The sequence below is a fragment of the Nymphaea colorata genome, chromosome 10 (genome assembly GCF_008831285.2).
Source record: "Nymphaea colorata isolate Beijing-Zhang1983 chromosome 10, ASM883128v2, whole genome shotgun sequence".
NCBI lineage: Eukaryota > Viridiplantae > Streptophyta > Magnoliopsida > Nymphaeales > Nymphaeaceae > Nymphaea > Nymphaea colorata.
The window spans coordinates 2,435,276-2,507,364 of NC_045147.1; the positions used below are offsets into that span (position 1 = coordinate 2,435,276).

Consider the following 72,089-nt stretch of genomic DNA (forward strand, 5'->3'; position numbering starts at 1 on the left):
TGACATTTCATTTTTATCAATAACTCATGCCTTCAGAGTTTCTAAGGCAGCCATTGGTGACACACGAAGCGTTTCTAAGGAGTTCATTGGTTGCTGATGTCATGTTGAAGAATATATATATATATACATATATATATATATAGTGATTGGTATAAACTGGACCAATAGGCCAAGGACAAAACTATGATATGTAATTTTTTTTTTCAAAATCAAACCTGATCTTGAGGATAAGTTATGCAAGGTATATATTAAGTTGATCATTATTCAGGTTTTAATAGTGTTTTTTATAATAAGTAAAAATGAATGGCTGTCATAGCATCAATATTTTGATGATAGAAAAATCAACATTTTTCACTATAAAACAACTTGATTCAAAACACGTTTCATATCAAAATAGTTTTTATAAATACATAAAGTTGGTTATATTTTATTTATAATAATTTTTTAACAAAAAATTAAAGGGTCAGGTTTTTACGATTGACCTAAGTGTTTGGTGTTTACCATTATATATATATATATATATATATATATATATATATATATATATATATGTATATATATATATATAGAGAGAGAGAGAGAGAGGTAGATACAAATATTGTTAGGTCAGGGACAAAAATTAGACTATTCTGTTGTTATACAGAATGTTACCTTGCCGCCGATCTGTCCAAAATGTAACTCCCTCTCGACTTAATGACCCATTCAACTTTGTTCTCAATCTTGCACCGTGCTTTTATAATCTTTCTCCAGCTGATTGAAACTTGTTTACCTGGCTTGTAACCCCATATGCTCTCTTAGCAGGCACAGGCTAGGTTGATTGACATCTTGAAGATTGCGAGCACCTGTTCTACCTTCCTTCATATTTGTTTCCAGCTGATGGAATGTACGCCTTTCTTCTCCTCCTAATCCCCCCACAAGAACTCAGCACACATTTTACCAATTTTCTACCAAATGTCAGGTGGAATCCATAGTGTTAGGCTTCAGTATGATCGGAGAGCTGCAAACACATGTTTAATCAAACATAACCGCCCTGCCTGGGAAAGGAGCTTTCTTTTCCAGCCCACTAAGCAATTTCTAACTTTTTAAGAACAATAGGAGCACATTGATTTGCACTGAGAGCATCAAACGTGGAGAGGCAAGCCAAGATATGTGGTGGGGAGTGCGCGCCTCTTTCCCAATCGATTTCCCTTTGAGTGGCGTCAACTTTAGCATCATTAAGATTGCAACAAAAGATGGAACTCTTTTCCTCATCGATTCTCATTCCAGCTCATACTTCAAATTCTCTCAAACAGACTGAAGTTTTTGAAGTTATTCCTCATAGCTTCCAAAAAGAAAATTATGTCATCTGCATAAAATGTGGAAAAGGGAATAATAGTAGTGCTTATCAATTTGGGAACCTTAATGCACCGACTTGCATCTGTGCTTCAACGCTTCTAGTGAATCTTAAGAGTGACGAGGAAAGGATGTGGGGAGAGCGGATCTCCCTGTCGGAGACCTCGAATGGGTTCGAACCAAGCTCCTTCACAACCATTGATCAAAAGAACAGATGAGATCGATGTAACAACATTCGTAATCCGATCGACCCATGCTTGACAAAACCCCAAGTGGCCTTCTCAAGGAAATTCCATTCAACTCTTGCTTAAATTAATTTTGACGCAATCCGGCTTCACTTTCTGCGCTCTATGTGGAAATGATTTCGACTAAGACAGAGTCAGCTTACCCCCAGTCCGCTTCAAGACAGAGCAGCCGATTTTCAAGTCCCTTTTCTTCCTCAGATCTGCAGCCTACCTCTACCTCTCCTTGGTGGATACTACGAATTTGATCGAGCACCTTCGAAATTTGGGAGCTCAAATTATTTATGCCGCCTGCATTCCACTCCTTCAGCCCTTTCCTAATCGCATCTATTTTTCCCATCAACTTAAGCATAGCACATCTCCTAGGTCGTATCCTCCAACCATCTGAGATGATCTGCTTGCAACTTGGAAGCTCATTCAGTACTGAAAAAAATCCAAAAACTGCACGGCCAACTGTATAAGAATGGTTTCGGCTAATGTCCAACACCATGGGGCAGTGATTAGAGGTGGACCTAGGAAGAATTTCGACCTTCCTTCTTGACCCAATACTTGTTATCCATCCAGCAAGTAGACACGAAACTGTGGTCAAGTTTGCTCATCACATTTTCATCACCCAACCTGTTATTTGTCCAAGTGAAGTTACAACAAGGATCTGAAATTTCCGTGAGCTCATTGTTGACAATGAACTGTTCAAAGGCCAAACATGCTGCTAGAGCCGGCGGTCTGCCTGTTTTCTACCTCCAACTACGGATAGATTTGAAGTCGCCCATGCATATTATAGGGCAGTTCTAGCTGTTAAGATCCTCATTTAGTTGGGAAAATAATCCTGTCTTGCTTCTGAAATCATGCTGCAGGTAAACTCCAACAATTGCCAGCAACCTGTCGGAACTGAATGTTCTGAAAAGGACTGAAACCCAATAGGTTTAGATTGATGCTGCTTCCAAATGTCATCAGCCCATTTTTGCCCAATGACCCTCGGAATTGAGGTTGGACACAGTGTATCAGGTTCCCTGCGATCGTGCAAGTCCCCAACCATGGATGCCCGGGAGTCGCCCTTTCCTTTCTCTTGTTGGGGAACCCCTCCCTCCGATGCATCCTGCGGGGACATAGAGCTCCCGATCCTTCTACTTAGCAAAAATAAAGCTGTACAAAAAGAAAGAATGGTGTTGGGGAACCCCTCCTTCACCAGTGGAAGTCTTCAGCAAATCTTCCACGGTGGGAACATGGTTGATCGCTTCTCCAGCACCATTCATATGCTTCAGTATCTCTCTCCAAGGAGGGTCTACACCCACCTCGAATTGATGTTGCCCCTACCCATCAAATTATTCAATACCATGCAATATGATACCATACTACCATACTATGTTATGTTAATGCATGCAATTGAATGATGACTAATGTTAATTCTACACTATTATACCACATTATACTAGTAAACTATAATATTATATTACAATATACTATGTACTACTATATAAGAATTGTTACGATGTGGATATTAATATTATATGTTAATACAATATCATATTATAGTATGCTAACATTATACTGTGTGCAATACCATCCCGTTGCATATACATATCCATGAAAATAGTTATCACTAAATATTGCTACTTATTATTGATTTAAATTTAAACATTCATATGAAGTGGCATGATTTGATGTGGAAAGCAACAATTATTTCGAATATGTGGGGAAAGCACAAATTTTGACCAGCTTCTATTCCAGGCGATGGTTAAGGGCCTTTAAGGCATAAAACCATAGTATGCGAACCAGCAAATGGAGAAAAATCTAGCAATAGGCTCTCATTTACGAAACTGGTTGAGTACATTTTTTTTTCTTTGTGTATTACAAGCACCATTTTTTTTTCTTTGTGTATTACAAGCACACTAAGTAATGCATAAACACTAAGCAAGATTCATTGCAGGCATGTAAGTTTTCCCCTCCAAATGGATGGCTCTCTAGTTTCCCTGTTGAAACACTACCTTCCAATGGGCACAAATGGTACATCCCCACTTAATCTTTACATATTTTGGGTTTACAATGTTTGTGACAAGAAATCCTCCCCTCTTTATCTTGTGTTGAATGGCTCACTACTCGTTGGTTGTCATTAAATCCCTTGCCTCGATGTGTTGATTGTGACTCCACGGTGTGTTCCTACTCTAATTGTAATATTTTGGGCATGTCCATAGCCTCCCTAAAGTAGTAGGTCCACTAATGAGCACCCTGCTCTTAAGAGCAACCTTCAAACCCTTTACATATTTCTTGGTCTATGCAGCTTCCACAGTGTATGTAGTAGGGGAATATTTGAGAAGAATTCTAAATTTAGCAGTGTATTCAATAACTGACCTATGGGTCCATGCCCAAGACACACATATACTGGTTTATGTACGGGTACAAGTACAGGGACATTGATACGGAGCATGACAGTTTTAAACATTGTAGACACAATGATATAGTAAAGCATGTGTGTGTCGTCAAATTTGAACTGTCCGATCCAACATGATAAATAATTACGAAAAAACAAGAAGAAAAAAGTAATGAGTAGTTTTGTAATCTGATATTATTTTAGACATTTTTTTCTTTATTTTTCTCTCAACCATCTATTTGCTTCAAATGAATGACTTTGGTTAGATGAACGAATGACTTTAGATAGCTAGAGCTATCGTTCACATCATTCACTATATATATATATACATATATATATTGTGAAACCATGAAAATCAAACCTACAACAAAATATATATATATACATATATATATTGTGAAACCATGAAAATCAAACCTACAACAAAATATGACACTATAAATCACGTGTGCTTCTTACAAAAAAGGGTGACGACATGGACAGGTACCCATGCCTTGCTAATGGCTTTCATGTTTTGCCGTTCTTTTCTTCACCTTTGACTTTCTAGAGTACTATTTTTTCGTTGCCGCTTCTATCTAATGTCTTCTTAAAATTCACGCCTTCTTCAACCCGAGTACGTCTACGATCCAACTACAATCAATTGAGTTTTTCCACTAAGGAGGAGGAACATGTTGATCATTCACGTGTTCACTCCGTCCTCTTAGAACTTGTCATTTTCTTCACCAATGCAGCTTGACTCATCAATGTAACTGATCAAAAGTCCCACCAACGCAGAATAGGCCAATCATTTTATTCCAATGACTACCTAAAAGTATGAGAAATGACTTGCCATGTGTTCAAAAGCATTTAGGTAATCCAACAAGTACCTAGATTTGATCAAATTTTTAATTATTTCATGGGTAATATCCAAATTGTTTTTAAGTTATACGCGCCATTTGTAAATATTATGATTGACCGAGTTTTCTAAAATTATGTCTCTTCTTTTCGGAAAACTCACGTTGGGTGAAAACAGGGGCCCAAGTTCAAGTCTGTTAGCAAACCCGGTCCATCTGCAAAGCGCGGCAGGGGCAGAGTGGGAGAGAGAGAGAGGGAGAGAGAGATGGGCGAGGCGTCGGAGGACGATTTGCTTCTCAAGAGCTTCTTGGCGGAAGTCAGCGAGGTCGAGAGAGATAACGAGGTTGCCAGGTCTCTCTCTCTCTCTCTCTGTGTGTGTGTGTGGTTTCCTCTATTGATTGAATCCACCTTAGTGGTCCATGAAAGAACTCGATTGGACGAACTCGAGCGTGGAGAATAATTTGTTGCGTTTTGTTGGTAGAGTTCTTTTTTGGACGGGGGGAGGGGGCATCGCAGTTTACGTTGTTTTAAAGTAACCCGTATCCTCTTTATGTAATTTGCTGGCCTTCTTCTCCGCTTGCTTTGTGATGTTAAATTTAAACTGGTATATCTGGTTATTCTTTTATCCTATCCAGAATTCCGTTTTGACCACCATAGGTCCGTAAAGAAAGGAAGTTCCTGGCAACTCGACTTGCTTATGGAATCGCTCTTGCTATGGTTCGAATTTGGGGTTTTCTTTTCTGATATTTAGTGAGCAGGTGATCTTTCGTCAATGTTTTCTCTGTGAAAGATGATTAATTCCTAATAATGAAGCCCCTTTCTTCTTTTTGGTTCTGTGGATTGGAAATGCTCTTCTTTCCAGCTGATTCTCTTTTCTGCTGCATGTGTGAGAAATGGATGATGCGCCTTCATGTTCAAAGTGTCCTAGTGAAACTTATTATGATCCCGGATACAAAAAGAGAACTTGATGTTATTCCTTTCCTTCGCTTAAGAGCGCACAAACTGAAGGTTTTGGAGAACGAATGGTAGAGGGGCACACAAACTCACAAATCACAGCCTTCGTCCTCAGTGGAAAATCCATTGAAAGTGGGCTGTTGGTCATCTAAATTTTGAAGCTTCTAAAATGTTGTCCAGCCCGTCGATTAAGTTTAATAGTTCAATTGACTATTCTTGTTAGAACGCTATCAGAACATAAGGCTCATGATTCACCAATACATGACAAGTTGCACTGATGCATGTCAGAAGTTTCATGAACAAATGAAAATTGATACTATTTGCACCTCATGTAGTTAAAAGTGCTAGGCGGGCCCTAGATGGTGAACCATGAAAAGGATTAGACATGGCCTAGGTGACCCAAAAGAAAAGGAAAGAGAAAACTAAAGAAAAGGAGTCACATTATGTTGAGATAAAACAAAAACATATATGAAGCACAATAACTAATATTTAAAAGATGGAACATAAGATGTCTACTTTTATAACAGTCATAGTAACAGAGCAATAGCAACAGTATGAATATCATATTTTAACGATGTATATGAAAAGCAAACAAATATATAGCAATAAGAATAACAGAACATATCAACATAACAATATAAAAGAAGTATTTTGTGGAACTTGCTTACAAATGGTAAATCAATCATTTGTCCTTGGAATCTAACATTAATCGTCTCATACCTAACTCATTGGTGGACCCGAGAACCTGTTTCCTCTAGCTCCATAATAAAATATTATGTAGACTGGATTAGGGGGTCAGTCATTTTAAAACTAAGGTTCATTTTGTCTTAAATAATCATTCGTTGCAGATAATCTCTCGATTGATTGTCACAGATTTTCTACTGGGTGCATATTTAGTGCTTTTCAAAAATCAAACTTTGTTGTCCAAAAAGAGTAAAAGAAATAAAAAAGGTCCCATTTGGTACTATAACCAAGGAGGCATGCTTTTGACTACTAAGAAGGCTGGAAGCACATGGATTTGAAGTTCAATTTTGTTTTTATAAGTGAAACTGATTCTAAAGTTATTTTTTAAAAAATAGAAAAATTGGCACTTTTAAGTGAAGCTGATTATAAATTTTCTTTTAAATAGAAAATTTGGCACTTGGAAGCCCATATTGGGATTACCTAAAGTGGTAAACTAAGGTACAAGGACAAGATCCATCTAAGTAACACAGCCTTTTGAAAAAGCCGAATCAGTATGGGTGTGGGATTAGGAAATTTGCTTTTTCTTTTTTCTTTTCTTTTGCCAAATCATGGCTAGATTCATGGCCTGTTATATATATATATATATATATATATATATATATATATTATACATATTTCCATGTTTTTGCATCTGCACCCTCACCCTGCACCTTTGGGACGTAAGACCCCTTTGACACTTTCGTTATGGATAAGGGTGCTATATCTGAAGCTGTTGGTGGCATCATCTTAGCTATACTATGGATGGGCTTGTTGCAGAACTATGTTTGTGAAATGTATGAAATACTGCAAGGTTTCTTTCTTGTGTTATGCTTCCTTTTTTAACTTTTGCTCAAACCATATGCACAGTTAAGCATGTATTGTGCTTGTTTTTTTAACTCTTGTTCAAACCTCTGATGCAGGATACTCTCGTGCTTCAAATTGAATGCATTTGAACATCTTAACCTGCCATTTGATTCATCTATTGATGATGTAAAGAAGCAATACCGTAAGGTAAAATCTAATGTAGAATGGTCTTTTACTTTTGGCCTATATCTTCTTTCTATATGACGGAAATTTGTGTTGTTTTAACTGTGTATGTAGCTATCTTTGCTGGTCCATCCCGATAAGTGTAAGCATCCACAAGCAAAGGAGGCATTTGGAGGTTAGAGAAGTTCATCTTCTATGCTTATGTTTTTTCATAGTAACGTCTGGAAAGAAGCTGCTCAAGTTTGGTGTTTAATAATAAATTTTCATGCCTGCGATGCTATTTGGTGATGTGCCTAGTATTTGGACTAATGAAAGTTAAAAAAATTTACATTATAGTCGCATGTCATCTAACAAAACCAGTACCATTGGAGAGATGGGATGGGAACTAGGAACGAAGAAGACGACTGTATTTGATCTTTACTGTGCATGTGTAATTCTGCAAATGGATGTTTGGCAATCAGTCTGCAACATCATCAGCATTTTTTATTAGCAGCTTTCTGATGATATTTATTGGGGAATTTTATGAAAGAACAGTTTTGTTATAGTCTTTTGGCTGCATTTTCTGTAACATTTTGGGACTTGAATGGATGTAATGCTTCTAACATTTTGTGGATAGGTTCTGAGTATTTCTTATGTGAAGTATTATGTAGTTATGTACTATGTTTTTTCATTTATATTTGTGCACCTGCCCAAAGATCAGACATTTTGCTTTTTAGCATTCAGCCATTCACCCAAAGCACTACACTCTGAAGATAAGAAAGAAGAATAGGTGAAAAGAATGTTGGAGCACAGTGCAGTTTACTTGTGTAAATGGTTCCAGTTAATGGTACCTGACAAGAACAATGTGTTGTATTCATTTTTGGTAGTTTTGGCTGTCGGCAGAAATTGTTTTCTATATTTGTAGATGCAAGATAGATCACATAATGTAATACTTTTTGTAAATTGCACTTTGTGGCTTGTGCAGCATTGGCGAAGGCTCAACAACTATTGCTTGATCCACAAGAAAGAGAATACCTGCTTAACCAAGTTACTGCTGCAAAAGGTGTGCCAGAATTTACTGATAGCTATTCACTTCTTTTACTATTCTTCATAGCAGTTGTATCTTGGTATGCTTTGCAACAATTTTGGGTTTGAGATTGTTGGTTGAGTTATGAAAAGTTGTTTGAACGTACTCATGGAGCTATCTTTTCTTGATAATTTCTGCTCTTGTTTAGCTTGTTCTACCATGGAAAAGCTGTAGAGTTAATTGTTGAAGAAGTGGATGTGTTTATGCATGTCACCATTGACATTACAGGGCATTTAAAAATAGTTTGTGGGTGTTAGTTTTCTTTATAACTTCTGCTCATATTTTACTTTTTCTACTATGGAAATCCTTAGTGTTAGTTGTCGAAGAAGTCAACATGTTTATGCATGTAAGCAATGTTATCCGTATCGTACGATACGTATCGTATAGGTCAAGAAAACCTATACGATACGCTGTTTAAAGACGATACGCGTCTGTATCGTACATGTATCGCACGATACGTGCGATACGGGGGCCGTATCGTACGATACGGGCGATACACCCCCGTATCGTACGATACGGGTTAAAACACAAAATTTTTTATTTTTTAAAGTTTAAATACTCCTCCCTCTCTCTCTTCTTGTATTTAAAGACTCCAAGAGACGTAGGAGGGAGAGATTTTGCACATTTTCATAAAAAATAACCAAGGATTCATCGACTTGGAAAATATTATCGTTAAATCATGAAAGATGGTAAGTTGATAACTATATGTTTTGAACTTATAAAATTGTGATGTAATATAAGTCCTAAAACTCAAAGTCCTAAGACTCTAAGTCTTAAGATTCTATAAAATTTTCAAGTTTAAAATTGTGATGGATGCTTATTATGTTATTTTGAATATCTAATTTATAGTTTTTGAATGCGTTGTTGACACACATGAATGTTCCTTATGTATGATGATCTTTTTTATATTTGAATATATTTTTCTTGATTTCTGATTTTTTGTTTATTTTTTCAGATTTTTAATAATTTTTATCTATTTTTTCTGATTTTTAAATATTTTTTAAAATTAAAAAATTAATTTTACGATACGCTACGCTACGTTTACGATACGTTACGATACAACGTATAGGTCAGCCCGACCGATACGCGATACGCTACGCCTTTTATAACATTGCATGTAAGTGTAACTGATGCCTCGAATAGGACTGTATATTAGAGGTTAAGCCAGTAGGGCTGATTCATAGCACAATTTAACTTGATCTTTTTATTTTATGTAAAGCTGTTCTGTTTGCTTTTTCATTTCCTCTTGCAGGGATATGGAAGAAAACAATTTGAAAAAAAATGACTGATAAGCTTAGGATGAAGGAATTGACAAGGAAAAGGTTTTTGAATTGTCATAGGCCATGGACGCGATGTACTTTTCTTCTCTTCAATATAACCACTTGGCCACATCTGGATGATGTACTGAATCCTACAAACATTGATCAATATATTTGACATGTATGAGATAGATTTAACACTATATTTTTAATTTCCATTAAGTCAATTTTGCTCATTTCTGTACTGAGTGTCTTAAAGTTCCTTTAAAGTTGAGTGTCTCTTTTGTCTCCTAAATTATTGGCATAAAATTTTGGTGGCAGTGCTAATGTGTGGTAGGAAGTTAATTATCCTAAGATAGACAATAACATGACTAGTATTCAGTTGGAAAATGAAAAAAAAAAGAGACCGAAAATGAGAAGAACCAGCCAAATACGAGACAGGCCATATACTGCAAATGTCTCATCCTTTCCCTTGAGCTGAAAAATTTTGCAAGATAGAAGGTCATCTAATTTCCTAAAAAATGCTGCTATAAAGTGTCTGGAGCCTCTAGCCATGCAATGGAAATTGAGATTGTAACTGGGCAGATCATTAAGGTGTCCTATAAGGGGACAAAATAATATATTATTCTTGATAGATTGTGGGTTTCGGGTCCGGATCCATACCCGACCCGCCTTGTAGCCCGTTTTGGGCTCTACTTAAGTCATGTAACCCTAATCCTTAAGAGTTAATGATAATCTTAAGAGAGAGAGAGTCTGGCTGCTAGTGGGCACCAACTCCTCCTCATTCGTGGTTTTTTCTCCCTCGTGTCGAGGGTTTTCCACGTTACATCGTGATCATTGCTTCTCTTCCTCTTCTTCTTGTTCGTATCTCTACATGGTATCAGAGCCGTGAAGTTCCGGCGTTTCTGGTTGTCTTTTGCCCGTGTTAGAGGAGTATCGCCCGGCACTGTTCATCGTCTTGCCCGTGCCCGACGCTCGTGCCCGAGCGTCGTCTGTCGTCCCGCCGCCGTCTCCGCCCAGCGCCGCCCTGATCAGCGCCGCTCAGGATTCCGCCGTCTCCGCCTAGCGACAATCGGCCCAGCGACGCCCTGATTAGCGCCGCTCAGGAATCCCAGCGGCGTTCCCGTTCAGCCGCTTCCGCCCAGCGTCGGCCTGCCCAAACGACGACCGGTCCAACGGCGGTCTTTTTCCGCCCAACGCCGTGTCCTTTTCCGGCGCCGTGCCGCTCTGCCTGGTCTGTTTCCGCCCAGCGCCGCGCCGCTTTGCCTGGTTCCGTTTCCTGCTCTCTGTCCGTTTTTTGGTGTTGTATCGTGTGATTGCTTCCTGCTGCCCTTGCTGCCTACTGGTCTGTGATTATGGCAGCCTCTTCCTCGTCAACCGTCAACACCAATCCCACTGAAATAGGGGCTTTTAGAACTGAGAATGTTCCCATGCAGGTCATCACTCTTCGCCTCACCAAGGATAATTATTTCTCGTGGTCGCCTGCTATGACCATGGGGATTGCTGGCCGTGGTCGCATGGCCTATATTGATGGGAGCAACCCCGAACCAGCAAGAACAAGTGATGTGTGGCATACTTGGTTTCTTGAGGATAATCAAGTGAAAACTTGGATTGTCAATTCCGTTTCCGCCGATATTCAGCCCCTTATCCTTCGGAAGAAGACTGCTAGAGACATGTGGGTGGTCCTCGAGCAAATGTATGGCCAAAAGAAGACCGCAATTCGTACTTACCAAGTAATGAAGACAGTCTATGGCATTCGACAAGGGACCTCGTCTGTTGCAGAGTACTATGGGGCTTTGAAAGCCAAGTGGGAAGAGCTTGACTATCATTCTGATATTCCTTGGCATTGTCCCCATGATCAGGCGCTCTATGTTGCTCATGAATGGGAAAACAGGGTGTTCCTATTTTTAGCAGGTTTAAATGATGAGTTTGAAGGTGTTCGAAGTCAGATTTTGAATTCAGGGGAGGTGTCCAGTATTGAAGATGTGTACTCCTGTGTTGAAGCGGAAGAACAGAGAAGGCTTGTTACAAAAGAAGGGAAGAGGGAACTTGTGCCCTATAACGAGAGATCTGCTCTCGTGAGTCGTGGTCCTGGCGGCCCATCTAGGTCTCTTCGCCGGTGCACTCACTGCAAGAAGACAGGTCACACTGTGGATTATTGCTGGGATCTTCATCCAGAAAAGAAGGGGAACAAAGGGAGATCTTTGACTGGGAGAACGCCCGTGTCTGAGGTGCAAGCCTCTAGTGGAGAAAAAGTCTCCATTTCTGCTGACCAGCTTCGTGAACTAAGGGCTTATTTGGGCAGGCTCGATGTCAACAAGACTGAGACCTCAGAGGGAACTACAGCTAATCATGCTCTTGCAGCTATTGGCAATCAAGGTAACTCTTTTGTGGGGGAATGGATTGTAGATAGTGGTGCTACTCATCACATGACAGGTAATCCAAAATTGTTTCATGAGTATAAGTTGTCCTCGGGAAGGGAACGTGTTTCTCTTGCAGATGGTTCCTCTACCTGTGTGGCAGGCGAAGGCACTCTGTCCTTGTTGGACAAATTTCATGTGCAGGGCGCTTTACATGTTCCCCAGTTTCCTTTAAATCTCTTATCAGTCAGTAGACTTACTAAAGAATTGAATTGTGAACTTATATTCTCTGCCGATCGTTGTGTTTTGCAGGACTTGGTGACAGGGAAGAGGATTGGGATTGGTTTAGCTTCTGATGGATTATATCGTCTTCCCATACGTGTGGCTACTGCTCTGTTGACAGCGATCCGCAAGACAGATAAGAGAAGAGAAGATTGTCTTCAGTCTTTTATGTACTGGCATGAACGTTTTGGGCATTTACCTTTTCTCCTTCTCAGGCACATCAACAGTATTAAGTGATTCTGTTTTCTTGTAGTCCAAAAAATCTATAAACTGAAGTTCCTGTCTCTGAGAATACTCTTCCCTGCCCACAATTTGTTTCCAGACTTTACCTTTTGGGCATTTTGAAACATTTGTTTCCAGACTTGTGTTCCTCCTTTGATGTGTCTTCCATTTCTTGTGATGTTTGTCAGTTTGCCAAACATGTGAGGGCTTCGTACCCTCTTTCTTCTAGTTGTGCTAATGAAGCTTTTTTGGGCATTTACCTTTTGGGATTTTGAAACATTTGTTTCCAGACTTGTGTTCCTCCTTTGATGTGTCTTCCATTTCTTGTGATGTTTGTCAGTTTGCCAAACATGTGAGGGCTTCGTACCCTCTTTCTTCTAGTTGTGCTAATGAAGCTTTTTCTCTGATTCACTCTGATGTATGGGGACCTTCGGGCATTCATACCCGTCAAGGTTTCCAGTATTTTATCACTTTCATTGATGATTTCTCTCGTGCTACATTTATATACTTGTTAAAAGATCGCAGCAAGGTTCCTCGAATCATCGAGACATTTATTCTTCTTGTGCATACCCAGTATGGTGCGAATGTTAAAACTTTCAGGTCCGATAATGCCCGTGAGTACATGTGTCGGCCTGTTGAGGAGTTTCTTAGACAACGGGGGATTGTTCACGAGACATCCTGTAGTTACACCCCTCCTCAAAATGGGGTAGCTGAAAGGAAAAATCGTCAACTTCTTAATGTCACCAGGGCTCTTTTGTTTCAGAGAAATCTTCCTAAACACTATTGGGGTGATGCAGTTCTTACTAGTGCCTATCTTATTAACCGCATGCCCAGTCGTGTTTTGAATGGTAGGACTCCCCACTCGTTGCTTCCTGGCAGTCGTCCACCATTTCCTCTTCCTCCTCGTGTTTTTGGTTGTGTATGTTTTATCCATGATCACAGTCCAAATGTCAAGAAACTTGATCCTAGGTCTATCAAAGGTGTCTTTGTTGGATACTCCCCTACGCAAAAAGGATACAAATGTATTGATCCTATTACTGGTCGAGCTTATGTTACAAGGGATGTTACCTTCTTGGAACATGCCTCTTACTTTGGTGCGAATCCTCTTCAGGGGGAGCAGTCTGTGGGCAGGGAAGAGTATTCTCAGAGACAGGAACTTCAGTTTTAGATTTTTTGGACTACAAGAAAACAGAATCACTTAATACTGTTGATGTGCCTGAGAAGGAGGAAAGGGGTGACAATAGCATTGAGAAGGAAGGCCCTCAGTTGTTTGGACAGTTCTACTCTAGACGAGGTACTCGGACAGAGGTGATGACTTGTGATGCTAGATCTACTTCCAATCCCAATGCCACTCCTTCCCTGGATGAACCAAGTCCTACCGAGGAGACCGTGGAGACCCATGATGAGGTTGAAAAGAAGAATGACGATCTTCTCATTGCCCTGAGAAAGGGTGTCAGGTCATGTACTCAACACCCCATTGGTAATTTTGTTTCTTATTCCAGACTTGGGAAAGATTACAAGTGCTTTGTTTCTACTCTTTCTTTGGCTGTGATTCCCAGGACTGTCGCTGAAGCTCAAAGTGACTCCAAGTGGGCCGATGCAATGAAAGAAGAAATAGATGCCCTAAGAAGAAACTTGACATGGGAAGTGGTGAAGATTCCTGAAGCCGCTCACCTAGTTGGATCCAAATGGGTGTATACCATCAAGTACAAACCAGATGGGAGTGTTGAAGGATATAAAGCTCGACTTGTGGCCAAGGGGTTTAGCCAGAAATATGGAATTGATTACTTGGAAACCTTTGCTCCTGTTACGAAAATGAAGACTGTGAGGGTGGTTATATCCCTAGCTGTGATGAAGGAGTGGAAGATGTATCAACTGGATGTTAAGAATGCATTCCTCAATGGTGACCTCGAAGAAGAAGTATATATGCATATGCCTCCAGGATATGAAAAACCAGAAATGTGTTGTAAGCTGAAAAAGGCATTGTATGGCCTTAAGCAATCGCCCAGAGCGTGGTTTGAACGACTGAGAAGAGTGATGATACGTCATGGATACAAACAAGGAAATGGAGATCACACTCTGTTTGTGAAGAAGAAGGAGAGCAAGGTTACTCTCCTGCTCGTCTACGTAGATGACATGATTGTTACTGGAGATGATGAGGAGGAGATTATCAAGCTAAAAGGGTTACTGGCTACAGAATTCGACCTCAAAGATCTTGGAAAACTAAGGTATTTTCTTGGTATGGAGGTTGCTAGGTCTAGTACTGGTCTTGTACTAAACCAAAGGAAATATACATTAGACCTGCTGGAAGAAACTGGTAAATTGGGATGTAGACCTACTCCTACCCCTTTTGACACTGGGCACAAGTTGAGTCTTAGAGATGGAGAGCCTCTCTGTGAAGAAGACAAGGGAAGATATCAACGTTTGGTTGGGAAGCTAATTTATCTTACCCTCACGAGACCTGATATCACCTTTGCGGTGAATGTTTTGAGCCAATTCATGCATGCGCCAACCGATGCACATCTGAAGGCTGTGGACAGAGTGCTATGCTACCTGAAGAAAAATCCTGGTAAGGGACTCCTGTATGTGAAACAAGAGACTGTGGAAATCGAGGGCTATTCTGATGCGGATTGGGCAGGTTGTGGTGATACCAGACGATCCACTACAGGGTACTGTGTCTACTTGGGAGGAAACCTTGTTGTATGGAGGAGCAAGAGACAAGATGTTTGCTCTAGATCCAGTGCAGAGGCAGAATATAGGGCAGTTGCTATGGGAGTGTCAGAGTTATTATGGTTGAAGATATTGTTGACTGACATTGGAATAGAGATTGAAGGACCTATGAAGATGTATTGTGATAACAAGTCTGCAATCAACTTAGCCAACAATCCTGTACTTCACGACAGAACAAAACATGTTGAAATTGATCGTCACTTCATTCGGGAAAGGATTGATGCGAAAGAGTTAATCTTACCTTACATGAAGTCTGAAGACCAAACTGCTGATGTTCTGACGAAAGCTCTTCCTTCAGCTTCATTTGAGAGGAATGTATCCAAGTTGGGCATGTTTGATATGTACGCCCAACTTGAGGGGGAGTGTTGATAGATTGTGGGTTTCGGGTCCGGATCCATACCCGACCCGCCTTGTAGCCCGTTTTGGGCTCTACTTAAGTCATGTAACCCTAATCCTTAAGAGTTAATGATAATCTTAAGAGAGAGAGAGTCTGGCTGCTAGTGGGCACCAACTCCTCCTCATTCGTGGTTTTTTCTCCCTCGTGTCGAGGGTTTTCCACGTTACATCGTGATCATTGCTTCTCTTCCTCTTCTTCTTGTTCATATCTCTACAATTATGAACAGCAGCACATAGGCTGAATTCATAGTTTAAGTCCATGCAGCAAAAATGAAGCAAGAGAAAACATCCTTGTGGATGTAATTCTGTCACTAATATTACGATTTTAAACAACGTTATTTGTTGTACACTTTACACAGTTTTAAGATCACCTGAAAGTCTCTGGAAAATGATGATATTTCTGTTACCAGTTCGTACTGATTTTGCCTGCTAATGGCACTTTCTTGCCTATAACATTAGGGAAGGGACTATTCTCTTCCTTGCTGGTGATGCTTTGCCTCATATGGGTTCTCTACCAGTTGTATTGCTTATTTGTGGTGATATGGCTGTCGTTAAAGGATTTCAGTGTAATGTGTTGACTGAGTCAGGCATCTGTACTAATAATTGTGTCATCACACACCGCACAGCCTCTTAATGCCTTGAGCTAATGATCCGAGGCCTGGGGCATGCGGTCGCCCGTCAGTTATTGGGTGGATGAAACTAGATATTCTATGGTAAGCATGCTTTTCCAGGATAGCAGTCTAAAATATTTTTCAATCATCAGGCACATATTTATGGTTTTGGTGATCGTATTGTCATTCTCTAGGTCTTAGCCTCCATAGTTCACCTTTTTGCAAGTTAGGTAATAGACTACTTAATGCTTGATTGATCTTTCCTTCCAAAAGGTGCTCCTTATTGGAGTTCTTTGTGTAGTAATAGTTGTTTCTGGGACTAGATTATTCCTTCTTTGGCTGACTGTCTTCCAAACCTGCATGTTAGCAAATTTTTATATGTGAGCAATATATTTTTCTGTTAGCTGTTAAGGGAGATTTTTGCTATTGATTCAAGTTTGTTATGATTGCTTCTAAGTTAGAACCAATCCATTCTGTTTGCTATTGCATTTAAGAATGGCTGGCAAAGACTAGTCATCAAATCAAAGCATACCAGCAAGCAGCAATGCCTTGTCATTGGGTTATTCTGTCATTCTTTTCTTTTTGTTGATCAGACTAGTCATATTTCCATGCAGTGAAAAGGTACCAGGCAACCTATGTTTCACACTTTTGGTGTTTAATATTATTTTCTTATATTTATGTTCTTTCTGCTTATGTAGACCTTATATTAAAGATCGGGCCTTTCTATAGGTTCAAAGTATATCTGGAAAGGCATACCTATTCATGTAGTCATGTATGATATATTGTGTCCCTAAATTTATAGTTTGTCCAGGAAAGAGAAAGAGCACTCTTAAAAAATTGTCAGCCAATTCTTACTGTCTCTGATTTGCAAGTAAATGAATGGGGTTTCAACATCCTATGAAGGAATTTGAAGGAAAGTAGAAGTTGCTTAGTATGGCTGTGCTAAACAGTGTTTATATTTGATGAACTGCAGAGGAACTTCGAGCACAGCGGAAAAAGCAATTGAAAAAGGACACTGCTTCTAAGATAAAATCACTTGTTGACGAGGTAATCATTACAAATTTACCATAATATTGGACATAAATAAGAAACTTTGTCTCCTAGTTTTGTCTGTTGAGGTATCAATTGCAAATATGGTTTGAAATTTTGAATGACATGATTTAAGTTTACAGAATATCTTTCTCAAGAATAGATGGCGACATTTTCAAGTTTTTGAGGAAATAGGCTATTTAGAAATGCAATTGTCAAGCTATAGTCATTGCTTGCCATAGTTATTGGATCTCAAGTTCAAATTATAATTGCTTAGAGAGATGGAACATAATTCAGTCATAATTGAAGAAACACAGAGGGAGAAGGTACCGAACCTGAGATCTTGGAAGGAAAGAAAAGCCTTCTTGTTATTCCTTTTATCTCAAGAGTCGTTGTCAGATGTAGGTTATTTGAATTGGTAACCTTATCTTTAGCTCCATTTGACCATTTAACTATGATAGTTTGGACGACAAACCTTGGCCCCCTTCTCCTCAATTCTCTACCTACCTCTGTCCCTCTTATATACACACACACACACACACACACACACACACACACACACACACACACACACATATATATTATTCCATAGCTTCTTAACATTCTCTTATGGTTTAGGGGAAGTATGAACAGCAGTATGAGCGTTCAGAAGAGTTTCAGCAATTATTAAAGCAGAAAGTTCGAGAAATATTAACGGAAAAAGAGTGGAGGCGAAGGAAAATGCAGATGAGGGTATTCCTTGTTTTTTCTGCAGCTTATCTCTTTACTCCAATATTCAGATTTGGAAGTCGTGTCTTCCTAAACTGCTTTTGTTTGCTTTTCAGATCTCAGAAGAAGAAGGAAGATTAAAAAAGGATGAGGAAGAAACAAAGGAGATGTGGAAAAGGAAGCGTGAGCATGAAGAACAATGGGAAGGAACACGAGAAGAGCGGGTTTGTATCATTTTATTTCCGAACTGAACAAAAGTTGTTTGTTTATCAAATTTTACTTTTTTTTGTATTCTGATGAGATTGTCTATGTATGTATTATGTTTATGCTTCATTTGTGCATACTTTTTTAATTTTAAAATTTTAGATAACAGAATTTGGAGCAAGAAGTTGCTAAGCTGGCTAATTTCAAAGTATTAATAACAACCTGCATTCTTTTTCACTAGGCATAATGTGAGAAAACACACAAGTGCTGCGCTTCACTGCACCACTAGAAGAATCTTAAAAGGCAATATAAATCCATGGAGAAGACAAGATACGGTCACCACTTGCGCCTCTAGTTTTCTTTTAATATAGGGGAAAGTAAATAGGGATTCATCTAGCTTAGATCTCTCTCCATTTACTTTTGAGACATAGCTGGAAGAGGATTTTTCATAATCATCAGTAAAACTTACAAAAGATCTTAGTTGTCAAGGCGTTGCCTAGGCGACGCCTAGGCATGGAGTAGTCGTCCGTCCTCCTCCCACGCCTAAGTCCATCACTTAGGCATGGGGTGTGGGTTTGGCACTAAGGCTGGACTAGGCGTGCTGGTGCTTAGTCCATTTGGGTGTTTTGGGTGACTTTAACAGCTGAGACTTGATTTGTTTTGCTTCCCAAGACCTGTTATCCCTTGAATTTAGCTTAATTTTATTGCAGGTAGTCTGATTTGACCTAGTGGTTGCAAAATTTATGTCGAAAACAAAGAATTTTTGCTATAAGTATCTCAGAAAATTACAATTTGTGCAAAAAATTAGATTGCTTGCGAGGTCTATCTTTTACCTGAATTGATTGAGTTAGGATTGTAGGTGTGATTTGAGTTCTGCTAATGTATAAATTAGATAGCTTAAGTGAGAGCCGTGTAGGCATCTTTCAGTCTTTCAAATTTGTTCATATTCAGTTGCCATCTACCATAGGTCCATTTTAAAGAGCACAAATTTCAAAGTAGGTATTATTTTGGTTATTTTTTGTTTCATGTATATTGTTTAGGGATCAGTTTCAGTTCTACAATGAGAAGTCTATCATCTGGTTTATTCTTCACTAAACTTTTCTTCTGCTGTTTTATAAGTTGATTTTGACTAATCCTAACTTGCTAACGTGCTAACTTAACACAAAATGTAAAGCTAACATTTTAGAATTAAAAGTAACTAAGCAAAGTTGCTGTTGACGGGTTTTGTTGTCCGGGTCCGGATCCTTACCCGATCCGGTTTGTCCTAATTAGGACTACTTATATCTCTGTAAACCCTAATCTTAGTGTTAATGAAGTTTTGAAGAGAGAGAGTGTCTAGAGGCTAGTGGGCACCAGACCTCCTCACCCGTGGTTTTTCTTCCCTCGTGTTGATGGTTTTCCACGTTACATCTGTGTGCTTTCTTCTACTCTCGTGCATATTTTGTTTCTACATGGTATCAGAGCTGTCGGACTTGGAGAAAACGAAATCTGTTTTTCTAGGGCTGTGAAGTTCCAACCCTGACTGCCGCCGCTACCACCGTCGCCGTCGCTACCCCCACCGTCGCCGCTGCCGTTGCTGCGCTGCCACTGCCGTTGCTGCGCCGCCGCTGTCGCCGCGCCGTGACATTGTCTCCGTCGCTGCCCCACCGTGGCCGTGACCGCCGCTGCTGCGTCGCTGGTGTCGTGACTGCCGACGTCCAACGCCGATGTCTGCCGCCGACGCCGACGCCTACACTGACGCCGACGTCCGACGCCGTCGTCTGTTCTCGGCGTGCGCGGCCAAGCGCCGCCCTCTGCTTCCGCCGAGCACTGCTTCCGTCGTTGATCTCCGACTCAAGCGCCGCTTTCTGCTTCCGCCGAGCACTGCTTCCTCTTCTTTAGGTTACTGCTGCTGTGTGTGTTCTTTGGCAGTCACTTCTAACTGGTGATCATGGCTGACTCGTCTTCTTCTTCCGTCAATACTAATCTACCTGATGTTGTGTCTGCGCGGACTGATCATGTACCGGTTCAAGTTACCACCATTCAACTTACCAAGGAGAACTATTCACGTCTTTCACGATGGTCTGCTGCGATTACTATGGGGATTGCTGGGCGAGGACGCATTGCCTATGTGAATGGGAGAAAGGTTGAACCTGCTGCAGATAGTCTGGCTTGGGATACATGGTTTTTTGAAGACAACCAGGTAAAAACCTGGATTGTTAATTCGGTGTCCCTAGATATCCAACCCTTCATTCTTCGTAAGAAGACTGCAAGGGATATGTGGGTTATTTTGGAGCAGATGTATGGTTAGAAGAAAAGGAAAGTTCGCGTTTATCAACTTATGAAGGATGTGTATTCCCTGCGCCAAGGTGCTCTCTCGGTTGCAGACTTTTATGCAGCATTAAAATCTAAGTGGGAGGACCTTGACTATCATTCTGATATTACATGGAGGTGTCCTCACGACCAGATGCAGTATATGACTGATAAATGGGAGAACAAGGTATTCCTTTTCGTATCCGAACTGAATGATGACTTTGAAGATATCAAGAGTCAGATTCTTAACTCTGACGAATCATTTAGTATTGAAGATGTCTATTCCCGAGTTGAAGCTGAAGAACAGAGAAGGCTGCTTTCTAGTGGACGAAACGGGGAAGAACAGTCTGCCTATGTTAGCTGTGCCCCTGTGGGTACTCCTCGTTCTTCCCGAAAATGTACATATTGCAAAAAAATTGGTCATACTAGGGATTTTTGTTGGGACCTGCATCCAGAGAAGAAGGATAGTAGGGGGAGGTCTTCTAGTGGGAAGAAGCCTGTATCGTCTGCAACAAGTCTGAGTGATGGGAAAGGTTCTATTTCTGCAGAACAGATTCGTGAGCTATGAGCATATTTGAGCAAGATTGATGTTGGTCAGGCAGATACACCAGATGAGGTGAAGATCAATCAGGCATTGGCTGTTTCAGGGGCAGAAGGTACTTCTTATATGGGTGAATGGATTGTTGATAGCGGTGCCACTCATCACATGACTGTCAATCCCAAGCTTTTCCATGACTACAAGCTATCCTCGGGAAAGGAACGTGTGTCCCTTGCCGATGGTTCCTTTACTTCTGTGGCAGGGAAAGGGAGTCTTTCCTTGTTAAATAATTTTTTAGTTCATGATGCCTTACATGTTCCCCATCTTCCCTTAAATTTGTTATCTGACGTCAGTAAGATTACCAAGGAACTGAAGTGTGAACTTATATTTTCTGAAAAACAATGTGTTTTGCAGGACTTGGTGACAGGGAAGAGGATTGGGATTGGTTTGGTGTCTGATGGGCTGTATCGACTTCCTATACGCGTTGTCACAGCTCTTATGTCAGCAGTCAGCAGGACAGAGAAGAAGGATGAAGAGTGTCGTCAGTTAGTTTTGTTTTGGCATGAACGCCTTGGTCATCTCCCATTTGGGAGTTTGAAACATTTGTTCCCTGAACTATGTTCTAGTTTAAACATTTCCATGTTATCATGTGATGTGTGTCAATTTGCGAAGCATGTTAGAGCTTCTTATCCAATTTCAAATAGTCGTTCTAATAAAGCTTTCTCCTTGGTTCATTCTGATGTGTGGGGGCCTTCGGGCATTCATTCTCGTGGTGGTTTTCAATACTTTATATAACTTTTATAGATGATTATTCAAGGTGTACCTTTGTGTATTTGTTGAAAGATCGTAGTGAGGTGCCTCACATTATTGAAACTTTCATCCTCCTAGTGGAAAACCAGTATGGAAATTCTGTCAAGACGTTTCGGTCTGATAATGCTCGTGAATATATGTGTCTTACTGTTGAAGAATTCTTTCGAAAGAGGGGGATTGTTCATGAGACTTCCTGTAGTTATACCCCCCTCAAAATGGGGTTGTTGAGAGGAAAAATCGTCAGTTGCTCAATGTCACCCGAGCCATATTGTTCCAAAGAAATCTCCCAAAATACTATTGGGGAGATGCAATCCTTACTAGTGTCTACTTGATTAATCGCATGCCTAGTCGTGTGCTAAAGGGTCGTACTCCCTACTCTATGCTTCCAGGGAGTAGTCAACCTTTTCACCTTCCTCCTCGAGTCTTTGGATGTGTGTGTTTCATACATAACCACAGCCCAAATGTGAAAAAACTTGATCCCAAATCTATTAAGGGCATCTTTCTTGGGTATTCTTCCACTCAAAAAGGTTATAAATGTCTAGATCCCACCACTGGTCGTCTTCACATTATCAAAGATGTCACATTCTTGGAACATGTCTCCTATTTTGGTGAGAATTCTCTTCAGGGGGAGAAGTTAATGTCTAAGGAAGAGTATTCTCCCACACAGGAAATTCAGTTTACAGACTTTATGGATTAAAGGCGTGAAGAGAATCCTATTGCCAAGCTTGGCAAAGATGAAGAGGGGACGACTACTGATGTACATGAACAGGAGAATGAGGGAGAGCATCCTATGGTGACAGAACAAGAGGGTAATCGTATGTTTGGACAGGTGTATTCTAGGAAAAGAGCTTGTACTGACAAGGTGATTAATGATGAGGAGGTTACACCGAATCCCAATCCTACTTCTTCATTGGATGATCCAAGTCGTGTTCAGAAGCAAGATGTTGGAAGAGAAATTCAGACTGGGAAAGAAAAGGAGGATCTTCCCATTGCCTTGAGAAAGGATGTCAGGTCATGTACCCAGCACCCTATTGGTAACTTCGTATCTTACTCTAGATTGAGCACTGACTATAAATGTTTTGTATCCTCCTTGGCTGTGGTTGTGATTCCCAGGAATGCTACAGAGGCTCAGGGTGACACTAAGTGGTCTCATGCAATGAAAGAAGAGATGGAAGCTTTAGACAGAAATCAGACATGGGAGGTGGTTGATATTCCTGAAGCAGCCCACTTGGTTGGGTCGTAGTAGGTCTACACTGTTAAGTACAAACCAGATGGGAACATTGAGAGGTACAAAGCACGATTGGTGGCCAAGGGGTTCAGTCAGAAGTATGAGATCGACTACTTAAAGACGTTTGCTCCAGTTGCAAAGATGAAGACTGTTAGAGTTATTATTTCATTGGCGGTGCTGAAGGGTTGGGAGATGTGCCAACTTGATGTGAAAAATGCATTTCTAAATGGAGATCTCGAAGAGGAGGTGTACATGTGCATGCCACCAGGTTTTGAGAAACCTGGAAAATGCTGTAGATTGAAGAAAGCTTTGTATGGGCTGAAACAGTCTCCCCGAGGATGGTTTGAACGACTCAGACTTGTTATGAAGAAACATGGCTACAAACAAGGAAATGGAGATCATACCCTGTTTGTAAAGAAAAGAGAGAGTAAAGTTACTCTACTATTGGTTTACAGGTGATGATAAGGAAGAGATAGCAAGATTAAAGGGTTTACTATCTACTGAATTTGATCTAAAAGATCTTGGTAAGCTGAAGTATTTCCTTGGTATTGAAATTGCTAGATCAGGTACAACTCTTGTACTTAGTCAAAGGAAGTATACCCTGGATCTACTGAAGGAGACATGAAAACTGGGGTGCAGACCAGCCTCTACTCCTATAGATGCTAGGCATAAACTTGGTAGCAAAGATGGAGAACTGTTGGGTGGAGAAGCTAAAGGGAGATATCAACGTCTAGTTGGCAAACTTATTTATCTCACTCTGACTAGACCTGATATCACATTTGCTGTAAATGTGATGAGCCAGTTCATGCATGCACCTACAGATATGCACTTGAAGGCTGTAGATAGAATTCTGTGCTACTTGAAGAAGAATCCCGGGAAGACACTTCTATTTGTGCAACAAAGATCTATTGAAGTTGAAGGGTATTCTGATGCAGACTGGGCAGGCTGTGTTGACACCAGAAGATCTACTTCAGGGTACTGCGTCTACTTGGGGGGAAATTTAATTGTTTGGAGAAGCAAGAGACAAGATGTGTGTTCCCGCTCGAGTGCAGAGGCTGAATATAGGGCTGTGGCTACTGGGGTATCAGAATTGTTATGGCTGAAGATCTTACTGACAGATATTGGAATAGAAATTGAAGGGCCTATGAGGATGTATTGTGATAATAGGTCTGCAATCAACTTGGCTAACAACCCGGTTCTTCATGATCGAACAAAGCATGTGGAGATTGACCGTCACTTCATCAGAGAAAGAATTGATGCTAAGGAATTAACGCTACCATACATGAAGTCTGAAGACCAAAATTAACGCTACCATACATGAAGTCTGGATACCAAGGCCTTAAGTGTAACTCCATTTGAGAGAAATGTATCCAAGTTGGGCATGTTTGATATGTATGCCCAACTTGAGGGAGAGTGTTGACGGGTTTTGTTGTCCGGGTCCGGATCCTTACCCGATCCGGTTTGTCCTAATTAGGACTACTTATATCTCTGTAAACCCTAATCTTAGTGTTAATGAAGTTTTGAAGAGAGAGAGTGTCTGGAGGCTAGTGGGCACCAGACCTCCTCACCCGTGGTTTTTCTTCCTTCGTGTTGAGGGTTTTCCACGTTACATCTGTGTGCTTTCTTCTACTCTCGTGCATATTTTGTTTCTACAGTTGCAATGACTTTTGGACACCTTTTTAAGCTATTCCTGAGTAGACGTGCCTACCGCCTTGACACCTAAGCAAAAGATGGGGAGACAATTTCTTGCTTATTGTCATCGAGATTAGTTTTGGTTAATGATGAATAAATCTTACTAGATTTTATTGGCTTACTTTTCATCCACAAGGGTAACTCACTATGTTTCCATAATTGTTCTCTCCAAGTATGTGTTTGAAAAGCCCTGGACAGCAGGTGTACAAAATGCCTAAGTGGTGGACATGAAAAAGTTGGTAGAAAATTCTGCATAGCATGCATATATGATATAACTAGTTGCCAAATTTGGATTTGGATGATCCAAATGCAACTGTTATCTTATTGCATTTTCTAAACATAGACTGTATAGATAGATATGGAGGCCAAAAAAAGAAAAAAGAAAAGGAGAAAAAAACCACCAAAAATCTGACAGGAGTATGCCTAGAACAAAAGAGACTGCGGAAGGGAAAATGCTGATTCTCACCAGAAAACTGCAATAAAATTTGGATGCTTTCAAGATATTAAAAAAGTAACTAGTGATTCAATGGGGTGTTGAAAACATTTCATGCCCCCTCGTGTTCTGCCCTACAACCACTTTATGAAGTGATTAAACAGCTAAAATAGTTGATGGTAACAGATAATATCCTTTGAAGAAAATGACTTCAAGGTGTCAAAAGGAAGATCAAGGAGTAAAATCAATTGTCCTATTGCATTAAAATTGTACCAAACGTCATGGTTTTATTCTATGTTGTTAAGGCATCGAACGCCTAGGCAACGACTAGGTGCAACTCCTCCTTCATCGCCCAAGTCCATCACTTAGCCAATGGGTGTGCACCTGGTCTCATGCCTAGTCGCGTATATATGGGACTGCAATGAAAGCCCAGGTAATGTGCCAAAGTACCAGACACTAGATGTACAAGGAACAATATCCCGAAACCATGGTGGACACAAGCAAATCAGAACTGAAAATCTTTATTGAATGTTGACAAAAAATATACAAGAACAAGAAGAGAAAGAACTCTAGTTGAGGGATCATCTGAAAAAAAAGGGGCTGCCCTCTATTTGTAGAAAGCAAAAAGGCCTAATGGCTAGAAATCTAGCCGTCGGAGCTAGACAACGTTTGGCTCAAAGCTGGTCGTAGAAGAAGAAAAATAAAAGTACAAGGAAAAGAAAAGAAAAGAAAAAAGAGTGTGTATAGAACTGTTTGCTAAGAAGGAAAGTTGAACGAGGAGCACCAAGAAGCTTTTTGAACAAGTCTGCTAGTTTACCTGTAGAACTTAGAAATGACAAAAGGGTACTCAATGGTCTTCTTTATAAGTTCTTTTTAAACGTAATGGCACTCCATTCCAATGTACTTAGTTATTTCATGAAAAGTATAATTGCTAATGGTATAAGTAAAATTCATATAGGCAACATTCTTGTTATTGCAACACAACTTTAATAGAGCTCTCAAACATGAGCCCATGTCACTTAGCGTTTTACCTAGACAAGCTAGAAGGTGGTTGTACTTGTAGGCTGTAGCTGTCATACAATATTCAGCTTCAGTTCATGAAAGAAAGATCTTTTGATGCTTTTTATACCATGAAGATATAAGAGAGTTCCTTAGAAGGATGTGAAGCCAACTGTAGAATGACGATTCATTGGGTCACCTCCCCAATCAGCATGCATATATGCAGTGACATCCAAAGATGATGAAGATGGCAAAAATATTCCATTGGAGAGAGTATGCTTAACATATCTGACAATTTTTTGGACAACTCCCATACGGACTGTAGCGGGGGTATGCTGAAATTGACTAACCACACAAACAAATGTGAGATACATCAAACTCTATGTCACGTAGGTACAGGTACAGACCATTTTCAAAAAACTTGGGTGCGGATATATATATATATATATATATATATATATATATATATATATATATATATATATATATATATATATATATATATATGAACTTAAGAAGAAATGATAAACAAGTAAACAACATAAAAATATCTATGACAAGTAAACAACATAGAACATATATATCAACATAAACAAGTAAACAATGTAGAAAACATATATCAACATAAACAAGTAAACAACACAAAAGATATATACTAATGGCTCTGCAGCTGTGTGTTTAAGAAACCTATGAAAAACTGTAAGCATATGGACAAAATACATATCAATCTCAAAGTTTTCATCTGCTGCATATATTGCAAAGTTGCAATGAAATGAGGAAAATCATCTACCAAACAGCTGAGCAGCCCCTTAGACAGTCAAATACGAACCACGAATAACCATTGTGGAACTAGAATCTAAGTGCTAAATACTGAAATGGAACAGGTTAGTGACAGAAAATAACATAGGAGCACACACAGATGCACAGTTGTCTGAAAAAATATATGGTTGCATATAAATGTAAAAGAGAAAGGGCATACAATATGATTCTCAAAGAAGAAAAAGAAACATAGTTGATGCAGGTCATAGAAGAAGGGCAGACGATTCTAACCCTGTCGCTGGAAGTGAATTGATAGACTGCTGGACGATGGGAGACTGCCAGGAAAAAAACTTTAAACATGAAGCTTCAACAAAAAATGCCCAAATCAGTCGATGGAGAAGTCAGTGAACAACAGCAGCCGCGTTGCCCTTCACCGAGGACATTGTCTTTCGCTGGAAATTGCCAGAAATTAATCAACGGAGCAGCCAACGTCGCTGGAGAACTCCACATGCATTGCTGCTGTGGGTAATATGTAGAGCCCTTGACAAAAGTCGAGAGTTTTACGTTTTCTTTAAAAGTAAAAAAGAAAGAAAAAGAAAGCCCTAATTTAAAGACAGTTTTGGACTCGGTCAACTTTGATCGAGTCCAAAAAATACCAGGTACGTACTCGGGTATGTTGAGTATACCTGGTATGGTCAAACACGTATCCAAGCCACACCCAGGTGCGTACCGGTACCCATACAGGTTTCGTACCGGTATGATGCGGGTGCCGCTCCTTAAGAGCAGTACCCATGTGATAGAGATCAAGCCTTGTTATGGTGAGATATGGCAATGCTCCAAGGAGGGGTAGAATTAGTTAATAGTTCCCCATTATTAGTCTTCATTTCCACGACCAAGAACTTTAGGAATGTCCACCATTTTATCATACATGATACTTGAAAATTCAACAATGCTATAAGCAAATTTGGTTTGAGGTAGGAGGTAGCCTTATGAAGAAAACTGTACCTCAATGCCAAGAAAGTATGTTAGAAAACCCATACTAGACATGTCAAACTTTTGTTTAAGATTGTTTCAGTTTCAGCTATTCCTTGTTTGTCACTTCTAGTTATAATCATGTTATCGAAATATAATGATAATATGATGATTCTTTCTCTGGAATTTTCAACAAAAAAGGCAGTGTTAGTATCACAAAGAATGTTTTTAATTTATGCTAATCCTTGTTTGTCACTTAATAGTTATAACCATGTCATCAACATATAATAGTGATATGGCAATTCTTTCTTTGGAACTTCTAATGAAAAGTGCAGTATTAGTATAACAAGTTTTAAAATCATGTTGTTCCATAATTTTACTAAATTTAACAAACCAAGCCTTAGGGGTTTGTTTTAAGCCCCTAAGAGTTTGTTTGGCACCAGCAACAAATTGTTACTGTCTACTGAAACTGCCAAAAAAATTGGGGGTCATACAACCGTGTAACTTAGTGTTTCATAAATCTACCCTAAATTTTGGGGCAGAATCACTGGACAACAACAATTTGTTATTGCCAAACAGCCTCTAAGGTCTTTCCATGTTGAAGAACTTTATTTTGAGGAATGCATGCCAAGAGGGGCTACCATGCACCAATTTTATTAAGTTAAGCATTCAAAGAAGACTTTTTTAATGTCCACTTAATAAAGTGACCACCTTTTAGTGGAGCAGCAATATGAGCCTTAATAGATGTGATACATGCTACATGAATAAAGGTTTCTCTATAGTCTATACCATATTCTTGTGCATAGCCTTTAATAAACTAATCTGGCTTTGTATCTGTCTAAACTTGCATCTGCTCTTAGTTTTAACTGTGTACACCCATCTATATCCATAGGCTTTCTATCTTTATGGAGATCAACTATTTCTCAAGTTTTACATCTTTCAAGGGGATCTAGTTCATTTTTCATAGCTTCTATTCATTGGGGCTTGTCTGTAGCATTATGATACCAAGTTAGTTCTTCAAGAGGAGTGAGTAGCCATGGGACAAATCTATAATTTCATGGAAAAAAACAAATTTTATTGGTGTTGTGATTCTTTAAGATCTTCTAACAAAAGTTTGCTCATTTCTCTTAGGGGACTTGCTAGTAGGCATATTTCTAGTGAGAGGTTGATCAAATAGGCTTGCTTATATTATGATGGTTGGTCTCATTATCAATGGAACTAGATTCACATAATCATCATTATGTATGATAGGTATACAAAGGGAAGATTTATCATCTGATGATGGAGTTAAACTTTCATCAAATGAATTTCTATTTTCAAGGAAATTCACATTTTTGGATACGTAGAATTATCATTTTTCAAATCATAATATCTATGTCCTTTTTTATTTTCACGATCAATAAAAGCACAAGGAATAACTTTGCCAGAAATTTTATTGTTTAGATCAATAAAAAAAACTTCACACTTGCATCTAATATTTGAAGACGATTATAGTCGGGGTCAATCTTTAGAAGAGAAAGTTTTTGAGGACATGAAGAAGACATCCAATTTGTCAAATAAACAGTTGTACTCGCATCTTCTCCCCAAAATTTTCTAAAACATTTCTTGAAATAATTTATGTTTTAGTAGTTTCAATCATATGTCAATTTTCTTCTTTTGGCTAACCCATTTGTCAAGGTATGTTGAGACAAGATCTTTGGTGAATGATATCATTTTCTTCTAAATATTTTTTAAATTTGTTGGAAAGATATTCCAGGATCAGTCCTAATCATTAAATTGATTTTGAATCAATTTATGGAAAATTTTAAATAATTAAAGACTTCAAATTTAAATGTGAGTAAATCTATCCAAGTATATCTAGTAAAGTCATCAACATAGTAATACAGCTTCCTTTTGAGACTACGGGTGCTCGATCCCCTTACAATTGAATGAACTAATTTAAAAGGTTTAGATGAGAAATAATTTCTTGAAACAAATGGATGTGATTTCATTTTTTTTCCAATATACTATCTTCATAAATGATTTTTTTTTTTAAAATTCCTTATGAAAGGATAGAGGAGATAATTTTTTAAAGCTAAGATGCCCTTAATCTTTTGAGAAGAATTTCTATAACTGCTTTTTCCACAATGTTACAAAAGGTTTTTTGTCCAAAATTAAGAAGGTCCTTGTAGTATAAATCTGCTTTTCTGTGGCTTTTCCCAATCCATTTCCTAGACTGCTGATCCTGTAGAATACAATATTTCAATGACAAGAGAACATCTTACCCATGCCATGCTCAGTTGTTTGAGAAATAGATAAACAATTTAGGTTTAATTTAAGAATGCACTTAATATTGGGCATTAAAAAAATTCGGATTTTAAAGATTCTTTTCAATTTTCCAATTCTTTCGATACTTAGATGTGTTCCATCTGTTGTAGAAACATAATTATTTGAATGAATAGGCTTACATTCGGAAAGAAAAGTGTCATTAGGGGGCACATAGAAGACGGCACCCTAGTTCAAGAATTCTTATCTTCGTTCGAAGAAGAGGAAATGATGGCTTTGGTGAACGAGTTTCCTTTAATTAATGGTTGAAGACCTTGAACAAATTGGGAGAGGAAAGCTTCATTTCTCCCATAGAAGACTGATTTTCATTCAAAGAGAGTTCTTCTTTGCTTTTCATAGTAGCAACTTTCTTTTTCTCCTCCAACTTCAGACATCTAGGTCTAATATGTTTTAGTTACTTATATCACATTTTTGTGGAACTCTTCATTTTTTTTGTTTGTTGAAATATGGAGGTTCATAAGACTTCACCATGTGGCCAGGTTTGGACATGGCAAATACACTATCATTTTTGTGATTTGGCTAGATAACCTTGTTTTTTCCATGGGCTTCTTGAATGGTAGGTGGATGCCCTCTATGAGGAACAGACTGACTTGACTACTTCAAATTCCGTTTCAAGACTATTCATAAATTTAAAAAATTTATCTTCTTCAACTTGTTGCCTTCTAAGAGCTAAATCCATTGTCGACCTTGGTTTACGTAGATGAAGCTGATCCCATAGTTCCATTATCTCAGCATAAAATTCTCTAATAGATTTATCCATTTGTTGAGCAAACTTGACACTTTTTGAAGATTTGCTTTATGAGCAGCGTCATTTAAAATAAATTTTCTTTATATAATTCCAAGCATCATAAGCAAATTGAAAATTGGACATTTGGTCTTGAGTAGCCAAATCAAGGCCTCGCTTAAAGCTAATGAATTGCTTTATCGTATCCACATTCCTAAGCTCTCCATTTTTTATATATTTATTGTGACTTGTGAGCCTTTTCTTTCTCATTCTTGGTTAATTCAACTTCTTTTCCATCAACTTTCCCATTAAGAATGAGTTCAGCTTCCTTCTTGGATCCATCAACATATCTCCAGAGGTTTCTCTCTCAAAAGATATGTTCTGTGGACAAGGCCCATGTTCTATAATTGGAGGAAGAAAGCTTCGGGTGAGTTGATGTGGAACCAAATTCTTCGTCTTCCATTAGAAAAACAGGTAAAGAAAAGAAGAGCATACCTTGAAGAGAGCAGCTAGGACCACTTATAATCTTCATGATAAATCGGCTAGATAAATCGGCTATATGTTAAGGAGTTGGTAGTGCAATTTAAAGGTTGAGAGCAGCCTAAAAAAACCTGCTTATAAGAAAGCAGTTCTCAAACAAAAAGGGATTGTCAAAACAATCCACAACAATGTCTACAAAGTATGACTCCACCAAGCTCCAATACCATGTAATGTGCCAAAGTCAATGTTGTAAAAAGCGTATCGTAAGCCGTATCGGTCTGACTTTAAGATACGCCGTATCGTAAAATATCGTAGCGTATCGTAACCGTATCGTATTTTTTTTTAAATTAAATCAGAAAAAATAAAAAAAATCAAAAAATTCAAAAAAAATCAATAAAAATCAAGAATAATATGTTCTTCATAAAAAACATGTTTTAGAGACTGATATTCATAAAATTGGTTTCACAATTTTTTTGCTCATTGTGTTGGTGGCCTCTTTACCGATTATCTAGCTGAATAATTGTCTTGCCTACAAGTCTACTTGATCTAAATGTCAATGTGTGGTTTTTTATATTTCAGGTTTCTAGCTGGAGAGATTTCATGAAGACGGGGAAGAAAGTAAGTGTAGTTTCCAATCATCTTGTAGACCTTGGTATTCTTATCTGCAAACTGCTAATAATGTGCGAATGACATCACCTGGAGCCTGTTTTTGAGCATATGGTTTTATAACTTGGTTTTGGTGTAGTTGTAAAGCTAGGTTTCGGTTGTGGATGACACATCAAAACTTAATTGAGTTTAACTAACCATGTTATTGTTTGGGTGATGAATAACTAAGTTGTGCTATGTTTCAAGTAAAATGGAATGGGTACAAGATCAGATCAGTACCTAAGATGAATTCAATTTGTTGTTGAAATTCTGCTTATAGTCAAGATTGAAAGTTCTGTTTCCTTGTCTCATGCATATAATGAAGGTATCAGTTTCATGCACACGTCTGGGTTGGAAAATGGTCCTACAATGTGAATGTTTGTTTACTTGCCTCTTATGTGTGTATGCCCAACGACGTGAAAGGATATGTTTTTTGCATGAAGACACATACACAAGCTAGGAAGATAGCCCACTAAACATTTGTTGGATTCATATGAGGAGTTAAGTGAACTGCTTTGGCTAGAGCATTCTATATGAGAAAGTACCATAGTTCATACCAACGTGGAACTTCCAAGGAAAAATGGCATTTTTCAGATCTTGTTTTTTGATGAAGACTATAAAGAGTGGCTGAATCCTAGAAAAGTCCAAGGGGCTCATAACCTGAAATTTGGAAATAAGGGATGGAGACTGGAGAGTGAAAAAAAATTATCACAGTGCAAACGACTATGGAGGAAATCTGTGCTTCTTGCACTTTCTCTCTCTCCATGATTCAAGAAGGATTGCCACTTGGGAGAATGCAATGTGAAAGCCACAATACGAGGATTACACTTACAAAAAATAAAATATCAATACAATAGGGCAAAGGCACTTAATAAATATAAAAATAAAACTGTTTGTTAATGAGAAATATTTTGAAGAAACATTCTTACAAGAGAGAGTGATCCCTTCCTTTGTACCAAAGGTGGGAGCTGGACTGGCTGTTGGGTTTGTTCCAATGGATAGAAGTCTACCCATTGGGACTGTTGAACAGCCAGTCCATCTGGGTCAAGAGTAAAAATGGAAAATAGAATACAAAAGAAACAAAAGGTGCAAAAAGAAAAGGCAAATACATAGATAATATTATATATATATATATATATATATAGTCTAGACACACACATATACACACCATTGTCATAAATATCATTCTTAGGTTCTTGTCAAATTAAGAAGGTTGTTTTCCTTGGGAAAACCTTGAGAATTTAAAATTAAAAAAAAGAAAGATATGAAAATATGAGTTTCCTACTAACCAAAAACATTGATAAAAATTCAAAATATTCTATAATGTGTTAAAACTTAAAAGAAGCTTCATGAAATTAAAATATACTAAAATTCTTTTTTTTGGGAAAATGAGAAATCAACCACGAAAAGAAGCATGATAAAACATGTTATTTTGGTTTTGGTGCTTTTTTTTCCGAAGGTCATGATTTTCTTTTTTTTTTCCCCATTTATTTTCCCTTTTGCCTTTTGTTTTGAGAAAAATGCTAATATTTGTGACAGTGATATACACCCTACAATATACTGGTTGCTACAAAAATGTTGCCAAGCGTAATGGTTGCTGAAGGAATAAACATGACTTGCGGTGAGTTGGAAACTATATTGTCAAAAGTGATAGGTGTTGCCTAGGTGGAACTAGGGACATTAACTCATTAAGCAGTCCAAGAACAAAAACCAAAAAAATGAAATATAAATTGTGAAGATTAACTATGAAATTAAAAAATTTCTTAATGAAAAACCTATAATTATAAACTTATAACAGCAAATGCACTAGAGTATTAACCATGTCACATGGGTGCGAGTGCGGGTATGGGTACAAACGAAATTCAAATTCATGGGTACACGGGTACACGCACACACACACAAAATATGAAAAAATACATTCATTAAGATTATCAATCAAGTAGAATGCATATAATTATATTGCAATGTATGAATATATAAATTCTTAATATGTTGTATATTGATATTACAGATACAGTAATATATAACAGCATGTATGCAGGTGCAGTCACGAAAGTGGAACAGGGCAATTGTAGTGTGTAGAATGGAAGGACTTAAATCGATGGCCAATGAAAAGTGGAAAAAGAAGGAAGGAACAAATGGTGGAAGATGTAAAAAATGACAGGAAGATGTAAAAATGAAGATGCAGGGAATGAGATAAAGGCGAGGAGCAGTTGGCTAAAAAAAAAGTCAAAAGTAAAAATGGTTGAAAGAAGAGTCGGCCAGCTCTGACCGTGTCCAAAAATGGTTGGACACCACCCGGGTAGACTACTTGTACCCAGCACCGCCACAGGGTGTGTCCGTACCCGCGCCGGTGTCCACCGAGTCGACATCGACACTTCATGTACACAGCCGCACCTGTGTGTTAGAGAGTACTAAGTACTAACCATTGTTAGTTTGTCACATATATTGTTCTTGGGAAAATATAAGCGAGGTTTTTCTCAGGTATTTTGGAAAGATCTAGGGAAATTTAAAAAATGAAAAATCCTAAAATTTAGTGAAACATAAAATAAATAAAAAAAATAATCGCAAAAAATAAAAGGCAAAAAAATCGCCAAAAAATCAGAAAGAAATATTCATGAAAGAATCTCGAGATTTTCGTTTTTGCTGAGATTTTTTCTAACTTCCAGCCTAGCAGCATAAAAGCCTAGGTTTTTTTTCTTCAGCAATGTAGATTTCTCTGTTTGTCTTCCTTTCAATTCTTTTCTTAAGCTGCCTAAGGCAGATTTTCTTTTCCTTTTCTTATTCTTCTTCTAATATCTGAACTCTGAAGTTTTTTTTTTTTTTCTCATTTCTTCCTCTTCTCCTTTTACATAAATTTGGTTCTCCTCTTTGGCTCATTCTTTTTTCTGTTGCATTTCATATCACACTACAAGTATATGTATGTGTATGTGTCTATCATGAAGAAACAACCAATTAATTATGATGAATATGATGATGATTCATGTTCCTTCTTTTTTCAGTAGATAAGTAATGCAAAATTTTAGTTTAGGTCCTTACGTTTTAAAAATTAGAATTAGAGATCTGCCTGTTGAATTTTAGGAAATTAACATATTTTGTGTTTGTGGACAAACAATGACAAGCTGTGACGTAAACATTACTTCGTGCATTATAATTGTTGTGTTGTTATATATTGATAAAGTTTTTCACTGAAAAATTTTCCAATTTTTGTTTAATCTAACATTTAATATTGCATCCCAGAGGTTCTTTTTTTACTTTTGTACAATTTGATGCAAAAATTCTGCCCGAGTTGTATACAAGCTTCCTGAGTTGTTTTTTATAAGTTAGCGTTCCATAATCTGGAGTACTTTGGTGAATAATGGTGTTCTGGAAAGACTAACAGTATTATCTTTCCCTTTTTCTTTTGTTGGGGGGACAGGGAAAGAAGGGTGAAATAAGACCTCCAAAACTGAAAACAGAAGACCCCAACAAGTCCTATGTTCAAAGGCCGGTTAAGAGAGGGTGAAGTTAGCATTAAGCTTCTCCAATTGTAGCTGAAGATGCATGTGCTGTTGAATGCTACATGTTAACCTCATGCCCATGTATAAATTTTCACAGATGAATATACTATTTGTCTACATATAAGGAAAGTCCCGTGCATGTTTTACCCAATTTCACTTAAATGGATAAAGAACTGGGATTGGTATCACTATATTCCTTGAAGCATGCAGCAGAATATATTTTGATCTAGACCTAACCTGACAGGTTGATGCGGTGTGCACCGGTGAAAACACGTCAGGGGTCCGCTCTCTCTCTCTCTCTCTCACACACACACACACACTCACTCAGTGCTCTTCGCTGGTTTCCAGTTATTATAGAGCTTAGCAAGTTGAGGCAGTATTGCAGGTATATTCATTGAAGAAGGTAATTTGAACTGTCACGAGTTTTAACTTTCAATACGTGCGAGAGATTTGGGAAATTTGAACCAAGTCATGAGTTTGTAACTTTCAGTACGTGCGAGAGATTTGGGAATACTTAGCCTCATAGGGATAGTAAACCTTGTATCCAGGAAACCTATAGAGAATGATGGCCATTCATACTTGATAATCATTTACGGCTTAGTTTAGATTTTTTGGGGTACTGAATCTAAACAAGCTACTCGGTGAATATAGTCAGGCCAAGTAACTTGTAGGCTTTGCCCGAGTCATTGGAGTGTTGGTCTCATGCTCAGCTCTTGGATTCGGAGTCCAACACATGTATGTCACTTAAGCTGGGTTGGATTATATGTGAGCATACTCAGCAATGGTCCCGTATTTGAAAAATTTGTAGAGGATGGTGATTGAGCTTAATTGGTTTGGCTTAATGTTCTTTTGTGTGTTGCACCTAGACAAAGCTATGGAGTGGAATGAGATCTGTCAGATGGGATGGGTGCTTGAATTTGTCTTGAGCTGGCGATTGTTAGAGTTGGACAAGCTTTTTCTCTAAAAAAAGGACTGGTCTTCTTTTCTCTATAAAAATATTCCCAGCCTATTTTTGGTATTGGTTGTTGATGATAAGCCAGCACTAGATGGAACATTCAAGATATGAAGTTTGATGTGTCGTCTTTCGTGGTATAATATTCCTTTAGATATCCTCCCTTCTTTCCAATGTGCATGTTTTGTGGTATATAACTCCTCTAGATATATCTCCTTTTCCTGCTTACAAGTCCACCACATTGTTGCCTTATGACTAGGAATGTGCACCCAGCTGCTACATTCACAACTATTCAACTTTGAAATACTTGGCTAGATTGACAGTGTAGGTGGTTTTATCAGCGTCAATTTTGGATCAAGTGTATCTGCTGAATATGACTACAAAATTGGATGGTTCACTTAAGAAGAAGCAACCGGCAACAGTTCAGTAAAACCTGTGTTGAAACCTTTTGGGGTATTTCATAGCATTTTGAGCTTTGGCTTGATGGCAAGACCTGTGCATTCATTGATGTTAAGACCTGTGACAACCCTTTGTATGTGGTGACATGCTCCTGGTTCGATTCAAAACCTCCTTTCCAGCTGCGTCCTTCTGTTGGTTTGAACCCTTTTATGCTTATTCTCTAGCCTGCGGGATCAATCTCTTGTCCACTACGATCTAATCCACTTGTACGGTTGGGCTATGGAAAGTAGTTCATGTTGAGTAAATGGGTGCACTAAAAGCTTTTAAAAAGTAGTATTTTAAGTTAATGCTGATAAGAGTTTGGTCGCTTTTGTGAGTGAAAGCGACTCTTCCACCCAATGCTAGTGAGTTTGCCAAGCAAATCTTGACAGCTCCTCCTTGTCTGCTGCCACAATTGATAAAAGGATTTGGCTATTTTGACCTATATCTCCTCTCTGATTGTGTTGACTTCATGAAAGGGGGGCTTCTCTTGCCCTTTGATAAAGTGGCAGTACGATAATGCCTGGCTACTCCACCACATTTACCCTTCTCAATGCCGATAACAATGAAAGTAATTCACCAAAAAAGGAATTTTGCATTTAATGTGGGGAGACCTGGCTCAAGGTCAACCATCCAAGCTCCACTTTTACTTGTGGAAAATGATGTGGATGGTATGTGACAGCCATATCTTTGGTTTCATAATATATATATATATATATATAGTGTTTTTTCCAATAACATTCATTTTGCCTGCCTAGTAAGTTGACTTAAGAATTCTGAGACGAATATATATATATATATACTGTTTTTTCCAATAACATTCATTTTGCCTGCCTAGTAAGTTGACTTAAGACTTCTGAGACGAAGGTCAACCAATTTAATGGACTAGATGTGTCTTTTGAAAAAAATGATGCATTAAACACGAACATTTTTTGCCTGGAAACACACAAACAATCCAAAATTGTAGTTGTACCGTTCAGATTTTGCCCAAGAGAAAGCCAACTTTAGACGTAGGCATTTGACATGCTATTCTTGCATTTGAAATTTGAAAATATGAACTAGGTTTTATTAGAGGCCAATTTAACTTATAGTATTGCTTATGCTGAGCAATGAACAAAATTCACATCTTAGGAAGGCAATGACGTTTCCGTGGATTGTTGAATCCCGCGTACAAGGACTAAATTCTTAGTGTCTATAATCGATCTGTTTCTTTCTAAATGATGGGGCCACATTGACAGGTCATACAAGGTTTTGCATAATGAAGTTGATGGTTATGGATCTGACTCACCTAGTATGTGATATCTTTTTTTTGAAAGAGAATAGCCTTGTGCATGCATGCATGCATGCATGTGAGTGTGTGTGTGTGTGTGTGAGAGAGAGAGAGAGAGAGAGAGAGAGAGAGAGAGAGAGAGAGAGAGAGAGACTTATATAGCTAATCACTATCAGATAGGATGCCTAAGCATAATCAATTAATGTATAGTTTAGGAAATGAACCTTGCATCTAGGTTAGTCTTGTCTGTGAGCAATCTTTGCCCAATCCACAGAGATGACCCAACCAAAAGGCAATGAACAAGGACCACTGAATCAGATCTAATCTTATGGAGATTATCATCAGAAGTATGAACAACTTGCATGTGCCCCTAGGTGTTGTGCCTCATGTTGATTTTTTTTTTTTTTTTTGGTTTCTCTCTTCCAACTTTGGGAAAGCTTGGTTGTGGTCATATGCTTTCCATGGTGCATATTTTACATACTTCGAAGCCACACACAGTGCATAGTGGCAGAAGAGGTCAGGTTTTTGAGTGTCTTCTTCATCCATTAGAATTGGGCCTACCATGTAAGTGATGATGTCAATTTCCCGCCACTGAAGAACCCAAGTCTGACCCGAACCAGTGCACTTGGGAGCTGACCTGCACAAAATGTCAGAAAAGGGGAAAGTGGAAAACGAAAAAGGGAAGAAAAAAGATAGGGGAGATCCAATCCACCAAATCTTTAGGCTTTCAGTGTTCAAGCTCTAGGGTGGTGCCACCAACAGGAGTTAAAGTTTTTCAATGAAAAGGATGGAGCGGGGAGGTAGATTGAGGGAAAGAAAGAAAAAAGAAGATTTTTCACGGCTAATATTATTGGCTATTCAAAATAATCGATAGCGGAATCTGGAAGTTTTCAAACGTTGGATAAGATTGGCAGTTTGTTTTGAATAATTCTTATCATCAAAATTTAGTAGCCGATTTACCACTAAAGAAATGTAAGAAACTATGTTCTACAAACAATAATGACCCAATAAAGATGAACTGCTCATGGTTTTCATAAATAAATAAATAAATAAATAATATATATATATATATATATATATATGAGAGAGAGAGAGAGAGAGAAGTAATAATATATAAAAAGAATTCAATTGACATAGCATCGCTGGTTGGGCTATAGACTTACAAAAGGGTGAGTTTCTAGTTAGATTTTTGTGGGTAGAATACCTTTGCTTTCTTCCGGCAGGACACAATACTTAAGTTGAAAGGTGCCGTCATTACTGACACTAATTTAACCCAAGACTTGAGGAATAGAGCAGAACATAGAGGGAGTTCTTAAAAAAGAAAATCTAAACCTTGTTGCAGAGAATTCGCAGAACATAGAGGGAGTTCTTAAAAAAGAAAATCTAAACCTTGTTGCAGAGAATTCGCAGTAACCGGCGGAATTATTTGTCTGAAAAATTTCTCAAAACCTTCTCACTGCTGGGTTGGAAAACGTACCTCCCCTCCATCATTGTCGATGGGAAATTAGAACGGATATGGCTGCTGTATACAGTGTTGAATGATACTATGCATGGCCACTTTCCTCACAATTATATTAGCTAAACCCCACAAACGTGTGTGCGCACACACACACGCACACACATATTGCCCTATTTCATGGAGACAAAGAAAACATGATGATTGCCAGCACCACTTACTAGGGGACAAAGCAGCAGACCGCGACCAGCTTACTTGTAATCGCCACCCTCTAAAATCTAGTGTGACAACTAGACAAGCAAGGCAATCAGTCAGCTATAAAGTTAGAAATTACTTATTAAGGGGCACTAAAAATTTACATTTTAAAATTTTAAGGGGCACATCTATATATATACACAAAAATTAAGAAGATCCCATATGTAAATAAGCTAATTTTAGTCGGTTGGTTTGGGTAGTAGCCTACACCAGTCCACATTTACCTCCGCCACCGACAACTATATATATATTGACAGCTGCAGAAAGAACTGTACAGAAATGTGCTTTTGAGCTTGAAGGGTTCGCGATTTGTGATAATCTTAGTGCTGTGCAAAAACTTAATGTAACTGTGCTTGGGTGTGTCTAATTGCTTGCCATGATCTCCACTCTCTGAGAGCGGAAAACTGCTAACTTATCGAATTTGAGTGACTTTTTTTAACTTGCAAATATGTGGCAAGCTTGCAGTGGCGGAACTAGAAATTTTATTCAGTTGGACATGTACCAACATATTTTCAAAGTAAATCAATTTTAGAAGTGAAGACTGTAAAATATAAGATTTTTTTTTTTAAAATGTGTGTGTGTTTTCTTCTACATTCATTTTGCTAGTTTTTTTTCAGCATTATCGGAATAAAAAATACCATTTATTTTTGCGGTTGTCAAAGTTTGTTAGAAGTAATGGGCTTTCAAGTATAATTTTTGTCCAGCACCGTTTGTTGGACAAACAAATTACCATCCAACACGGGTGGAAGCATGTGGGAATGTGTAGGCAATTGCCCACACAGACAGACAGACAAATGTTTATTCTCGTATTGATACATCAGAACAAATTTTTTTATCTACATATTGATGCTTCTTAAAAATTTTAAATTTTATTACTAATGTCTCTAAGCAAAAAATTTCTAGTTCTGCCATGCCACCTAATGATTTTAATAAAAATTGTGTACGAATCAGTGACGAAGCCACATATAAGCTGGTGTCGGCAAAAACACTGATGGGCTGATGTCTCAGCATTTTTTTATTTTTACATTGACTGCTTCAAATATTTACATTTTTAGTCATCTAAGTGGCCTTCAGGATCTAGAAACTTTTAAAAGAGTACTTCTCTAGAAAATTTTTCTAACTCTACCACTGAGACTAATAATATAAAAATAAAAACAAAATAAAATGCATATCTTGTTGGAAAAAGTGAAAGGAAATTGCATAAGCACAACATGGAACGACCTTTATTTGTTCACTCATAAGAAAAACTTTCCCCCACTACTGAGCAAGAAAATGCATTGATGCAGCCTTCTTAAAAAAAAATGGAAGCTCAACTGAAAATACTAAAACAATGCAACTGTTGATGTGTTTTAATGAAAAAGAAAAGATGATATTTATGTCCTTTTTTCAGTTTTTGAATTGATATCTTCTTTTTAAAGCAAAATGAAAGGTGAAAAGAAAAACTAGAGAGCAGTGGCATTCCTTATAAGCTCTAATTCAATGCAAATGCACTGCAGGGTCCGCTACTTCCCACAAAAGGCAAACTCTACTCTACACCAGCAATCTCATACAGAAAAGGATGATAGAAATTTAGATTTTGGCATCTCACTGTCTAAAATAACCAAGACAACTGGTTTGACGCCATCATCTTCGAGGGGGTTGGTGTTCTGGTTTGCTTGGGAACTGATAAGTGGCTAGTCTTCCGTTTTAATGATAAGAGTGTCGATTTCTTGTGCCGGAAAAAAAAGTTAGTATGTAAGTTGAAGCGCAGCACACCAAAAACGACTATGAACCTTTTACAAAAAAGAGGAGTGCTTCTCTATTGGCTTAATACACCAATCTTCTTTATAGACTTCCACATGCCTTCGTTTTAACGTCACCGACGATATTGGTGGTGGAAATTACATGGATTTAAAGCAAGCCGGTTGACTAAGCCACAACCATATACCGATTCAATGCCAATATGAAAAGATAATACAGAACCACCTTCTTGGCATCTTCTGGACACGTGGCAGCTGTGTATCGACTCATCATCTAATTTTTTGTATTTTTTTATTGAAAAGAAATTTATTATAATTGAATGCTGCACGAAGGCTAGCGATGTGGCATTTTGACATGTGTCAAGCCATGGCTGGTTTCATGACTAGCAGAGAGAATATATATATATATATAAATCAAATTTTGTCAAGTCAATCTCACTATTCTTCCTCTTGAACCTGATTTAAGTGAGCCAGAAGAAGTTCATCTCTACCATCCAAAACGAAAAAAAAAAAAACAAAGCTCAAAGGCACCCTACTACTTTAAAAGGCAAGAGAGAGTAAGCCCGTTAATTTTGAACCGAAAAAACTCCTTTAAACCATCCTTTTTTTTTTTTTTTAATTCACTTCATATCGTTGCATAAAAAGCAAAGTGTAAAAAATTGGAGGTGAAAGTGAAAAGAAAAAAACAAATGACCATGAAACAGAAAATAGGTGGACTTTGGAGGGGGCGAATCCCGGGGGAATCCGGCAGCACTGGAGAGCGGATCTGCTTCGGGCTGTGGTCCACGTGCCAGACTGCCACTCGTACACGGCATGGACTCCACCAATCAGAGACAAGGTAGTCCCCACGCCAATCATTCCCGCCATATCGCCACTGTCCCTCTCCTCTTCTCCCGCCTTTTCTTTACCGGCGACGCGTGGACGGCTCAAGCTTCGGCTTCGGCTTCGGCTTCGGCGTCGTCTCCAGGCACGGCTGCTGCCACGCTCCCCGGCCACGGACACGGACGGACAGAATTCCGTTCCCCGGCCACGGACACGGACGGACAGAATTCCGTTCCCCGGCCACGGACACGGACGGACGGACACAATTCCGTCCCTTCCATCCATATTATCGTGCTCAATTTTTTCTTTTTAATTTATGAGCGGGCCAATTTCTTCTTATATTCTTTATGTTATGCGGAGAGGGAGACCCTACTTTGATCTTGAAGCTTTGATTTGTCTGATTTTGTCTTCTCTATATAGTTACATAATGGCCTAGCTTATGGTTGCCTGTACATTAGACTAGGGCCATGTCCACTTTGAGCTTAGGTGTTTGATAGGTGGGGACATTTTTTTCTTCTAATAGAAAATCAACGGATGTTTCTCCTCTAACATCTAGAGCCTCTCCACCCAACTTTTTAAAGTGCGTTATTCTCGTTTCCAAACATGCTTTTTCAGTTTTGACGCTCAAAAGTAGGGGTCGAGCCACATGTAGTCTTCTGCCGAAAGTTGCAGAAATTTATCTATTTATATGTTTGTTAGCTTTGGTTAACATTGAAAAGTTATTAAATTAATGTGTCTCAGTTAAAAATTTCTTTATATATATAGTGTGGTGAGCGCGTGTCACAGTCTGTCATGCAGATAAAATGTTGAGTAGGAGGAAGACGTTTGCCCCGATGACATAGCTGGTCAGCAGCACGGGAAAAGGTAAGGTTGGCCATGAGATCATGGAGACCATAAGCGGGGGGGCACATCCACATGCGCATGCACATATAAAAGCTCGAGATGGAGACATTCGACCACATACATGTGGCCAATATTGATTTGCTTACAAATAAGAGCGCAAAATTAAAACTTTATCCATCCCCCAAAGGTGGTGTTCATGCTCATGGTGGTGGATCCACGTTACTTAATTACTTAATGTTCTTAGAGGGTATTGCTTACAAAAGTGCATGGCCATTGTTTTAAGAATTCAAAATCACGTTCAATAAATGCGAAAATTCAAGTATGCACCGGGTCTTGCTCTTAGCTATTCAATCAATTCATCTTCGTCCAAGAAAATACTAAAGGTAAAGAAAAAAAGTAGTGCCTTTTTACTATTGAAATGAAATTAAAGAATATTAAAATCAGGTGAGGAGAAAAATTTAAACTCATCAATGAGTTTTTTTTTTTTTTTTTTTTTTTTTTTAATGATAAGCGAGCATGCCCACCACCACCCAATAGAGAGCTGAAGTTCCGACCCAACCCCTTGTCCTCTTATAGTATAATGTATGCTTTCAAAATCTGGTGGTGCTGCCCTCACTATGTTTCAACTTATACATCCATAACCATTTCTTTTGCCATACCGATGGCTGTCGCTCCTAACAATTTAAATAGAGACTGACCACTTACCATTCCCGGCTACAAGCTGTTGCACCAACCCCTTACAGATATGTTGTTTATTTTGATGCACCAACCCCTGTTGTTTATTTTGATGGCAAAGTTGAATCACTCTTAAAGCCATGAGAGCCACTATTCATAGTTATATGTTCTTTCCATCTTATGGAACGAACAAGACCTAAATAACCTCTTTCTGTTGAAGGTGTAACTTCCAGCTTTCCTTAAGGAACATATTAAATTAATTGCAACCAAGAATAATTAGCACTATGCTTTTGGCAAAAAGAATAAATGTTTGGAACACCAAATCAAGAATACAAAATTTGTCAGGTGTGCAAATGACTTATGGGAGACTTCCCGGTTGTTTTAGTAAACAATCCCAAGGAAAATGGGAAGTAGTGGTGCTGACGGTGATGCTTCATGTTTCAAGTAGTTAATTAATTGTAGCTAATAAAATTCTATGCCTCCTCATATCTATTGCTTAAGTTGACAATTGCATAATTAAATATTTGCAAGTGAAGCATATTAACTTTTGTTCACTAAAAATATACTTTTCACCTTTTCCCCCCACCAATTTCAATTAAAATAAAATATAAATTAGTGAAAAGTATTGCTGACGTACTTGGCTCCAAAGAAAAAAGCAAAAAGCTGTGAAAGAGTCGGCGGCCAATTTGGAAAACATTCACCAATCCTCACAACAACTTTCACTCAAAAAAAAAAAAAAAAAGAAAGAAATTATTTCTTTTGTTCCTCTTGTCTAGTGGATGTCCGCCGGTGACGCAAGCCTCAAGCCCCTAAGAAATTACCTAGCTGGACTGCAAGACAGTAGGGTTCTGGTGGAGTTCAGAACCATTGGATCAGATCGAGCAGCCTATTATTGACCGCCGGATTTAGGGCAGAGTCTGTTGGCCGTCGTCTTCTTTCAGCCCCTGGGTTGTAACCCTAAAGTTGCAGCCCTTGGATCATGAAGCCGGAAATGGCGATCAGATGCCCTTGGTTGGTGCATGAATCCGGCAAACATGACCCTAAGTGGGCTGTCTTACAGCCGATATTCATATTCTTGGTGAGTGCAACCCACTGCTCGGAAAAGAGACCCAAGTTGAAGGCCGCTTTGAGTTTGAATGTCGAGCTAATTAAGAAGTTGTTAAAAAGCATAGTGGATAACAAAAGTTATTGAAAGAAGCTTTTTGCTGCGACTGCAGACTCAGTCAATGTGGCATCTCTTGGCCCACAAATAAGGAACCTAGCCTTGACAGTGCCACATTGTTAATAAACAAAAATGGAAAATTCAAGTTCATTTTGGTCGGATCAGAGGGTAATTTGGGTGGTGAATTGATGGAATTGTTGTCTAATTCTATATGAAATAAAAAAAAAACCAAGGAGTTTGTGTTCTATATATGGATCCTATAGAATTAAATCATCGCTAAATGTGACTATGTCTTCTTTATGGGTCGTTTGGCTAATGGAATGGTAACATATTGTTTTGTTGTATGAACCTATCCCAAAAACTAGGGCAGGTTCATAGGACACTAAAACTAATGCTCCATAAACATTTTCAAAATTTTGAGAATGTTCATGGAACAATCTGATTTGATTGGCATGTATGGTCGTCGATCGACATGCTGTACATCATTTTAGATGCATCTAGCAACAAAATATCATGCATTACATCCCTTGCAAACGCGTCACAATGCAATCAAAGTTGATGTAGATTATAAAAAATAAGAATGTGAAGAAGGAGCAGTAAATGCCATTATGCTAAGAAATTGGGAAATAATTAAACAAAGCAAGATGCTATAGATGACCAACAACAATGGGGAATCTCATGTGGTCGCTTATCTTGGTCTAATGGTGTAGTGCTTTTTCTTTGTTGGGCAATTGTAGGGGGAAAGAAATTTATTCAGTGTGTTGGCTAAAAGAAAAGTGCGTTTTTACTACAATAGGTAGAATCTCTAGACTGTGAAGATGGAGTAGAACATCTGTTTATTTTATTTTATGCTTATATTTTTTGGATTGATAATAACAAGTGGAATGCTTGGGCTATAGTGCCAAGCCCATTGCTAAAACAGGTGAAGCAAAAAGGTGGAGGAATAAGCATTGGGATCTCCCTTTTTCTTTTTGGTTGTTTCTTTTCTACCTCAATTTGTGTGTATTTTTGTTGCTTCTACTATGTTTGCCTGGAGAGAGAGGGAGTGAGAGAGAGAGAGAGAGAGAGAGAAAGAGAGAGAGAGAGAGAGAGGATAAACTTGTTTCTGTTATGTTGCCATTGTTGTATATTTATTATTTTTATTATTATTAATTGAATTAAGAGTGGGAGTGGACTTTGAGGAAGTGGGTTTTCTGATGAAGTGCTGAGATCAGCATCTTTTTAGAAAGCTTAAACAATTGCACCATCATCTTTTGGATCTTCTTCTTCTTAGCTATTTCTCCCTCTCTCTCTCTCTATCTCTCTCTCTCTCTCTCTCTCTCTCACACACACACACACACACAAACACAAGGATAACATCCCCTCTATTATTGGCTAATGTTTCGGTGCTCTTTGTTTTTATAAAATTCGTCTACGCCAACTTTGCTGCAGCAGAGAACAGCTTATCAAGTTATCTTGCGTCCAACTCATGTCTGTCCAACTTTGGACTCTCTCTCTCTCTCTCTCTATCTCCACAACTTTCGAGAGGTTGCTGTAGACTTACATAATGTGTTGTCATGGAAAGAATTTTTCTTTTTAAATATTAAAATCAAACATGCGTGCATGCAAGTATACTTTACAATATTTTTGATGATGAAAGCATAGGAATTGGCCCTTGAGACTTCCAAATTAGGTGAAAATTAGTGTTCTTTAAGTAAAACAACTAAAAATGAAGAACTTGCATGTACTACGTACGTAGTTCAAATTGCTGCACTACAAAGAAATGAAACGAACCAACTCCAATTTTTCGTTTAGAAATTAGAGATGCTTATTGTTTTTCTGGTTTGTCTATCCAACTCATGAAGTTTTGTAGGTGTAATATAATTATAAAATTGTATATATTGCAACACATCTTTGTAGAGAGTTCTTCAATTATATATATTGAAAGTAGTTTCAACTGTGTTTTTCAAATATAATGATAATGCATCTGAAAATGTGTGTGTAAGTCTGTGTGTGTGTGTGCACGTGTTATTCATATTCAGGACCCATTTTTACTAGACCCAAGTTGCCTTTAACAAAAAAAACGTAAAATTTAAAGGTTTTTACTGTTGGATAGAAGCCATTGCGTATTCTATTCGTTCAAGAACGCATACATTATCTAATCACTTACTCACAAATACATTGAACCTTTTCACGTTGAAAGTCTAGCGTCATCTGATCCATCGATTTTTCACCCCTTCGAAACTGCCTTTGAAATAAAAGATACTTTCTTTACTGAGTAGTTGATAGGAAGCGCATCTGATGATTTAAATCAAACGAAAAGCACGTAGAACTTGGTTCCTTGCCAGGTTCCCAAAGAGATTTAGGCCTTTTAAAATGGAAGTCTTTACATAGCAAAATAGATAATCTTGTTTGACAGTTCTTATACATATAACGAGCTGAAATCCTTCAGTCATCTAAACGATGGACATCTCACGCATGGAGCCTGAGCATGTCTGAACACAGACTTTGTCTTTATAAATGTCCGCTGGACAGCCCATTAGGGTCATCCAATCATTTGATCAGACAACGTTGATGGGCAGTCTAAGAGACATCACTAAAGCTATATATATATATATATATATATATATATATATATATATATATATATATATATATGTATATATATATAAACACACCAACACACACACACATATATATATATATATATATATATATATAAACACACCAACACACTATATAATCTAAATACTTAAAAGCGAGATGGATGAGAAACAATCTTAAACCCTATGTTTTCGAGATTGGTAGTTGAGATAAAAATAAGAAAAAAAATGTGCGTATAATGAAAATACCTCAACCTCTCCACTATCAATTTGAAAAAAAAGGTTCAAGGTTGTTACTTATTTTATCTGAGCATATATATATATATATGAAAAGAAAATTGATAGAAAGATCAATGGAGAAAAGGGAGCGCGTCACTAAAGCGACCAATTCAACCGTTTGTTTATGTAAATAGTATGATAGAAAGGAAAGAAGGATACATCACCTTCAGCATTTTGCTTTTGCGGCAGTCCAAACCTTCATCTCCCCTTCTTTAATATGTCACATAGTCCAATGGAATCCCTGTAAAGTATCGCACCTTCCTCCTCTTTCTCTCTCTCTCTCTCTCTCTCTGTGATATTTGAGCTCTGGTAGTATGTGCATGGCGTTCATGCAGAGAGGAATATTGGAATTGGACCATTCCCCTCTTGGGATCCACCGCCTTTCCTTTTCTCATCTTTCCAGATTGTCACTTTGCTCCGCCGATGAATGGCTACCAATCACCTGCACACAAGTTTCCGTGGACGCCGTCGCCATGCAGCTCCTTCTCCGCATCTACAAAATGGCTTCCAGTCTAAGCAACTTCTTACTTACAGTTAAGCAGCAAGCAATTTTTTTACTCTTCTTTTTTTTATCCTTTCTCGTTCTGAAGGATCCTTCCGGATAAAAATTATTTTCATAAAAAGGAAATTCTTTTTTTTTTTTTCTTTTTTTTGAGCTTCTTTTTGAGTGTCAGTGGGCCCCCGGTCCACAGTGAGCATGTGTAACTTTTCTCGCCTATAAATTCTCTTCCTTCCCTCCCCTTATCGGCCACGGCCTGTTTAGCCATTCTCAAGAAACACAGAGCCCCAGAGAGACAGCAGTGTGACTCAGATCAGGTACAGAGAAAGAGAGATATGCAAATTCGGTTTCCTTCCTTTTTTCTGAATTCTCCCCCAAAAGGGTGTCGTTGAGGGTCTTGAGGTCAAGGACTCTTCCTAGTTTTAGTCCTTCAGCTGTCTTCCCCACCATCTTCATAGAGATATGTGTATGTTCTTCTCCTTTGCACTATCTTCCTTTCTTTCAATAGCAGTCCTCTCTGACCCGAATCCTCCTAATCCAGACTGAACCACACACACTCTTGTAACAGTACTCTTCTTCTTCTTCTTCTTCTGTGAATAGAGAGATACCATCTTCTTCTTCTTCTTCTTCTGTGAATAGAGTGATACCATCGTCTAACCGGATACCCAAGAGAATGTCGATTGGTTGCAGAACCCTTTACCCTCAAATGAATGAAGAGAACAAGCAGGGGATCGTCTCCATCTTGGGGATCTCCGGAGATGGATACTCCGAGAAGAGGCTGAAAACCGAGTACCCACTAAGGAGAAGTAGAACCCTCTCTGCGGACATGTCTTCCAAGAAATTCCTGGCCCTGCATGACCCCGCGTCGCCCTCCATGAAGAAGATCGCCTCCTCCGGGGCGATCCCGACCTTCTCCAGCACGCCGGAGTCCGATGAGGAAGACAACGAGGAGAACAGGGCGAGCCAATCAGATATATGGAACTTGATCCAATCGCAGAAGCCGGCGATCCCCACGGCCCAGCCTTACGTGCATCCTCTGGTGAGGCGATCATCTAGCTCGCTGAGCAGCAAGAGCCTCGAGCTATGCACCGAGAGCCTCGGGTCGGAGACGGGGTCAGAATTCTGCTTCTCTCCTCCCTCTCCGACCGCTTCATTCTTTTCTTCTCTCCCCCCTTCCCCTTCTTCTGAAGCGATGGAAGAAGAGGGCGGTGGAGAAGAAGGGCTGGACTTCCTTTTCGGCGGCGAAGCCGACAGGAGGAAAGGCAACCAGGAGATTGATGAAGAAAAGTGGTTCAACTACAATTGCACCATCAGCCGGAGGTCGCCTGCGAGGTCGTTTCCGCCTCCCCTGCCATCAATCTCCCGGCGCGACGGTCCTCGCCTCCACATGAAGCCCCACCGCCAAGACGGCCGCCTGGTGCTTCAGGCCGTCGCCCTTCCCTCCCATAATTACCTCCAGGCACAGCGCCAAGGCGGGCGCCTCCTCCTCTCCTTCATCCCCACTCCCCAACAGCAGAAACAAGAAGAAGAAGCAGAGGAAGAGGAAGAAGAAGAAGAAGAGGACGAGGAAGTTGCAGTAGAAGAAGAGGGTGATGCTGAAGTTATTGAAGACGAAGAGGAAGAACAAGGAGAAGAAAGAGAGGAAGAAGGAGAAGAGATCGTCAACAGTGAAGGAGCAGAAGAAGCCCGAGAAGAAGGCGACGAAGGAGAAAAAGAAGCAGAGGAGGAGGAATTGGAGAAAAGGCTGGAGGTGGTGGGCTTCGAGATGTGGAGGAGCAAGGGCCCGGCAGTGATAGAGCTGCACCGCTCCATAGGGAAGCTCATATCGCAGCCGTTCATCAACATAAATCCATGGGCGCAGAAGAAGAAGCTGGCCGCGGACACAGCAGCGGCCGCGGCGGCGGAGGAAAGGGAGCGGGAGTTGGCGGCGCATAGGCTCAACAGGTACGAGCGCTGCTGGAAGGGGGGTGGGCTCGGCGAGGGAAAGGTGGTGGGCGCGAAGGAGTTGGTCCGTGGGCTCGTGCCTAGGAGGTGCAACGAGCCACGCCGAGCCCACCCCGTCTGGATTTTGGAGCGTCGCTGCGTCGCCACTACCTGACAGTGAGCGAGAGAGAGATTGGTGATTGGGTGTTATTGTGTGGTTTGGGCATCATTGCTGGAGAATTCGGATTCAAAACTAATTGTTTTTGGTTCATATGGTATATAACGTTTCATATCATATAAATATAAATTTTTGGCGTGCTCTGCCGGCCATCTAATATTGTTTCTTCCTCCTCTTTCTCTGCCAAATACGTCGTTAATTTTCTCCTCCGCCATCCGGACTTTCCGGGAGGATTTCAGCTCCTATATATCACTTAATGTATTAAGTTAGTTTCATACATGTTTTTCGCCTCTATTAATTGTATATTCAGCGATGAATCACGTTTTTATCAACTTAATTTAACAAAAAGATTTTGAAGCTGTTGTTTTCATTAGAATTTCATGAATATAAACGTTGTTTATTGCAGTTTAAAGTGCAAAATAATTTCGGTTTTAATGTCCTACTTTTATAAAATTGGTTTAAGCCGAGACACTACTTGTAGGCATGTGATGGGACATTAAACTGTCACAGCAAAGCCACTACTATATATATATATATATATATATATAAAGGCGCGAAGTATAGTTTGCTGATGCATTGCCTGTCCGTGGGTGCGTGGAGTCAAAAATTTTGAGCTCACGTTGCAGTCTGCTTCTTCCTTATTTTATTCTTCACATGGACGCATGCGGACGAAGGTGCCAAAAAGCCGAGGAAAGAAGGTGGAAAGCGACCATTCCTTGACTCTTCTTCGTTTTGAAATTTTAGATTTTAATACGAAAAAAAAAAAATAAATTTTCTACTTGATGGCAAGAACAGACCCTGGTGCAAAGATTTCTATAGAAGTAAAATTCTTTACACTTTTTTTAATTATAATTTGATGTGATTTCTATACTTCTAACAATCTTCAAATTAATGCACTTGGGTATGTATAATAATATGTTTATAGAGGTTAAAAAGGATTATGCACGTATTCAAATAATTAAGCTGATTTGAAGCGTGCATGTCTGTGACTCCCAAGAAAAGAAACGCGACCAGGACTTGAACTGCTGTGATTACATCCATATATTCAAAAGCTACAAGAAAATTAAGACACAAAAAACTCCACTTACTCAGGAGCGTAGTTACATGTGGGTGTGGGCAATTTTCTATATTTTTCTCATTGTTTTGAAATTTTCAAATTGGTGATTTCCAACAATTTGTTTATTTATATAAGGTGTGCCCATTAACTATTTTCCAAACACCCTTTAATTAATTTTTTCTTTTTTTTTGAAAAAGGTGCTTCTTTGGCAAAAAATTTCTAGCTCTGCGGCCTTCGAGTTTAATCTAAAAATTCAGTTCCATTGTCGGTTCTTAAACACAATTATACACAACAATCTCCGCCAAATCTCTGAGCTTAAATGTTACGCGATCTCTACCACTGATTTCAGTGAATCAACGCTTGGTACTCAAGAAGACGCCATTGAGGAATGGTGACGTCATTCAGCCCATTATTGTGGACCCTTTGTGCTCGCTTTATGAATGATGATGTTAAAAGGAAGAGACAAAAGGGGGCAAACCTATCACTGATTTGAAAGATCACCGGATCTCTTGGTTCTTATGCAGTAGATTCATTTACCAACCCCAAAGTCCCCAATATTATTGTAAAGTATCAACAAGTTTCCGAAAATATCTCAATCCGCTTGAAAATTGTTCTTTCTTTTATAATCAATTAACATGTGATTGCCAGTGCATTCACAAGTCTTTTGAGTACCTTTTTTAATAATATAAAAAAATAAAAATTTTCATACTTTTAATACCCACAGAAAATAGCTAATTTTCCGAAGTTTATAAAAAATTATATACATTTTTATTTTATGATTTTGTTTTTTATAGAGAATTTAATTAAGAATTTGTGATTGTGCTAGTTTGAGTGTCCGGGCAGGAAACTGGCTCCCCCGTATGAAACAAGGGCGGCCGGAGTTTGTGGGGCCCATCACTTGCTGACACATGGCCAAGTTTGGGAGGAGGAAGAGGATTAATCGATCAACTCTCGGCTTTTTTTTTTCATATGGAGGGGATTATCCGGAGCTCAATTTCTCGGCCTCTTGAAGCGCCAAAGGCCGAGTGATGTGGTGATTGATGCTGATCCGTAAACTTCTGATCCAATATTCCGGTTGATCGATATATATATATATATATATATATATATATATATATATATATATATATATATATATATATATATATATATAAGAATTCTATTTTGCCATATGCAGAAATATAGCTAAAATTTTTGATATAAACTCCATGAACCGTTGCTGTACCATAAAATATCATTAATGTTTATCTTATAGCTGTTGTTTGTGACAGTTTTTGAATTTTTTTTATTATTCAGCAACATATAAGACACAACAACATGGAACTCCCTAATATGCATGCATAAAAATTAAAATCAATCGGCTGCTGAATGTCGTCGGATGAAATATATATCAATGGTTTCAGTGCTTTTAGCAATGGTTTATGATGATTTTAGTGAAGAATGCTAAATATTTAGCTATTTATCACCCAGTTGATTTCAACACACACACACACACACACATATATATATATATATATATATATATATATATATATATATATATATATATATATATATATATATATATATATATATATCTAGAGAGAGAGAGAGAGAGAGAGAGAGAGAGTCAATCCTGGCCTTTTGTTTGTTTTTTTTTTTAATTTCATTATGTCTCCTTGTATGACAATTTGCCTGTGATATTTGAGAAGCATCATTAATTCCTCAGCGTGCATCCGAGATCAGTCATATTAGTATAACGATGGCTAATATATTTTTCATATACTTTCCAAGGCATGTCCTGCTCCTATAGCTATGTCCAATTGATGAAAAATTATGAGAAGTAAAACACAAACATGGTGATTCACCTACTACAAGTAAATGGGAAGGTCATTCCATCTTGTCAAAAAAAGACTTAAAGTTAAGTGTTAGGTCGACTTGCACCCTCAAAAAATAGTGTTTCGTGAATGCCAAATTGTACGACGATCTGGTTTTTTAACTAGCTATTGAAATCTGGTACGTGCATTTGAGTGAAACAATATTTACTTACTATTGTTTTAGGAATCTACCCCAATCATTAAGGTAAATTTATTAGACACTCACAAAGTGTCCCTGCTAGGGGTGAATACAAGCCGAGTTATGTCACATCGAGCTCGGCTCAATTAATGAAATCTCGAGCTCGACTTGGTAGTTACGTGTTGAGCTCGAGCTCGAGCTCGACTTGATTAAGGCTCAACAAACTCATTTGAATGGAATTGATATTCATTTTTACTTGTTGAGCCTGAGCTCGACTTGATTAAGGCTCAACAAACTCGTTTGAATGGAATTTGATATCATTTTTACTTGTTGAGCTTGAGCTCGACTTGATTTTAAGGCTTGACAAACTCGTTTGAATATAATTTGATATTCATCTTTACATGTTGAGCTCGAGCTCCATTCGATTAAAGCTCAACAAACTCGTTTGAATAGAATTGATATTCATCATTACATGTTGAGCTTGAGCTTGATTTGATTATGACTCGACAAACTCGTAAAATCATTTGGATATATCGACTTAACTAAGGCTCGAGCTCGACTCGGCAGTTACGTGTTGAGCTCAAACTCAACTTGTTTATTTGAACGAGTCGACTCATGAACTCGAGCTCGAGTCATTAAGCCAATGTCTCGGCTCGAACTCGTTCATGAGCCGAGCTTTAACGAGTTGAGCTTGACATTGTTTACCTTTAGTCCTTGCTGCCGAACAACCTCTTGCTGCCAAACAATCCCTTATGTTGCCAACTAAACACGCGTGACTCGTGTAAAATTTTGCATTTGCAATTCTAATATCGATTGTTTTAACCGTAAACATAATAAAAGAAACATAATAAGACATGGTCATATTCATGTAGCAAATGATTTTTTTAAAATGCTTTTTATCATCTTAATACCAACTACAATTCCACTAATTAAACAGCCCTTACCTATTATCAAGACAGTACAATTTAATCACCTGGTTTAATATGAATTCCTTATGCCTAGGGCACATAAAAACAATATTACATTTTGTAGACTCAAAATTTTCACAGAAATAGATATATAGGGTGTTTGGGTGGCATTTCAAACCCAGGTTTTGCAGCCAAAACCTGATTTTATCTCTGAAATCGTAAGAAAATGATTTAATATACATCTTATCCAAATCTTGACTACAAAAGTCATGAAACTTAACTTTCCAATCTCTCTCTTTCATCTTTTCTCCAATTAAATTTAATTTAATAGAGAGAAAGTTTGAGAAGAGAGATGAACATAGCAGTTTGGGTTGTTAGGATAGCAATTTATCTAAATATAATTTCCCTGTATATTGAAAAATTAACTGGTGTCCCAATAATTTAGTTGTAGCGTGGTGCATCATAGGGTGAAGCCAATGCTTCTGCTTATTCTAATGGTATAGACAAATTTAGTGTAGTCTTGTCACAACTTATACTTCGAATCATGCTTTTTGAAAATATAGTAATAATTTTTTGATTCCATAGATTTTAATGTATGGTGGAATACAATAGAACATTTGAATTTCTTTTGTTCGTGGGTTTCAAATTTATTTTTGGTTCTGCATAAATACCTCATGCTCGAGAGTAATGTTTTTATTTTTAAATAGAATATATATACTAAAACATTGAAGTCAGCCGATATTTCTATGGTCGGATAGATATATATTTTTTAATTTTGAAACCCTAAAAACCATTGCCTATGGTGCATTCATGGTTAAAGAACTATTGCGAATCAATTGTCATCACAAAATGCAACATTTGCAATGGTTTTTGATATCACCAAAAAAAAAAACCTTCCAGCCATTATCTATCTATCTATCTATATATATATATATATATATATATATATATATATATATATATATATATATATATATATATATAAAGTAGGTGAATGATTGAAAGAAAAACAAGAAAAAAATGTGTGAATTAATACAAGTTGTCGAAAATGTTAATCATATTTTTTTCCTTGTTTTTTTCTTAACCATTCATCATTGATGGATCAAACAGTCTGGTTGGATGACTCTTAAAAGCCAAAGTCACAAATATATATATATCAATTGTCAAATTGATCTAATCATTTATTCAGTGAATTGAAATAAGCTGGCTGCCTGATGTTGTCGGATGACAATACAATGAAACACATGCCGGGATATGAGATGGTAAAAATTAAGAATCCCCATTGAAAGTACCATAAGAGTAATGCTACTATCCTTATATATTATAGAGCAATATATTTTAAATTGCTAACCGTTCGGCAATGTCAAACACCTGGAGATTTGAGTCTTGGAAGTCATGGATGGTCCAAAGCTTAGCTCCATCGAATTTGGTTATTCAATCTTTGTCTTCTTTCTCGAACTCCGTCATTTTCTCTTATTCCGCATCAACAATCGTGTCTTTTTTCTCCTTATGGTTTCTTGCCCAGCTTTCCGACGTGAATCTCTTGCCGTGAATCAGTTTTCTTTTTCTTTCGTCTCTGTTCTATCTTCCATGGATGGCCGTGCAACAACCCTTAGTTTAGTTTAGTCCCTGCGCTATGAAAATTCAACTTATGTCTGAAGTGGGAAATAACCAAATCATTATAAGAGAAAGTGAAAGCTGAAGTCAAATGATTTGAGAAATTAATTTGACCATGCATCCGTTTAATGCCCCTGTTCTTGTACTACAAATCATTACTAATGTTCATGTACTGTATTTTTTTAATAATAAATTTTTAATTTTTAGTCATTCAGTTAAATTTAACACATTTTTTATTTTATTTTATTCTTAACTGTTCATCAAAATTGATTAGACTACCCTCGTGAGTGAGATAGAGTATTTTGGATATATATATATATATATGAGCAATTTATACATGATAACCGACCCACAATTTGCCACGAACTGGGGGAAATGTCAGGTTGGTACTGGGCTTAGTTCATCCATGTGATGGAACAAGCCTTTAAATTTTTTCGTTTTCATATGAGAGAGAGAGAGAGAGAGAGAAGCCATGAAAGAAAAATATGTCACCGGGAAAAAGATGTTTCGATGTGAAAAATATTGTCTTTGGCTAGAAAAAATTCCTTGACTTCTTCTGACGAAAACCCTATGGCTTTATTGGAAGCTTGTCCTTTTTCCAGATCAACAAAACCCATTGGCAATTTTTTTTTTCTGGAAATTTCAAACACCAATGTTAGGTCTGACAGCAAAAGTTCGTTTTGTAAATGAGTGAAATCCGGTGGCCTGTCCATTTAGCGTACACTTTGCAGTAAAAGCGGACAAGATGTCGTACCGCGCTCTCACTGTTTGCAAACACCCGATAGCCGCTTTCTTGGAAAAAAAATGGTAACCGTGCGGGAGTTGTTCAAATATCAATATCACATGCCTTTTGGTCTCCACGCATCAGTCCCTCGTCCAAATGGTAACAATTTCGACCTTCAAAGTCGCTTACACACACTCTCTCTCTCTCTCCCTCTCTCTTTATATATATATATATATAAGTAGGAAACATATATTAAGTTAATTGCATGTTTTTTTGAATTTAATCGTAATTTGAGAAGATGTGAACTTGAACGACTCATAATTTTAATCGTGGAGAAATCCCCATGTTTCATAGCAAGAAGTCAAACATATCAAACTAGTATTTATAAACATATTAGGATGTTTATATTTTTATTTAAACTACCCTTTTTAACAAACATTTAGAGAGTCTGGCTTTTATCCATAAACTAGTAGTTTGATATATATATATGTATATTAAAATTATTGATATATTGGGCATAGGATTCATGGGATTTGAACGATGTTAAGGAGGCTAGCTTAGAGATTAAAGTGTGATGGGGTGCATCTGTTAAGCCGCCAGTTTGCAACAATTTCGGAAGATTCTTTAGGGGATTGTTTTCAATGTGAAATGCAATCCCATCCAAGGAGGTAGGGACAAATTTTGCCGTGAAAATGACAAGTGGTAGGAAAATTTCTATCACACGTTCACGCAGGGCCACCACCCATATTTTCTTATTACGCTTGTCCAAGAAACTAAAATTCGTTATTTTCCCAGCAAAGTGCCTTATTTTGATGGAAAACTATGTGAAACAAATGGGACGCTACGGTAAAACGGTGAAGAGATTTTCTTGGTGGGTAAAAAATTGATCCCTTGCTGCTCATATTCCAATGAGCAGGTCAAATAAATGTAGAATGTTTATGTCTCTAAATATTTATATGCAGGGGTGGAGCCAACAGTTGTTTGTTTATGAAGTCCAATTATAGTTAAAAGGATAAAATAAAATTTTACAAAACTTTTATATAAATTAAACTAAAATTTTTGAAATTCACATATTGATTACCAACCGAAAGAAATTTCTAAGGCATGGAAAAAATTGTACTTTTTAATTATTAAAAAATTCTACAAGAATTTGACTCGTCAGTACTGGTGCAAAAAAAGAACATACGTCAGTCAAGAAGGGAAAACATTAGTAAAAGTTTTACGGACGCAGCTTGTGTGGAAAGAAAAAAGTTACAGAAGTTCATGCTGCTGATAAGGACTATTATGAAAAAGCTAAAGTAGGTGGGATATTGACGTTTTTTTTTACTAAAGGGGGCCATTATGCAATTTTCAAAATTATTATACGGTAAATTAAAAAATTTAAAAATATTAAACGGTAAGATTTAATTTTTCAAAAGCTGATATTGAAATTAATTCACGTTGTTCCTCGTGCTCATCGGCCACCAAATAACAACGAAAGAGCCAAAACACATGGGGCATGAAATAAAGGGGGAATATATTGAGAATCATGCATGGTGGAGAAGTAATGGAGTTGAATCCGCTTTTAGTTCCACTGACGGCCAATGCGCTTCAAGATTTTGTGCAGGATTGCGAAGAAGCCATTACTGATACACCATTAGTGCGTTTGATAGGTAAAGTGGAGACAGAATCATAATATGGTTTGTGATGTGTACCTCTTTACTTGATTTCTTCCATTGTAAGACATCATTCTAATAAATGGCCCAGTGGTCTACAAGAAGGAAGCAACGTGGAAATCTAGTTAGCGAGTAAACTGGTTAATATATATTAGCATGAATGGATCCTTTACAGTAGCCAGCTTAATGAAAAAAGTTACGAACTAATCAAATCATAATAGCGGTTTTTTTTTTTTTTTTGTTTTCTCTAGGATGAGGGGCTGTCGTTGAGAAGTTGGTGTCGATCTATTGGCTTCTTGTGGTCATTAGTGTAAGAACAAATGATTAAAGTTACAGTGAAGAACAACCAAGGCAAATTAATTAAGCATGAGAAACATGGTCCTGGTCTCGCGTCAGCAATTCTGACTTATCCAAGAACCTGGTGGCTTCCATGGCCATTCACTTGAATTATTAGGATTTTTTCGTTTCTTGTCTAGATAAACAAGAGTTAAAGGTAATTTTCGAGGAGGTTGATACAACAGACATGGTAGGGTTGGTAGGTGGTCAGTCTTGTTTTGGAATCATCGGACGTCAATTCTTTGCATTGTAAAATGGGAACATTGACGTACAAGTTGTTGAAGCATAGTAAGGGCAGCACCCTAAGGCACCAAAACTAGGCCATGCACTTAGGAAGACAAGTGGTTAGATGGGGGCTGCGGCCTTCGGCTGAGCAGTGGGTCTCCCCGGCTCACCCGAAAGAGTTAAAAGTACAACATTCACTTCCATAAATTGAAGTTTGAACATTAAATAAATGTTAAAGTCAATGGATCACTTTCTTTGTTTTTCTACTGTCCATGCAGATCACTTTTCGGAGGTGTAGCTCCTGAAACACATAGAAAAAAAAGTGCTTTCTATTTGGTATATGTGTGTGAGAGAGAGAGAGAGAGAGAGAGAGAGAGAGAGCACGGCTGAAGAAGAAACACGTATGGAGAATATTATTAGAACTGAGGAGAAAAGAATGAGTGGAGCGAAGGGTGGTGTACACAACCATTGCCCTTTATGACATTTGATTGCACAGATCCACAAGCACCCACTTCCCCCATAAAAGGGGATGAAAAGGAAAGAGCACATCAAAAGTCTAGTTTCATTTCAGAGTAGTCTATTGTTTTGTTAAGGGGAAGTGTGGAGGGAGGTGGGCCTTCCTTTGTTGGGGCAGCTTCGCTCTCTTTGGCTTTTTGCTTGATCGGAACCATGTTTTTTTCATTTGGTATACATCTCTATCCTCCTCTATCTCTCTCTCTCTCCCCCCTCCCTCCTATGTTTTGCATCTCTTAAAGATATTTAAATGAGAAAAACATGATGGCCTTAGCCATAGCTATCTTATCATGAGTGTGCTTCAATTGACCCTTCAAGATATATATATATATATATATATATATATATATATATATATATATATATATATATATATATATATATATATATATATATATATAGAGAGAGAGAGAGAGAGAGAGAGAGAGAGAGAGAGAGAGGTCATCCCAAGTGTGCGGTTCCTTTGACCATAAGCCAACCTTCTGTTTCCTCTTCACCAACTCAGTCAAGCCTATCCTTGGTTATTTTTAGCTTCATTTCCACAACCATTCAAATTATTGGACCTACCATCTTTGGGAGCTCTTGCTAGATTGAACAGACACATTCCAGTGGTTGCCAACGATGTTAGTTGGAAAGGTGATTTGCAAGCACACTTGCACACTTAAACAGTAGGAATTTTTTGAACAGATATTATGCAGAAATTAGTCATGACCCTTGGAAGCATATTAAAATTGTCAAAGGTTGGCTAGAAGCTGAAATTGGACAGCTGCTGTTCATTTCTGCAGTTCAAGAAGGTTGCACTTTCAAGTGCCAGACTTCCATAGGCTGGAATCCTTTCAAGGAACATAAGGCTATGTGATAGAGCCTCTTGTGGCACCATTTTTGTTGTACATACTTGTCCCTATTTTTTAAGTAATAAAGGTAGGGGGCCCAACCCCCACCATTCATTCTCCAAAAAATTATTGGACCTACCATGCTCACAAACTAGGCTATATAGTAACTTGCCTATTCTCATTTTTCCTTCTTTAGAATCTATCTCTCTCTCTCTCCCTCTTTCCATTACCAAGTATAATGGAATGCCATTACTTAATTTTATACATCACATTTCAGAACTGTGTAAAGGTTTTTCTTTTTTTAAAGTTAGTTTATATATCTAATAACTTGGCTATTCTCTTTCTTCCTTCATTTGAGTCTCTCTCTCTCTCTCTCTCTCCCTCTCTCAAGGGATTTCACTTCAACCTAACGGCTAAGCCTCTTCCTTTATTGAAGATCTAAACATGAAGATTGTGCACCAATGCTTATAGCAAAAAATAAGCAACAAGAAACCATGGAGAAAAACATGAGGAAAAGAAAGGCCTATAATCTTCATTAGTAGATACCACTAATAAGATGCCAATCTAAAACTCATTTTGGAGCTTACAATAACGAAATAGAGAGGGCAAAGCATGCCTTGATGTCAACATCAACTTAGTTGAACTTCAAAAAGGTAGGCCTGCTATTGTGGAAGGGTAGACAACCTGAAATCACATAGCTACCTTAAGCTTTCCTCATTGCAAAGGCAACAAGAATTCTAAGTTGTTAATAGTAAGATAAAGTTTGAATAGCTGATATTCAAATCCAATGAATTTTCAATTGCCATGTCATATGCCATTCAACCCACGTGTAAATATCTTCAATGCGAGCAACTATTCAATAAGCTTCAAAAACAAATATTTGCAGATGATCAAGTATTGCCTTCTTTTAATGAATCAATTGAGACCCTCTATCTTTATGTATTGTTTGATTCATCATATTCCATAGCTGCCAAACCACTAAATGAGCTCAATAATAAGGTGGTAATCATGTAACTTGTCTACTAAAATTTATAGAAAATGGATAGCCAGTTCGACATAATGGCTTTGCACAAAAAGGAATGTGACCTATGTGCTCTTTAAAGAATTTGCATAAAACACATTGGATGGTAAGTTGAATCCCTATCATTTTAAGTCTTTCAAGAGGCAATTGATGATCTATACATGCTATACAAAGAATATTGAAGCTCTTGGTAACTGCTTTAAGGCACAAATGAAATAAAATCACGTTCTCTTCAAATGACTAGAGTGGGATTCCCTATCCTTAAAATAAGACAGATGGAGACAACCTATATCAACTTGTCTCTATCATTTTCAAGTGACATGTTAAGGAGAAAGACTTGTTATCTTTTTATGAATATGGAGAAAAACTTGCAATCATATTCTAAATCAAGTGATTATCTTTGTATTTCTAAGTCCCTTCAAGCGTGCATAATGATCTTTGCCATGGATTGAGCTTTAGACAAACAAAACATCTAGCAAAAACTTTGTCTTACCAAATTCATACCATTTGAACATGAATTGAACACATTGTCAACTTTAAAACATTCTTTAACAATGAACTTTGGAAATTTGTTTCAAGGACTAACATTTAGCTAGAATGATAGAAGTATTGCCTTTCAATAAGATTGTCCAATAGAGGCTCTCTTGCCTAACATAGTCATAATACATAAAAGCTAAATAAGTCTTACTGAGTCCTGAAATATTGTATGCTATGATACTGAATGGAAATAATGTGGTTTTTTCATGATTGATCTTCATTTCAGCCTTGTCAACAACTAGCAGCAAAATGCATTTCGATGCATTTACAAGTCCTTTAGCCTAGTACAATAATATAATATATGTGAGTGACATAATCAACACTAATTTTGTTAATAACTACCTTCCATTTTAATCGCCCTTGAATACACTATAATTATTGGTAAAAAGAGATGCCAGAATAGATGATCCCTTTGATGGATTCTTCACTCATTATAAATGAAGAACGATTGGATAAATAAGTAGAGGACACACATGTCAAGATCCATTGGAATGCAGTGGGGTGGAAACTAAAAAAGATAATGTTGTTTTATAAGAATGTTCTAAAGTAATTCTATCAAATGCCATCCATAGGTTACTCTTTTAACTGAAAAATCAATAATTTTATGCATTAATGATATATGTCACATGAGTGAGCAACAAGACAAAAATTAACTATATCATAATTGAGTAATTAGACAAAAATTAACTTTGTTATTTGATATTAGTAATAACAGGATTACATTCATGCAAATGACCATAATTTCCATGATAATCTATTTAAAAGTTGCACAAAGCATTAGTTGAAAATCCTCAATTCTTTGTACCTCCTTAAACTTCATAATAACTACAAGATGTGCAAACATTAGGTTAGTGGCAACCCTACAATTTGTAGAAAAAATCACTGATAGCCCTAACAACATCCTTCTTTATAGTATTCGTTTTCAAATGAAAATCAAGAACTATTTAGGTTTGGTGCATTCACTATTATTTTGCATTTGAAACATCCACCCTACCCTTAAGTGTAGTCATTGTTCTTATCATCTAAAATAATAAGATAATTCTGTAAGTCATTAAGCAAAAGACTGGTCAAGCTAGCCTTGTTTAACAAGCCATAAAAATATGAACAAATTGCATACAACCTTGATGGACATAAAACCTTTAGAAAGATGCTCCTTGTGTTTGATCTCTAAAGGAATTTTATTTATCTTTCAGCTAACAATAGCATGAAAGAAAGTAGATTTGTTTTTGTCTTCTATAGTCATTCAAATATAGATTTATGCTTTCACATAGTTTTGTTTTTCCTCCTTATACATTCAGCTAGGTTGATTTTAACTTATTTCCTCCTTTTTCCTAAATATAATTTCAGTATTGCTACCTTGTAATTCCATACGAATACATACAGATAAGATCTTTCTTTTTGGTATCTTTCTTTATTTTCTCATAAATATAACATGATCTAGCTTTCTTTGAGAAAGTTAACTTGTATTTGACAAAATTTAACTTAAGGATTAGGTATATCTAACTTTGAATCTCAAATAACATTAAATAATCTAACAATGATCTGCATCAAGGGCCCAAGAATGAAAGTAAAGCCTTCTTTTAGCATAATGACCTTGATAGCAAAATGAAAGATTGTTATGGTCTAATAATGATCAAGGAAGAGCATAAATCAACATTATTCCTTTCAAACCATTCTTAGTTAACAAAGCACTAACCTAAGAATCACTACTTGAACTAATTTGATAATTCAGAGTCAAGGATGAGTGGATGTTGAAATGGGAAAGAGATAAAAGAAAGATGTCAAAATGCCTGACAATGGGTGAGAGATTCATCCAAAGGACATTAATATTCAACCCTAACAAAATTCAAAGAGAAAAAAGGATCTCCTTTACGGAAGGAGGGACACTTGAAGAATATAGATTAGTAACCTTCAATAAATCTGAAAGTGTAGTGTCAAGAAAAAAGAAGGGAGGACTAATGGATGGCTAAAAATAGAAGAAAAAATGTCCCTTAAGGAAAGAGGGACAATTGAGAAAATCAAAAAGTGGCTTTAGGATTTCACATATGAGGAATACTGAGAGAGAGAAAGAGAGAGAGAGTATGATTAAACTAAAAAACTTCTTCCAATAGAGTGTTGGAAGGTTACGTAGCTATATAATAACAAGACTGAAATTTCATAACCAACCATATTGAATGAATGGTCATCCTACTGACTGAAAGCAACCTACAAATCAAAATGGAAACAACAAATAGGATGTCCAGCTCCATTTTCCTTATATCGAATCTAGACTCTCAAAAAACAATGTCATTATGAGCTAGCCATATTATTCTCTACGTTGTAAATAGCCAACTTCTCCTTAGCTACTGATTTTTTTTTTTGGTAGGGTGCAATCCATCTGAATCAAGAATGAAATCTCTAATCGTGGAGTCATCATTTATAGACCTATTGGCTGACAACATGTGTTTCTAAGCAGTTATAATAAGATTGACCAATATCAACATATTCTATGGGGACTGGGTGTTGCCATAAGGTCCACTAGCAAATTAATTTGATAGTTAAAAACAACTTAGCACCTCTTCAAATGTATCTTATCGTGCCAATAACTTCCATTTTTAGTTTCCCAAATGGCCGTGACATATGTTCTTGATTGGCAAAACCAATTAGTAAGATACAATTATTTGTCATTGGTGTTCAAGCCTCTAATATTTCAGCAGTAAATCCACATATTTACTGAAAAAATATTTCTACTTGCTCATCTATGCTTGTGAGAAGTATTGTTTTCAAGATTGCATACTTGTACAAGCTTCTTAGAAGGAAAGTTTTCTGTTTGCTCAACAAAATCTATATATAACTAGATGGCTAGTGTGTGAAGAACATCCAACAAGCAATGTAAGAGGCTGCTAGAGTCATCCAGTGAACAATAGTTGGAAAGTGACTTGGGCTGGTGCAATTCATATATACTTTTAATAGAAAGATCAATAGCATGTTGGTGTAGATGATGGTCTGATAATGTAATGGCCAGTTTGGTTTGAAGTGATGGGGAGAATAGTGTTCCTAAATTTCTAGAAAAGGAGCTTGTCCAAATGCCTGATGAATGCAACATGAAATAATAGTGTGGTGAGAGACAAAGAATCACTACACGTAACAAGATAGTTTTTCTATAAATGTAAAAATATCCTCATGCATGCTATTATAACCATAATGAGTTGATACATTGTGACATCCTATTTAATGATATGCATTATTAGATATGAATGGCTATGTGGAATGGTATGCAGGAAAACTGAAAGTTGAACTATTAATCTCCAATGAGGTGCTTGGTGTGTAAGGATTTCCTGTGAGGTCATCCTTGCTTCTATCATTCGGCCAGAAAAAAGGATGCTTTGGTTTCTACCATGCTAAAGAACATGTACTCAAAGTTGTCCAAGCATGAAGTCCCAACCCTTCATTAACACATGCTCTTGCCTTTAAAAACTAGTCTTTGTACGTTGGAAAACACAAGGTCAAAATCTACCATTGCACTCCAAGACAAAGCCAAACAACATGATATTTGAAGACTAGCGTAGCATGGGTTGCACATCACCAATCTATAGGCCTTGAACGTGGAAGGCACATTCATGTTTGGATGGAGTGAAATAAGGATTGCCATGACTATACCTCTAGAACTTTTTTGTTGTTGTTGAACGTGGTGGAAGAACAAGCTGCTTAAAAAGCTTTAACCTTACTCTTCTTGAGAAAATATTGATGAGAGAGTGAACCATCTCTATTGGTGAAAGCTAGAAAGTGGCCACAAGAATGATATATCTACTTAAAATGTGAACTGCAATCTTAGTCTGTATGCCATAATGTTTGCAAAAGTGATTAAGCCACATATATTAAGGTCCCAAGCTAAAAAATCAAGAACCTTTGGCAAACCAATAGAATTAGAGAATCTCCATGGGTTACTGAGCATGAATTTGTCAAAAATGATGTTGAGAATGCCATATAACATCAGATAGCTGTGTAACTCCAAATTGAGTTGCTTAGATATAAGTACCTACCTTATGTTTCACACTCTTGAGAGAGAGAGAGGAAGTGGAGGGATTTTTTCAGATTCAAGAACATGGCTGCCCCACCACTTTTGGAGTCATTTTTGATAGTAGACAAAACTTATAATTCATTAGATCTATATTATGCCATAGCCACCTTTATGTTTGTTATTTTATTTTTCTCTACTAATTAATTTTCAATTTAATTTTAGTTCATTAACTTACCGTTGAGAGGGAGACTCGGCAGTCCATGAGGTTATGAAATGAGATATCTTTCTATAATTTTGACAAAAGCAGATATTCAAATCATGTATCACAACTTGACAATGTGGTTTTTCATTTCTAATAACAATTTCTACCATTGGCTTGAAGGAGAAATTCAAGGAGAATTTTATATCTATTGATCAAACCCAACCTTTTTCAAAGTACTAATGCAAACTTTTGGATCAATCATGTACCAATTTAGTTATCTTCCTATTCCACTAAAAAATGACCTCCTCACCAAGTTGGGTGAGATAGAAACCTTATTTGAAAAGAAATCCTAACTGCCAATTCAATTTTCATACCCATATATGCCATCTTAATGCAATTAGGGTTTGTCCATTCACTTGCCAAGCTTTTAGCGTCAGAACCACAAAAATTTCTTCCTTCAAATTATCTCAAATGAGGAGAGACCCTTCTTATTGAGAGAAAATTTAAGGACCTTCAAGAATTCCAGTAAATTGCACAAGAAGTTGGATGCTACTTTGCAACTTCAAGCTAAAGGAGATGAGTGTAAATCTGATAAACTCCTTTCGAAATCATGATTAAAGCAACACAATGAGTGTGATAAAGTAACTCTAGATTGGCTACTATACATTTGGTTTGAACTTGAGTCATTTATTAATGAGTCAAGTTCAAGCCTAAAGGTGAACAAGTCTATTGAAAAGAGGTAAGCTCAGACTAGGTAGATATGGCTCATTTTAGATTAACTAAGCTCTTTGAATGTGCATAAGTGAATATTTTTCTTAGTGTTGTCACAAAAGTGTTTTTGATTTAGAGGACTATCTATTTGGTTTGTTGAAAAGGACTTTTGGTTCAAAACTCATGGTCACACTTTGTACATAAAAAGAAAGCTATACAAGGCTCATAAAGCTTGAGCTTAGCTAATTATATGAGCTTGAACTAGCTTAAGTTCAATCCATCATCAAGCTTGACCTAACATATTCAAACTCAAGACGGGAGAATTGAGATCCCGTAGGTCCTAGTACTCTATTCAAGTTTAAGCTAGCTCTTATTGGCTTGTGAATAGTCCTAATGATATTTTTCATAGTTGGGTTGTTTTAAAAGATATAAGACTCAACATGAGATCTATATGAGAGTCAACCTCATAAACTACCATTTTCATGCAAGATTTCTTGAAAAAATTGATGTTTTTACCATTACCTTGTAGAATTAGAGGTGCCTTGTGGGACCAATGCCATTGGCACTCATTTCTTTGACATAAAAAGGTGCATTAATCAAGAACACTTGCCAACTGTAAGCATGGTCTTGGACTAACAAATTAATGTATACATAAAACATATTCTACAACATGGGAAAGTTAAAAAAACTTGATTACCTAATCTTACTTGCACATAATATTACAATGATTTTTCATAGGATTATTAAATTGGTTAACTATTTTTTAGAGTCATTCTTGCCATTTTTAATATTTCAAAATCCATTGATAGTATATGGGGTAGAAAAGAGTCTTACATGTGTTTAAAATAAAGAGAAGTTGGAAATGTTTTGTGAGCCTACACTATCAAAGAACACACATAAGCTTTTTTTTTCCTTTCATACTAACAATCAACACAAAAAAACAAAAATTTTTCTATGCATATATAAGATTTTATGAGGATTTAATAAAAGCCAACAGTCCCAATCTTTTTTAGCAACAAAATTCTATCCACACCATATGGAATATGATTATCATATGACTTGCAAGTTTTTGATGTAGAGATTGCAATCATGCAGTGAGTTTCATCAGAAAAAACACTTGTACATATGGAAACCTAACATCTTATCTTTTAATTAAGATGTAATTAAGAGTGTGTACAAAAAGTTCTTAATCTATACTAACTAAAAACTTGGATCACAAAAAAGAAGATGAATTTGAACAACCGAGCTAAAAAAGTGAAAAATGCATTTGGGACATAAATAATGATGTGGAAGACATTGTAAAAAGAAAAATACATCTCGCAATAAAGTGGCTAGAAATTTGGTTCATATATACTGGATTTGAAAACATTACATGAACTTGTAGAATTTAAAAAAAAATATGTACTTGACTTTGAAAGACCAAACAAATAAAAAGAAGTGCTAGCCACATGCCTAATGAATCATACTTAAGAATTCCAAATTGAAGAAAGTTAACAACTCAATGCTTAGGAGCATCTCATGGAATCATGAAAAGATGCAAGTTTAGTTTAACTTGCCAATAGTTGAAAAGGAAAAAGGACTAGTGAAGCATGAAGCATGATGAAGTGCTAACCGCTTTTTTTTTTTTTTTTTGCTCTTACCACTTTTTTTTTTTTTTTTTTTTTTGCTTTTTTAGTTTATGCTTAAAGCACTGATGTAGTGAGTCATCATTCTATGTTGCTAGTTGATGGAAATTGAAATCCATCTTTTGTATAGTAAAGAAAGAGTGCCACTGCCTTAGAAAATGCAATTAGCATTTTTGCATGATGTTAGGTGAAAACTCTCACATGTCTTAATGATCAGATTTTAATTTCTTTCCATTCGAGGATGAGCACTTCTTTTTGTGCACTTTGGTTTTTCCTATGGAGGTGTCACATTTTCTATTCTATTCTAACAGAGATTTGACTACTTGATCTTCTAGTGAGCTTCTATCAAGATTTTTGTTCCATAGTAGGTGATGATATAGTGATGAAGGTGGATAGAAAGCTTAATACTGTATCACAAATTCCTACAATTCAGGGTTATGGGTACAGTTTTGTTGCTAGGATCATGGCCAACCATATCATCAAGGTTATGAGTAGAACTATAGGTTTCCATAAGACTTTGTTTCATACCCTCGGATCTCACTTTTTTGAATTATGCTTTAGGTAAAATTCACTATTGAAGCAGATTTCACAACTATGGATTTGAGATTTGCATACTAGAAATTAGATTTGGATTCACCAAATGATCCAATTTACTTTTCAAAGATTCCAATTTGTATATCTCTATGTTCAAGCTGTTGAATGAGCAGAAACCTCTCCCTCCTTTAGTTCAAAGGAAAGTGGTTACTTCTAACACCTATAAATATGGATATGTTAAAATATTAAACATTGTAGAGATAGAAAGAAGTAGTTATTGTTTTCACATAGTGAACTTGTGTATTGTTTTTATTTGCAAATACAGTTTTGAAAATATATGTTTCTCCATTATGTGAGAATTATAACCCTATTGTATCCTTCTTTGTGAGAAGACCTTAATAAAACCTCATCTCATTCAGATATAATATTTGGTTTGATTTGTATTTAATTTCCTTTCAGATACATTACAAAAACTGCAGATTTGTAATTCTTAGGGGAGTGAGGTGGAGGTCACCATGTCAAACTACAGATCTGTGACTTTCAGATCGTTTCATACTTGTTTCAGCCTTGGATCCGTGGTTTTAAGATCCTTGCATACTTGTGGTAGCCTTAGAACTGAAGAAGCATTTCTTAGTAGGTGGAATGAGATGGAAGTATGGTGTACAAATAATGATTCAACCAAGTTTTGAATTACTTTTGTTCATATTTGTACTATATGTTTATTTTTTGGTTTGTGCTGTCCCAATGTCCTTGTTGAGCAAATATTAAGTAATGATAATGATCTCTCTCTCGCTCGCTTTATCCAAACTGTCTAATCACACTTGCTTATTGTGTGTAAGGAAGGAGTGATAATTCAAAAATGGAGACCACACATTTCACCCATTCACTTTTTCACACACACATCAACAGATAGAGACTCTCTCTCTCTCTCTCTCTCTATATATATATATATATATATATATATATACAAAAGTTGATCAGTGACCCCACCATCGAATCAAGTCATTTGATCCAACATTAAGGGCAATTAAGAGAAAAGCAAGAAAAAAATGTTGATGAGTATTTTTGTCATATAGCATTAATTTGCACCTTTTTTTCTTGGTTTTCTCTCAACCATCTAGTTAATTAGATGGTTGGGTGATTCCATATACCTAAAGTTATCATTCATTCACTTATATATATATATATATATATATATATATATATATATATATATATATATATATATATATATATGAGAGAGAGAGTATGAACACTGATTGAAAGAAATACTGTAGTTTTTATTTATTTATTGACAAAAAAAGGAAAAAAAAAAGCAACGTGACAAAGAAAGATGACGTGGGGGGAACAGTGGGAGAGGAGAATCTTGCAGGGAAGGGAGTGTCTGCAAGCAAAACTCAAAAGAAGGGGCCACCTTCTCTCTTTCTGCACCACTCCTTTTCCCCCACTGCATGTCAGAGAGAGAAAGAGGGAGAGATCTAACGATATCTAGACATTATGTTACTGACAAAGTTGCCTCAAGTAGTTCGCATCGATGCCCGTCCAACTCGCTTCTGTTCTTCCACATTTGGAAGTCATGAGAAGGAAGCAGGAAAAAGAGGAATTCCATAAGATTTGTGATCAGATAAAGAGAATCCCACCCTTTTTACTTTCAACCTGCTTCTGTCTTCTCTTTATATTTAAACCATTTCCATTATTTTTCGTACTATTTTGTGCAGCCGTACATGTGAAAAGTCTTGCCACTTGAGAAAAAGGTGGACGGATTCATCCTTACCGCTTCGGGATTCAAGATTCAAAAGCTGGCCAAGTGTCGACGGATCGCCCCCGGCCTAAAGTGGCGCTTTCTGTTAAAGAAGTGTTGAAAAAGCAACGGATGCTGTGAAAAATGGAGGCTGATTCGAATTGGCAGTTCTGCTGATTTACCAATTCAAGTAAAATCAGTTGTGGATTTGAAAAAAAAAACAATTTAAAAGTTGTTTTTGATAAAAAAAAATAAAAATAATATAAAATTAGTTGAAAGTTATGAGAATCCAGCTTCAAATCAACCGATTCACTTTGATTAATGAAGATGGCCGGCCACATCTCCCAACAGGATTGCATCAGAATCAGTGATGGAGACGAATGATGGTAATAGAAGGTTTTAGAAGAGATTTTTATACTTAATTAGTTGCATAGAAGCTCCAATGCAAGCTTGCCAAGAGATAGGTCTCATCCCTATCTTCATATCTTTAGATGTGCTTTTGAAAATTATCTCTCAGGAAAAGGGATTGGTCTTTATCTGATGGTTGGTTCTTCAGAAACAAGTTATCCATGCTTTATGAAATGAGAATTAATGTTGGACTTGCTTTAATGTATAGGAACTCTAATAAGCATATCCTCACACATAATATTAAAAATTTTCACTTATGATAAGTGTCGCAATATGAGACAAAGGCCAGGAGAGTGTGAAATTGAAGTGCTTAAGTCGAGGTTCAACTTTGTTATTCTGAGTTTTTTAACAAAAAGTTGTTCTTATGGGGCCGTTTGGGAACATCCTACTGCCCCATGCATTTAACTAAAAAATTAGTTAAATTCATTGGACACTTTAGAAAGTGTTTTATGAATTTGTTTTATTTTTTAACTTTTTTTTTTTAAAGCAGATTCACGCGATAGTAACAATTGTTACAAGGCCGACAACCCCATCAAATTATTAAATGGTTTGAACTGACAAAGTTATAAAAAAATACAGTTGGTTGTCCACTCAACGGCATTTTTTGAATATTTAGATATAAAAAGGTGACCACTGCAGCTGTTGCCAAACATCTTATCCCGTCACTCTT

The 72,089-nt window shown here is 37.5% G+C and overlaps 2 protein-coding genes across 2 annotated transcripts; both read left to right on the top strand.

The window, feature by feature from the left end:
* The first annotated feature begins 4,969 nt into the window (after positions 1-4,969).
* Positions 4,970-35,895, top strand: LOC116262907 (J domain-containing protein spf31). Its single transcript, XM_031642445.2, has 9 exons — positions 4,970-5,127; positions 7,374-7,464; positions 7,555-7,615; positions 8,405-8,482; positions 17,340-17,413; positions 18,014-18,127; positions 18,220-18,327; positions 32,139-32,177; positions 35,623-35,895. Exons 1-9 carry the CDS (start codon positions 5,042-5,044, stop codon positions 35,707-35,709), a joined length of 738 nt encoding a protein of 245 aa, XP_031498305.1. The 5' UTR covers positions 4,970-5,041; the 3' UTR covers positions 35,710-35,895.
* Positions 35,896-48,902: 13,007 nt separating this feature from the next.
* On the top strand, positions 48,903-50,934 carry LOC116263442 (protein FAF-like, chloroplastic). Its single transcript, XM_031643213.2, has one exon. It carries the CDS (start codon positions 49,350-49,352, stop codon positions 50,772-50,774), a length of 1,425 nt encoding a protein of 474 aa, XP_031499073.1. The 5' UTR covers positions 48,903-49,349; the 3' UTR covers positions 50,775-50,934.
* Positions 50,935-72,089: the final 21,155 nt, after the last annotated feature.

Coding starts and splice junctions, on each gene's coding strand:
- LOC116262907 (XM_031642445.2), top strand. CDS start 5,042: ATGGGCGAGGCGTCGGAGGACGATTTGCTTCTCAAGAGCTTCTTGGCG. Junction 7,616..8,404: donor AGCAAAGGAGGCATTTGGAG/GTTAGAGAAGTT, acceptor TGGCTTGTGCAG/CATTGGCGAAGGCTCAACAA. Junction 32,178..35,622: donor TCATGAAGACGGGGAAGAAA/GTAAGTGTAGTT, acceptor TTGGGGGGACAG/GGAAAGAAGGGTGAAATAAG.
- LOC116263442 (XM_031643213.2), top strand. CDS start 49,350: ATGTCGATTGGTTGCAGAACCCTTTACCCTCAAATGAATGAAGAGAAC.